The 72,089-nt window shown below is 37.8% G+C and overlaps 3 protein-coding genes across 3 annotated transcripts; 1 reads left to right on the forward strand and 2 right to left on the reverse strand.

The window, feature by feature from the left end:
- Positions 1–2,545: 2,545 nt before the first annotated feature.
- LOC145768712 (complement component C7-like) lies at positions 2,546–28,115 on the reverse strand. The gene is made up of 17 exons (XM_082580288.1): positions 27,971–28,115; positions 26,121–26,160; positions 25,681–25,817; positions 24,012–24,141; positions 21,799–21,932; positions 17,928–18,054; positions 17,318–17,466; positions 10,381–10,584; positions 9,727–9,908; positions 8,128–8,273; positions 7,636–7,732; positions 6,617–6,703; positions 5,671–5,749; positions 4,818–4,919; positions 4,552–4,642; positions 3,690–3,752; positions 2,546–3,484 (listed from the first exon to the last, which is right to left on the reverse strand). Exons 1-17 carry the CDS (start codon positions 27,992–27,994, stop codon positions 3,468–3,470), a joined length of 1,809 nt encoding a protein of 602 aa, XP_082436414.1. The 5' UTR covers positions 27,995–28,115; the 3' UTR covers positions 2,546–3,467.
- A 6,228-nt stretch (positions 28,116–34,343) lies between these two features.
- Positions 34,344–37,305, forward strand: LOC145769382 (uncharacterized). Its single transcript, XM_082580999.1, has 2 exons — positions 34,344–35,494; positions 35,936–37,305. The coding sequence occupies exons 1-2, from the start codon at positions 34,491–34,493 to the stop codon at positions 36,099–36,101; spliced, it is 1,170 nt and encodes a 389-aa protein (XP_082437125.1). The 5' UTR covers positions 34,344–34,490; the 3' UTR covers positions 36,102–37,305.
- A 1,022-nt stretch (positions 37,306–38,327) lies between these two features.
- On the reverse strand, positions 38,328–50,899 carry LOC145768680 (annexin A13-like). The gene is made up of 8 exons (XM_082580242.1): positions 50,744–50,899; positions 43,886–44,001; positions 42,826–42,949; positions 42,453–42,572; positions 41,289–41,453; positions 40,865–40,969; positions 40,375–40,563; positions 38,328–38,815 (listed from the first exon to the last, which is right to left on the reverse strand). Exons 1-8 carry the CDS (start codon positions 50,762–50,764, stop codon positions 38,693–38,695), a joined length of 963 nt encoding a protein of 320 aa, XP_082436368.1. The 5' UTR covers positions 50,765–50,899; the 3' UTR covers positions 38,328–38,692.
- Between the last annotated feature and the right edge of the window lie 21,190 nt (positions 50,900–72,089).

Genomic DNA, 72,089 nt, shown 5'->3' on the forward strand with positions numbered 1-72,089 from the left:
TCGTATCAGCGACACACAGAAAAACCAGAGCAATCATCAGTTACATGCTTTGTGATTTAAGTTTCGGACTGTGCGACATCTCTATCGCCATTTAGTGACTCGTCTTTTGATGGGTGTGCTTTTTCAAACTTGTGATTTTACTGCTGTATATGTTTCTAGGCCGGCGATGTACAGCATAAAGAATTGACAGCGATAGAGAATTGTTGTACGTTTGTTGCATTGTTATACACTTGCGTTGTTTATACGTTTCTTACGTGATATGCGAATCGTATGAGCAGCTATAGGGGACATCCAGCGAGTAATTAATACAAGGAAAGAGATTATGTGATTGAACGTTAGAATTTTCTCTGTGGAAGACCTATAACTAATGTTCATCCTGGTCATTTGATGACACCAGTAACGTTAGGAAAGCGATTTCACTAATATTTAATAATACGATTGTGGCCATCTGCTTACCCTATGCTATAGTAGGCCTATTGCTGTTTTTCGATCAAGAATTGCAATACACTAACAGACTAATAACACAGTAGCTAAGCCTAAATGTGTTCTGTGGAAAAAAGCTAGAGAAACAATACCGTTTCTGGACGTGGAACTGAAGATTAACGAAAATTCTTTCGATACATGGATTTGTCGAAAACCAAGTAACACTGGATTATTATTAAACTTCAACGCAGTGTGTCCCATTAAATGGAAATTCAGCTCAGTTTTAGGCTTAGGCCTACTTAACCGTGCGCGTTCTATTTGCTTAGACAAATATCACTACATGAATGAAATTACCAAAATTAAATCTATGTTGTGTAGGCATTTCTTTGATAAAGTTTTTCAACGTTTTAATTCAAAATTCTTATTAAACACTGACGTGATAGATTTCCATAACTCTGCATCCATGTCTTTCCTATTCCTAGGTAAAGAAGCATTTGTATATGCGAAAAAAAACTATCGAAGCTCTTTAAACGTTAATTCAATATTGACATTGTCGATATATACAAAACCTTTAAAATTAGTCTATAGTTTTCGCTTAAATCTCCCGTTTCACACTTCACAGTCTCTTCGTTCCAACGTTGTCTATGAATCAACTTCGTGTAACACGAACTTGACATACATAGGTAGGCCTATGTCTACAAGACATTTGGCTATAAGAGCAAAGGAACACCTTAATTTGGCAAATATCAACAAACACAATGCAATTAAAGACCATATATAAGACGGTACCCGGTCATTTGGTCGACAGATATTTGGTCGACAGGACATTTGGTCGACAGACATTTGGTCGACAGGACGTTAGGTCGACAGAACAATTCATTTTAGGGTTAGGTTTAGTTACCTAACCTTAACCCTAACCTAACCCCAACCCTAACTCTAACCATAACCCAAATGTCCTGTCGACCAAATGTCTTGTCGACCAAATGTCTGTCGACTACACGACAGGCTACGATATATGACTACAGTATCTGTTGTAATGTCAATGTTACATCAGATTCATGTGAAATAATTCAAACCTGCCAATAAGAATTTGAAACCAAAATTCACGAGACACTTCAAATAAAACAACGCAATCCTCAGCTCAACAAAGTTCTTCGCTGGAGGAGCATCTTTCTTACTGAATTTATATTAGATTACGTTTGCTTCTTGTCATAATTGTTTCCTCTTTTGTTGCCGCTCGCTATCTCGTAATCTTGTCTTATACACTCTGGTATACGTTACAACAAACAGTTAACACCTTTGGTATCTGCCCTTTAGTTGTGTGCGTACTTATCTCAGTGTGTATTGCAATTATTTGTTCAGTCACTTATCATTACCATTATTTACAATTATTTGTTTTTTTTATTTAGATGGATTAGGTATAGCCTGATGAGGGTAAAGAGTTCTTGCCGAAAACGTTTGAATTTGTTATGTTGTTAGTCTGTTAGTGTATTGTATTTGTTTTGAATAATTCTATTCAATCGCACTAAGTTATTGTCAGTCATCTGTTTATGGTATTGTAAATAAGAATAGCTCTGAAATATAAATACAGTTTGAAAATTGTCTATTTGGAGTATTTTGAGAAAGTATTGCTTGAGCAGTTGTTCTCATGATTGTCTAGTCTGTAGATAGTTTTGTAAAATTTCATACATATAATAATATAACACTATAACAGTGTATTAATTGCAATTACTGTTTTTAAATCAGTTGTATTTTACATAAACTCGGGGCCATGAGCTATAAATTTGTGTTTTCTTTTAAATATCTTTGTTGAGGTCCTCTTCATAATGTAGCCTGCTCGCTGACTGTTGGCGAGAGGCTAGAGCTATTAATTATTAACTGCTTTATTTGTTGAGTAACCAATTCCAATTTATTTTATATGGCATACTAAGGTGCTGTCATACGTATAAGCTGTTTGCTTTGTCTGTTATGATGAACCACACAACATCTTGTCTTGAGGAAAGTTCACATCTAAATTGTGACTTTGATTCATTGCTCCAGTAATTAAAGTTCTACCTTAAAACAGGAAAACTTAACCATTTTGCATGCTTTAAGCGAGCAATCATTTTATTATTTCCCCTTTGCTAAGCCCTATCTAAATTATGCCATTTCACCAATAGATGAAAGAATGAGAAGTGGAAAATTGTAACTTTTTAGTGTCAACGCATAAAAAGTGGCTAAAATACACTAACATTTTATTACACAATAGGAATTAATATTTTATAAAAACAAGGAATAAAATGAAATTGCTAGTGCTCGTGGACCAACATTAGAAACCTTCAAAATATTTTCTAATTAAAGCAATCAAATACAAACGATACTGTTTTTATTGAGTATATCCGTTTGCATTTTTTGTGTTTAATTTACTTTTTTAAAACTGTTGATGAAAGTAAAATGAGCTATTTAATGCACTGAGCTGGTTTAGACGAAAAGTCAAACAAGGTCTGGCTTGTCAATATTGCATTACCAGCACTTCTTATTTCATGAATTAGCGTGCGAAACTGTAAATGTATTAACATGGGTGCTAACTAAAAAGCAGTAGTCAGTAAACTCAGAGCTGGGGGTATAGCCCCCACAATACTGGATCAGTAAAGCAATTATTTCGATTTATAGCAAAAGTTGTTTCAATGAATTGTAGCCCGTTTATGATTTGACAGAGCGTAATAATATACTTAGGACTGCAGAATGCACAAACAAAAGTAAAAATCCAAATTGAGAATGATTAGGCTAATAAACGATTTGCTTGTTTGAATCAATTAATTGTTATATATAGGCTAACAGAGCTCGATTGCGGTTCGAATATGAGTTCGAAATTACGCATTCTTACTGCACTTACGTAAACGAGATTTAAATCGCATACTGTAACGTAATGAAAGCAGCCTATAAAACCTGCTATATAACGAAGTTATTGTTTTTCACTACAGGGAAATGCCGTAATTTATAGGCTATAATAGGCTACACTTTCATACAATAACTTGTTTTTCGTCTTGTTTCGTTCAGATTTATTAATGTCCAGCAACATCTGAAAAAAATAATCGAGTTTAGGAAATGTTTTGTTCACAATTTATAATTATGTGATACGTTTATTTGATGTTGTTAATGATACAAAAGCTTTTAGCATGAAATAACTAAGTCTTTGGCCCCTTGAGACCATAGATTAACACACGAGAATTTATTTTAACTCAAAGTAGCAGAAAATTCGCTTTATGTGAACAGGCTATACATACTCAATAATGCGACAATAAAACTGATGGCCAACGTGAAGACAGTAGCAAGATGTCGTGCAGATCCTGAAAATAGACAAATAGTTCATAAGATCAAAAAAAATTGAAAAGCATTTCCTCTTCGACGGTCAAAGTTAGTGACTAATGCAGAACAACATTTGTGATAGTTTTTATGATATTTCTACTAACATTTTTAAAAAGTTAATAAATTATTAAGTTAATAAGTTACGATAAAGCTTTCTTCGCCCTAAATGTCACCAATTGTTGTATTGAAGTGAAATAAGATTACTGTTTCTATTTCAGTAAGATTACTACAGAAGCAGCCTTTGCAGTGGACAAACGTGTTGATGATTGTAACCTGCATTTGTCATTGCACAAGACTATAGGGAACTGCAGCACATGACTAGGGAACTGTGCGACAAACCCGCAGCATCATGTTAAAACACGTCGTTTATACCTACTTTTGTAAAGTAAACCTGCATTTAGTTACTTTTTTTTTGCTTACAGTATACTTTTTATTAAAAAAAACCACGTCTCTCTGTACCATGTGAATTTTTTCTGCATCTGTTTCACCATAGACTGGACCTTCAATGTCACCCTCTAAAGACGACAAAACCAGTGCTTGGACACGAGCTGGAGCCAACGTCGAAATTACAGTATATGGTTTATTATTTTCATACAACCGAGAAAGCAGAGGTTGGGAGACATCTAATCATACCTTGATAGTTAGTCTATCATATTGTTCTCTGGTATGTTAAACTGCTTCAGACGCAAAAAAAGTATGAAAGCAAACTTGAACATAAAAAGTTGTAATTTACAGTTTTATCACAATATTTTAACAAAATTTTACATCGTAATGTCGTACCACAAGTGTCTGGTTTGGTTGGTATATCGTATACACATTTACATTGGTAATCTTCTCCAGTGCCGGTGAGATACTGAACTCCATAATTTTGCTGAAAAAAAAAGCATTTTAAAGTTGGAGATATCTTTACTTGATATTGATGTTTCTCACGAACGTTAGGTAAGTCAAACAACCTAGGGTGATAACCAAAGTAAAAATTTTCAGTAACTATATACAGTTGTTGAGCAATGAGCATGTTATGTTAAGATTGAAACTGGATGACTTACAAGAAAAACTGGATTCCCTTCTTCGTCATAGTCAGTGATATCGGTAGAGTACGGATCACATGGTTGGCAGAGTTGTTCTGCATCATACGGTTTCATATGGATCTATTGAAAATGATTAAAGTTGATTTAGCTTGCAATGTTTCTGCGGTTTTATTTATTTAGGCTAACAGTACCATTGACATTGATAACATGAAAATAATATTTATGTAAGTGGCCACCGTTCACTCGAAATCTGTCATTATAAAGCGGTTTGAAAACAACAAAATCCAATGAGATTGTGTATTATAGGCTATTAAGTATTTGGACATCATTTGTTCAAGTATTGAACAAAAATCTATAAATTTGGAAACCAAATAAATCTATCAATTTGTTCCGTCAGTCAGTTAAGACTTCCTACTCTAGAAAACATTGGTTGTTGGATATTTTCAATCGCTAAGACTATTTAAAAATTGTTTCTTAACAGACTTAGGCCTATAGCCTACTCTTTCTAGCCTGTTAGGCTCAAATGTCTGATATTGCTGTTGGTTTAGTTTCACTGTGCACAAGATAAAGCCATCGATTTTTGTTTTGTAACGTGCAGGTTTTGTGAAGCAGTTGTACACTCGTAGGTTCCACTCCAAATGACTGGCTAGCTGCACGCATGGCAGAGTGCACATCGGCTCTTCTCTTCGCGTCCACAAGGGTCGGGTCCCAATTAATGCCGCTTTCAACGATGTTTCCAAATTAACTTTGGCAGACCAACCCTACGTCCAGCAAAGTGAAGGAAATATTCGTTGATGTGTCATTAAAGTAATGTTTTTTTTTAGATGGATTATTTTGTTTTTGAATGGTTAAAGCCTGCAGATGTATTTACTTCTATCGCCTGGTCCAGAAATTCCGCCACTCTTGCTCTTCTTGTGCTGTTCATCAGAATTGACGGAGAAGAAAGTAAACTGCAAAAAGAAGATACGACAAGGTAGTTCAGTTTAGTTGTTTTTATCAATTTTCACTGATAATGAATCTGCCTTTGTGATCGTGAAAGCTTCGTCAAAATGAAGCATTTACATCAGTGCACATGATAGCGTTTGTTGTATAATAAATCGTAGGCCCACGGTTGTGCTGTATTGATTCATGCATTTTTATATATTTTATGATTCTTCCTAACTCTGAAAGTCAGAACAGAGGTGGAAGGACGTCAGCTTTTTTACTTTAGTGCCTATGACTCATGTTAGGCTAACCATGGCAACCTTTATACAGGCCATGATAACATGCAGCTTAAAATTTGACTGAAGGCCGATCTTCTAATTAGCCTAAACCGCAAGCATAAGTCAATAGTTTTAAGTATTAGTTAATAAATATAGTCTTTATGTATGTTTTGTAGGATTTTGAGTTACTTTTGTGCTGTTTTTACCGTTTAAATAACCGACTGAATTTTGGCACCCTTGCTGGAACTCTAAAAAATGTCTGGCAACACTGGAAATTGCGAGAAATTTGCCATTTTGTTAACGTAAAATTAGGGATTTTGCAATGATTTGAGATTCATTAATTACATTTTGGCAATTTAGATTCCCAAAAATTTTGAAGGGATATAAAGTAAAAATAGCTTAGATTTTAAAATCAAAATTACATAGGCCTTCAGTTAGGCCTCCAGTTTACACGTTGTCAAGACCTGCGTATATAGATCGCTATGGGCTAAACATAGATTGCATATTTACTTCTTTTGCTATAAGTGTGTTCTTACTTTCAAATATTTTATGAATGTAATCATTTAGTTGTTGAATACGTTTAACAGGATACTACTGCTTAAACTTGGAATTTACCTTGAAATTTTCTCCAGCTTAAAATCCTTCATGTTGAGAATTGGCGAGTTAACTACAGATTGAACCCAAGGGTCCCATGCAGCTTTTCTACAACATAAATTCAAGATTATTTGTTTGACTACACATCCAACAAAAGCCAATACATGAATTAACAATAATGGTTAAAGATTCACAGCAATTCTTTAAGAGATTTGCTCAAAGTTTCGCAAAGGAACTTCAAGAATAGTAAATTTTTTCATTCAACGGCGCTAAGTGAATAGAGTAGGCCCACCCCAGTTTCCGAACAAATTTCAACAACAAGTGAACGCTTCATGTTGTTCACTTTAATGACCTTGTCTCTGGATGTGGGTTATTGCCTTTGTATGCATGTATGGTTTTATAACCCAGATAGCAAATCAGTTATTTTTTACATTGATTCAACGTCTGCAGGCGTTATTTCAAGGTAAAAAAATAACTGATTTGCTGTCTGGGAAGCTCCTATTGCTTGCCCCTTGTTTCTTCTTCTTGCTTATTAGACAGCAATTCAGGCAACATCTCCCAGTTGTTGCAACCAGTCCGAAAACCTACTGTCAACTCTAATTGAGAGCATTTTTTCAACGCTTAATTAGGTAGCTCTCTTTATTAAGCGGTACCTCTTGGGTAGAATAGCCTAACAATTGATAGGCAACAACACTTCATCAAGCAAAATTCCCTTTTGTCAATCGCTGATAGTGGGCTTTCGTCAATGGTTATTAGCCCTACAAGTAGGCTATTCTAAAATGTCGGAACTATGCTTCTTAAAATGCTTTGTTAGTCCCCAAGATAAAGATTTCTTCACTCACTCAACCTATCCACCGACTGATTTAGATTTATTGATTTACAGTAGGTTTAAAAAAAGCTCTCGTAAAATTAAAAATGTTCTTTTAATCATTCTCATACTTTTGTTGTCGTCTATATGCAGTGAGACTATATTTTGTTGCAAGGTTATTTTTTATTCCATAAACCAATTTCCAAAATATTTTATGTTCTCTTTCACTTACCCAAAAGAAAATTTAAGATCCGAGGAAGCTCCTATTTCTCCACCAGAAATATAAACCAGGTAATCCACTGCTTCATCTCGAAGCGTTTTAGAAGAATCTTGTTAAGACAAAACAAAGTATTGTCAGCCTTGCTTACTACAATGTTCACACAAAGAATGTGCAAATAGCCTACTGCTATCTGGTTACTATGGACCAAAAAATGTTCTACCTGTATGTTGGTGTTGGGCTCTATTTTGTTAAATTGTTGTTTCACTGTTTCATAACGGCTAAGTGATTTAAAATAAAAATTGTCAAGGAAAATAAAAAATAAGCACATAATACGTATAGGACATAATTTTGTTTTCTTTGGAATTAGTTGTGTAATACAAGCATTTCGTTTCATTTGTTGTTGATACTGTGTGATTTCCTGTGCTTTAAACAACCTCAAAATCTGATTCAAGACAACAAAAAAGACTGACTTACAACAATAAAAGGTCTAAAAACAAACCATACCAGCAGAGTTGGCCATGCAATTTGAAGAGAGAGTATAACTGTCCGGGTCTAGTCTGGCAAAAAAACTTTGCCTGGTGCAATCCTCCACTGTTCTTCTCCAAGCTAACGGACTGTAGTCTTCGTAGTCAACGCTATCCAGCCAGCACCTAGTTGTTCAATCCAATGTAAAAACAACTTATCAAAGCACATTTGCGTATGTTTTACTCAATAGCCTACTTATACTGTATTATATTAACAACTCCTTGCGCCATGGTTAGTTATCGGCCGGCATATTTCAGACAGCATTTATTTGACAGATTCACAAAGTTGTTCTTTTAAAGCGCTTAAATTGTCATAATTGACTTTAAGATGATCTAAAAAAGTAGCCAGACTTGCGAAATCTGCCTTACTAACAGCATTCTATTTCTTTGTTTATGCTCAATCGACTGGAAATAGGTTAAACGTTCCACCAAATAAGTGTTAAAGTTGTAACTGATTTAAACCCTAACAAATAGGCCTACCACCAAGCATAGGCGTAGCCAGGGGAGGCGAAAGGGGCCATGCCCCCCCCCCAAATTTTCAAACTTTGGATTCCAAAGTTGAACCCTTTGTTGAAAATATAATATAATTTGTATAAATTTATATTGTTTTTCAAGACATCTGGCTATTAACACCCCCCAGGACTTGTTTTAGACACACAGAAAGACACCAATAAATTTTGCAAATCGTAAATCACGCAAAGTTTACGCGATTTACGCTTCTTTTAACTAATCTGTTGGTTTTTTTTGTAGTTTTTGTGTAGCTAAGTTTTTTTGTGTTCTCTAATTTTAGCCGCAATTTTTGCCCGTTTGTGTGTAACAGCTACCTTTTTGTCGGCTGCATAGCTGAGTGGTGAGAACACTGGAACGGCAATCGAAAGGGCGCCGGTTCGACACCACTCAAGAGCATGCGGCTGTGTCTGTGGCAGGACACTTGAAGGCATGCCTGAAGGCGGACACAAAGATTGGCTTCCTTGCCTTCCCGTCCACTTAATCTAAATCTTCAACCACCAGGTGTAAGCCTGGATACGACAAACAAAACAGCTACCTTTAATAAGTTAATAGCTGTTTATCTGTCAATAAATTTCATACAAATATTACCCTGAAAGTGTTTCCAGAAAGCGCTGTAATCCATTATTTGAGTGTAATTTTGCAAAAATTTTCCGGAGGAGAATGCCCCCCGGACCCCCCTAGAATACGCTTGCCTTCGGCACGCTCTAACCCCCCATCAGCTTTAATGCTTCCCTTGCTTAACCCACCAGGAAACGCCACTGCAGATGTCTTCAATTAAACACTTTGTCGTTCTCTTCAATTCATCAAATATTTGGCCCCCCCAAAAAAATTTTCTGGCTACGCCACTGCCACCAAGTACGTTTTTAAACAGCCGGTTGTAGCATGAACTTACAGCGATAGTCACTATGTTTGGCCTATGAGGCTGAGCTCGTTAGAATCGCACCACTAATTCATGCCACAGACTATCGTGAGTACTCAGTCTTGTCCTGACAGCTGGGAAGAATGCTCCTTTCTACACCAATACCACAAAACATCAAATTTGGTCTAAATTGATCAGCATTGACCCTACCTTGAGTAGACATCGGTGTCCACGTACGACCCTCCAAGTTTTGCACTTGTGACGTAGTGGGTGCCAAAATCTTCAATAAACTTCAGGTACATCTCATTGCTGAAGCTTGAGTATGGTAGTTTCATGACGCGTTTGATGAAGTCTGTACTTGCCTCCAAGCTGCTGGGTTCTTTCAAAGTAATCTGAAAAAGCATTTAATTAAAGCTGTTGAACTTAAATTTTTGTATCTTCTACATTTTTAATCAATCTATTTGAAATAGTTGTGCTCTCTACAAATATTTAGTTATCTAAAAACACTTAGCATGCTGCTGCGAAATCGAAAAGAGCATATAGGTTATTTACAGCGTTCAAGATTTTTGCAATTGTGTCATTTCGCATAGCTAAATTTGCTGCTCGCTATGTCTCCGTGCGAACAAACTAGCTCAAGTAAAAGACTAAACGCAAATTAATCTATTTAAAACATCTATGAAACTCTGACGAAAAATTATGCTCACTGAACCTGCGGAAGGTGATAACTCCAAAAAGTTTTATATTGGCAGACCACATTATGTTATGCAATAAAATAAAAGATATGAGTTATTTACTTCAAAGACATTAGGATCAAAACCGTTTGAAGAAACGATACTAATAAAACGACATTAGCAAACATTTCACCTGTGCTGTGTTGACACTAGTTTCAACAGAAGCGTAAGCTTTTGACTGGTCATCAACAAGGCTTTGTGTGACGAGATCTTTCAGTGTCTCACTCTGTGACAGACCCGTCCTTCCTTCTACGTCCAATATTTGCCCACCAAAATTCAAGTTGAATTTTAATCCGGCTTTTGTTGTGTTGATTATTCCTGCCCCGCTTTCGTAAAGCTGCATATTGCACAAAATTGAGTCAATAGATATTTTTTTCTACTTCTGAAGATTCCCATGTTTAGGCCTTCGAAGCTACTGATATTGATCAACACAATTTTTTTTCAAACTATTTTCACGTTTTTGAAAGATTCTTTCGATTTTTCTATTGTTCTTGTTGTCCGCGCGGAAAGATCAGTTCCAAAGCTATTTGCTATATAGGCGGGTCAATATATGAAAAATATGGGGGCAACCCCAAAAAAATTTATACAAAAGGTTTTTTTGTTCCAAGTGTATGATTAGGTTGTACTATACCCCAGGAAAAAGTCTACAAAAGTCTGACCCCGGGAAAGTGGTCAATTTACATAATTTGAAAATGGTGACCCCCCCAAATTTTTCAATGTACACAAAATTTTTTTTTAGTTCAATTAACACACTATAAATGTATTAAACACATATAAACATGGTATCTATGCACCAAATAAACATATCAGAAACCGACTGTGATGTCATTATGATGTCATGGAAGACATAGGCGTCGATTTTTTGGTACCCGGACATTTTGCCGAAAGACATTTTGCCGAAACCCATTTTGCCGAAACCCATTTTGCCGAAAGACATTTTGCCGAAACTCATTTTGCCGAAACCCATTTTGCCGAAACTCATTTTGCCGAAACCCATTTTGCCGAAAGGACTAATTGCCGAAAGGACTGAATGCCGAACGGACAAATTGCCGAAATTATACAAATGCATTATATGTATTATCATAACCTAATAACACATAAATGTCATTCACAAACAGATTTCACTCACAAATTATGTGCGACAGCGCGTAAGTATCCGACAGAAGTGTTATATGTATAAGCAAACGTCTAATACTGATCTCCAAAACCTGTGGAGACTACGTATATACTTATAGATGAGACTTGGTGTCACTTAAACTAATGCTGATTTCCAAAAACTGTGGAGACTGTATATAAAGCAATTTTTAGGCAAACAACAGTAGCAAAGTAATTACTATTTCAAAGCCACTGCTTGCATGGTAACGTGACTTGGTGTCACTTCAAAATAATTACCAGTTCAAAGGCATTGCATGCATAGCAATGAGACTTGCGACTTGGTGTCACTTCAAAATAATTACCAGTTCAAAGGCACTGCTTGCATAGTAAGGAGACTTGGTGTTGCTTCAAAGTAATTTTTAGGCAAACAACAGTAGCAAAGTAATGCTGTTTCAAAAGCACTGCTTGCATAGTAACGAGACTTTGTGTCACTTCAAAGTAATTTTTTTCCAAATTGTTTCGGCAATTTGTCCATTCGGCAATTAGTCCTTTCGGCAATTAGTCCGTTCGGCAAAATGTCCTTTCGGCAATTTGTCCATTCGGCAAAATGTCCTTCGGCATAATGTCCTTTCGGCAAAATGTCTTTCGGCAAAGTGGGTTTCGGCAAAATGTCTTTCGGCAAAATGTCCGCGCACGGATTTTTTAACATTTAAGAAAAAATCTGAGGGGGCAAGATGATAAAAAGTGTAAAATATGTATCCAAATTTGAACAGTTCCATAAAATTACACTGTCAAAGCTACAAAAAAGAACAGAAAAGCAGGGTGGCTGCCCCCCCAAACAATTTCTACTGGGGGGCGCGCCCCCCTGCCTCCCGGGAATCGACGCCTATGATGGAAGAGTATATGCACTAAACGTCAGAGAATGTCAGAGATGAACTACCATTTTTCAAGTTATGATTGTTACATACTAGTAGTCGTCACAATTATCATCGGTACTGTCTGTGTCGTCTTGATCCAATGGAAGGACATTGTTTGGGTTTTCACAGGACACAAGTTGGCATTGTCCACAAGGGTCAGGTCTGATGGACATTCTCGAAACTGTTTATGGGGACAATGCAGTAAAGCATATGATGGGTGGCAAAGCTGTGCAGAGAGCTTTGCGGGGTTACCTCTTGATAGAAAAATGCTTGAATGGGATGCTGGTCTCTGAAATGATGGATAGTGATCTCGAGTTAGCTGGTTCGGTGAAGTCGTGTGAGGACATGTACACCTTGTTGATAGAAGGAAAGACCACATTAGAAACAGTAGCTACTTCGGAGACAAATGCTAAACTTCAGCAAGCACTTTAGCATTTGTCTCCGAAGTCTCTGTCAACTTCAGCAAGCACTTGACAAGAAGAAACTTGGTTTGTCTGATAAATCCAGGACAAGTAAGCTTTGGATTTCTTACATGAACATGGTCAAATGTACACGAATGCTGCTGATGGCAGATCGAATTGGTTCCTGGGATAGACATCTTTGTGCTGTTGCCGAGTGCTTACCAATATTTGCTGCTGCAGGGCACCACAACTACTTGAAATCAGCATACTTGTACTTGCAAAACAAGCAAAACCTCAAAATAGAGGACCCTGCTGTCTTCAAGAAATTTCAGGATGGATTACATGTCATCAGGCGAACAGACAAAGTCTGGGCTGGCCTTGATTCGGACCTTGTAATTGAACAGACATTGATGAGCTCGCTAAAGACAACCGGTGGCTTGACAAGGGGTAGTGGAATGAGCGAGGAGCAGCGAGCCTTGTGGGTGTTATCCTCACCAGCTTGTTCAGAGTACAATCATGCGATGGAGGACTTCAACAAGCGTGCATTTACAACGAGTGCACAGCATAAGGAAATGAGTGGGGCAAGGATGAAGAGAGATCAGGCCGACCTCGCGAAAATCAAAGAAAGGCTCCAAGCATTCAGTCCATTTTGTGCGGATCCAACGCTGAGGAACATCATCACCGGAGTGATTGCGAAAGATGGCGTAAATGTTGATGACTATCGAACAGTCGGGAGGAAAATCTTAGAAAAAATGGAGGGTCAGCCAGTTTTTACATATGCAAGTAAACGGAAGGACAAAGTGAAAACTTTACGTGATTCATGTTGCATCAAAGTTTCCCAAGATAGATCCATCGATCCCACCCTACTTTTTCAGAGACTTTTGGTCATATCGAATGCAGGTGACTTTTCTCTAGAGGAGGTTCTAGAATACGAACTGAGCCCATTCCCACCTGCCCTGTTTGAGACAAGCAACATTATGAGGAAGCCAGAGAAAACACAGCTTGCTAAAGCAATCGATGAGTACGCAAGCAGCCTATCTGATGAGGCTGTTACCAACGAAGTACCACAGACCGAGAAGTATGTCCTTGATGGTGGTTTCCTCATGCATCGCGTACAATGGACGAAGGGAAGCAGTGGGCTGGGGAGCCACTGCAAAAAAGCATAGGCTCCGGCTCCAGATCCGGAGCTATCAAGCATTCATCCACTAGCTCCAGCTCCAGCTCCGGAGCTATAAACTTTTAAACAGCGGCTCCGGCTCCAGCTCCGCTCCGGCTCCATTAAGAGTGTTTTGTAGCATTTGTCACAGTAGGATGGAATGGTTTAGAACAGTGGTTCTTTACCTTTCAACAGTGTGGGACCGGCAAATTTTTTCAAAAATGTTTGCGGACCGGCAACCAAAGGTCGTAGTGAATAGAATGAATATTTGCAACGTTTTGTTAACCAAAATCGTCGTTGCGCACCATAATGCAAGGTTTTAGCATATGATTTGTATTCAGGACGAAAATTAGAATAACACAGCAATCAACTCAAACAGCAAAATATCAATTCATTTCCATACACAATCAATGTCAGTGGGAAACTTGCTACTGTTACGCTGCCTGTAGCTTATGTGAGGAAAACGAGATATCAAAGATGTTTCTAAAACACGTAGCTCTGTTTCGACATCCAGGCGATTTCTTTGCTTTGTTATTAAAGCTAGAGATGAAAAAGAATTGTCGTTTCTAAATGGCTAGTTGAAACAATTACCATCAATTCGATTGTTTTGAAAGTTAGGCACGAATTCGTTTGCAAGAGATAACCAGAAGTGTGACAATGACGTTTTTCGAATCTGGACTGCCAAGTAGAAGCACAACATATTGTAATTCAATCAGACTTTCTTTTTCACGAAGATTAAGGTCGTATTTGTTGACATCATCGATGCGTGGATTGTTTATCCAAAAGTTTCCATGTCGAGGATCTTCATGTTACGCAAAATGATTGTCAAAATTGTTAGTCAACTTTTTCAAATGTTGACTCACAATGCTCAGCACCTCTTTTTACTTTTTTTACCACTCCATTTCACCAGCATTTTCTACAGCAAATTCGCTTGTCCTCATTCCATTCCGAAGCGCTATTTTCCGCATCGTCTTTGAAAAACAAGATCTTTTCTTTCTCAAACTCCGGTTCTGGCAAATTTCAGTTGCAGGCCTGACTTTATCCCGGAACTTCAAATTTATCTAATTCTAAATTTTCACCTCCAACAACTTTGAAATTTTTTAAAATCAAGGATAAAATTCCCCATTTGGTCATGTACCCTGTCTTTCAAAACTTTTTGAAAACTACACGCAATTTGTCACAAAAACATTATCAACGGCACAGAATTAGGTCATCAAAAAGTTCACCTTTATTATCAAACAATTTTACATGGAGATATGTCAGTTTTAGGCCTACAGCTGTGCATGTTTCACAGTGCGATCACAATTTCACAATAGGCTAATGACTCCACATTAAAATAAGCTTTGCAGAAAGTAAAATGTTCTGCGGACCTGCAAAAAAATTACACGGACCGGCACCGGTCCGAGGACCGGCGGTTGAGAACCACTGGTTTAGAAGTCTGCACTGCAGCGCTTAAAATTCTGTTAAAAAATATAAACACACATTTCAGATTTAAGCTGAATGAAAAACAAGGGAAGCCACACTCTTGTTGACTTTTGTTGTGCTTTTCGCTAGTCTGGAGCTGGAGCTGATAAATATTTTGTAGCTCCAGCTCCAGCTCCGGCTCCACAAGAAATGTTTAAAAAGGCTCCAGCTCCGGCTCCGGCTCCAGAGAAAATGCTTGGCTCCAACGCTCCAGGCTCCAGCTCCGGCTCCGGCTCCCCAGCCCTGGGAAGCACATACGGTGCCATTGCGGATGGCTATGTCGACTTTACCCTACGCAATTACGGGATGGCGACAGTCATTTTCGACGGTTATCGTGATCAACCATCAGTGAAGGACTGCACCCACCAACGCCGTCAGCAGAAAAATCATCCAAAAGTGAGCTTCACTCCAGCAACAGTCTTCACTGGAAACAAGGAGGAATTCCTGTCACAGGGCTGCAATAAGCAAGGGCTGATCAATATGATAAGCAACAAACTGCGAAAGAAAGGCCCCACAGTTATAAACGCTGAAGGAGGGGACGACTATGATATTGTTCAGGCAGCTATTGCAGCTTCTCAACCCTGGTTGGAGAAGAAACAGATCTCTTGATCCTTCTCTTCTATCATATGGACAGTCGGAAGAAGACAATGTATTTTTGTTCGGACAAGAGGTCAAAAGATCAGAGGGTGTACAATATTAATACCCTAAAGGAATGTCTCGGACAACAGCTATATTCTCAGTTACTCTTCATCCATGCGTTTACAGGATGCGATACCACCTCACGAATCTTCGGAATAGGAAAGAGAATATTCTTTCAGAAAGCCACCAAAGGCGACAATGAGCTAGAATCCTTGGCACTTGCATTTACAAAACCTGGCCAGAGGGTGGATGCTATTGAAGAGTATGGCAAACAGTCAATAGTTCTACTCTATGCTGGAAAGCAAAGCGATTCGCTGGCATCTTTGCGACATTCTGTGTTGAAAAAGAAAGTAGTTTCAGTGTCATCCTTCGTTGCGCCAGCCCGACTCCCACCAACTGCATCTTCTACAATATTCCATTTCCTGCGTGCTTACTATCAAATAATGATATGGTTAGGACTAGAAAGCAATTTGGACCCTACTGGCTGGGGTTGAAAGATTAAGGACAAACAATTCGCACCAGTAATGACTCTGAAAAACCCTGCACCGGACAATCTGTTAAAAGATTGTGCATTGTAATTGCACGATCGCTTGCACAACACGGCGATGTACATGTAGGAGGTACGGATTTCCGTGTACCTCTGCTTGTGGACAATGCCAACTTGTGTCCTGTGAAAACCCAAACAATGTCCTTCCATTGGATCAAGACGACACAGACAGTACCGATGATAATTGTGACGACTACTAGTATGTAACAATCATAACTTGAAAAATGGTAGTTCATCTCTGACATTCTCTGACGTTTAGTGCATATACTCTTCCATCATAGGCGTCGATTCCCGGGAGGCAGGGGGGCGCGCCCCCCAGTAGAAATTGTTTGGGGGGGCAGCCACCCTGCTTTTCTGTTCTTTTTTGTAGCTTTGACAGTGTAATTTTATGGAACTGTTCAAACTTGGATACATATTTCACACTTTTTATCATCTTGCCCCCTCAGATTTTTTTCTTAAATGTTAAAAAATCGACGCCTATGTCTTTCATGACATCATAATGACATCACAGTCGGTTTCTGATATGTTTATTTGGTGCATAGATACCATGTTTATATGTGTTTAATACATTTACAGTGTGTTAATTGAACTAAAAAAAATTTTTGTGTACATTGAAAAATTTGGGGGGGTCACCATTTTCAAATTATGTAAATTGACCACTTTCCTGGGGTCAGATTTTTGTAGACTTTTTTCTGGGGTATAGTACAACCTAATCATACACTTAGAACAAAAAAACCTTTTGTATAAATTCTTTTGGGGTCAAACCTTATATTGACCAGCCTAATACGACGGAGCATCATCTGTATCGTACATCTACATTTAGTTCATGTTGTTCACTACAGGTCACTTACTTTTGTCGAGTCGACAACAATTTCATACATTTGTCTCAAAGATGCCACGTTTTGAGGCAGCCGATAGTATGTGTCAGTTGAGCCGGATATTAAGATTTTTCTGCAAGAGCCGTGTCCGGCCATTGATAGAACATTGCTGCGAAATTCGCCTGAAATGAAATAGCAAAATAATGATCAAAGTTTTGGAGTTGGAAATATTTTGGTGTGCCCGGTGTCGGAGACAGCTTTAAAAAATAGGAGTTGGGTAGTTTTGGTCCCACTTTGCCTTCACAGCCCTATTCAACATGTTAAATCGAAGAATATAGAAAAGATAATTGCTTTTCTTTACTCACATAACGTGGAAGCTACAGAGAGATCTCTATAATAAACATCTCACAGTTAAAAATCACATTATTTGCAAAGGACCAAGGATGTTGACGTCATACATTTTCATAAAAATATTCTTTCATTAAAATATGTGTAATGTATGGCCTATTATAATAAAGCTTAGTTCTTATTATTCCTTGTCTGTTTGGGGTACAAAAAAGCTAGTTCTCTTCCAAAATGACATGACAAAGTATATTTCGGAGCTCGTCTTGAAAACTTTTATTTCAGTTGTACATTTAATCACCTGATAAAAGATCAAATCCCCCGGCAAATTCCTCAACACCAGGTATCCCGGTTAAAAATCTTTCTCCTTGTGATGCGGCAGTGCCGGTTGGTGTTTTTTGTTGAAGACCACATACCACTGGTATTTCCTGAAATAAATTTTTGAAATAGAATACATATAGTCTGGTAATTAGTTTAGTTTGCGTACGATTCAGTTTCGCAAAGTGCAAAGTCCGTTAACAATATTTCGTTCTTGTTCTCACCCATAAGCAGGCCCATTTGTGTAGTCCTTAATATTAGTTTAAAGGACTCAAAGCTGCTTTGATGTCAAGATTTTAAAAATTAACCCAATACGATACACGTAAGCTTTGCTCTTATTGATGTTGGTTAGTCTAGCATAGAGCTTGAAAATGACTGTCGTTGCAATTTCGCACTATGTAGTAGATACCATGAAATATTTTGCTTTTTAAAATACAGTAGGCTACAAACAATGGAAACTGCGGCAGTTGACTGAAAATTGCCAATTATGGAGATTTTTTTTATTGACGCTATTTTGCACCCAACTGGTTTAAAATAAATTATTATGTTACAAGCAATGGAGATTTGACTTTGAAAGATGGAAGCAAAACATAATGTGTTAAATTCTTGTACACACTTTGATTTTACGCCATTTCAATGTCTTTTGACGTTGAAACAATCTCAAAAGATGACTATTTTGATCGCTTTGTTGAACATCTCAGTTGGCGTCTAACCCACACAGCTGAGCCTTTGCAGTAAACATTTTGCAGCCAAACAGAGAAAACTTTCGTATTATTCGATCACATGACCGAATAAGCAAACATGCTTTACAAGCAGCTACTGTACTGTAGTTGTGACAATTATCAACACACATTGTAAAAAACGCACCGATGTTTGATTTGTGCTGTTCGAAACCATTTTTATGGTTAAAAATAAAATGATGTTCAATAAAGACGGCTCAAAATAAAATCAAAAATCTTTTCTAAGAAGTTAAAAAACGTTCTATTTTCAACACTGCTTGTCTTATAAATTAACACAATATAATTTTGGTAAAGAGGTGACTTTCTTCAACCATAGGCAGATAAAACCAAGGAAACACACGGCATTTAATATAATACATTAAAGTGAACATAAACTATAAACTACGTGTTTTCGGCCATACACATTAGGGTGTTTTTAATTTTCTCATATCGTAAGTTTGATTTGTACAGGGCACCAGGTTGTTACAATTGGTAAGAAAACAATGTCTTTCAAATTTCAAGAAATTATTTCAACATTTACAACTTGCGCAAGGAGGTTGAAAAATTCGCAAAATCAATAAAACAAGCAACTTTACAACACGCAACCAAATAACCAGCTTTATTCAGTACTTTTAATATGCACGCATTTCAGGCATGTTTATAAGATAACAAAGCAAATATAGCAACAAAGCAACTATTTCTCTAACAAACTTTACACCGTGTTTCACCCATAACCGAGATGATCAGAAGCAGTGGCGTATTTAGAAAGCTTATTAGGGTGGGGGGGGAGCAATACATTGTGTCAGTCAGCCGTGTAGCGGTCCAGAATCGCCAAAAAATACCGTCATATGATATTTGAACGGTTGTAACTGATCAGAAACAGCAGGATCGTCCAGAGATGTGCTGAAGTTTGCTTGATCTATATTTGGCCAGAAGTCGCGGAACCGAGCGAATAAGTCGATGACTGGGGACTTAGAAACAGCATCTACCAGAGAGAAAACTTTTTCAAGGACAATCTCCGACATGTGATGTCGACAGGCTAAATTCAAGAGTTGTTTCTTGAGAGAAGCTTCGATCAAAACATAGCCTTCGTTCTGCCAGCCAGTGTTGACACTGGTTGTGTCGAAACACATTGCACGTACAAGATCCGCTATGCCCCAATTATATATTTCGGAGACCACTGCTTCAGCTTCGACAATTGACTTTCCCGATTCTAGTTTTGGTACAGCCAGAAGTTTGGTAACGTCTTTGCCAGACACTAAAATTGGCAAACGGTCTACTTTGATGTGATTGTATTGCTCATAATCACCTATGATCTTCCCATCCCAATGTATGGTCAGTGGGGTGCAAGGGTCAAAAGCCTCCCTAATTTCGTCCGACAGCTTTTGGCGATAGATCTGGCGAGCTGTGTGAATTGAACTTGGGCTAATCATCAGATCACCGGTTGGATGGAGCAATTGCTTGGACACTGCCAGTGCATTTAAAATATGAACGGTCTTCCTCGAGGTAGTATTGGTCCTGCCCAATGCTGCTGCTATCTCGGGGGTTACTACAGCAATTTTACCTCGTCGGAATTTCGGCAGACAGCTTGCAGCACTGGACCCAGGCTGTTCGGAGCACGCCGATCCACCAGCTGATGGATGACGCCCATCTTCAGACTTGTCGAGATTATCTTCTTGCTGAGTATCCATTTCTGAATCACTGGATTCCAGTATGGTTAAATTAGTAAATTCGGCAACACGAACTGCTTCCGCCTCAACTCGCTCTCTCTCCTTGAATGCTCTATTTCTCACTCGCTCGTTTCTCCTGCATCAGAACCATACCATATCAACGCCAACCATGGAACCTAGGCGCCCCTCTTCTCTCTGGGCAAGAAGGAACTGGCGATCTTCTTCTATGTTGATCGTTTCCAAAGCATTACTGTGTGCTATATCGAATAGGTGATCCAATGATTTCTTAAAGTCTGTCCGTTTGACTAACTCAAGCGCACTCTTACGATTGATAAATTTTTTCAAGTTTTGCCATTCCTGGTGTAATTTTTTCACCTGATTAATCACATGGTTTTGATGGCGTGTTGGAATTCGTGCTCGACTCCAAATAGGCAAAAGCAAAGATACTGTGTTCTTGACACTACTTTTCAAATCAAACCTTTTTTACTATGAAAATCAAACAAAACTTCAATCAATCAATCAATCATTTTATTTTTCGTCATTAACGCGTCCGGGACGAAAAAGATACTAACTACAAAAATCGATATAAACCCACCAGCACGTTAACGAACGGGAAAAGGTGGCAAAACCTTGAAAGGTTTAAAACGTGCCTGAATGAAAAATTATGTAGTAGGCTATATATCAGTAGTTAGCACGGCCACAAAACCCAAAAAAACCAATAGCACAAAATAAAACAAAAACAGAGAAGCACACATGTAGTAATGAATAACAGCCTAATGAAAAGTGTTGTGGATTGAATTTGCCAGTCCCAATATTGATGTGGATGAGCACTTCTTCTTCAACTTGAAGCGCTTCTCCCCTCGATGGTAATTTTACAGCGCTGAAATGACCGGAACTGCTACCTACCAGCCAAATTTTATCTTTAGACCTTGTCACAATGTCACAGCCATTGTACAACCGCAAACTGTTAGTAAACTGAAATAAATGCAACAGCACAACAGACTTGACAGTGTAATTTTTGTAGTTTTACGAGGTGTTGCAATTGTGACGTAACAATGCTTTATTTGTTCTGTGAAGTGACGTAGCCTACAAGTACCGGTAATTGCTTATATTCCGCTGCTAGATTATAGGCTAAACAACCTAAACTTTAGCTTCCTTGCGCAAGTAGTAAATGTCGACGGATTTCAACAAAAATTTGCCAAAAGGATTTTTTTACTGAAAGGAAATGAACACCACCCTGTACATTAATATTAACAATGGTTAGAATTTTGCGTATTACGCTAAAAACACCCTAATACACATGTTAGCCCTTTTCTATGTTAGCCCTTTTTAAGTTACTTGATAAGGGCTAACATGTGTATGGACGAAAACGTTTGTAGTTTATAGTTTATGTTCACTTTATTGTATTAAGTTAACACAATTTAGTGAAATGACATTTATTTTAATCCGAAGCGGTTTAGTGTACTTGGAATATGCATCCGGAAGTAAGGGAAGGATACTCGTCGCTATTGTCCCCACAGTCATCATCTCCGTTGCAAAGCAAACTCATGGAAATACATCTTCCGTTCCCACAGTTGTACTGACCATAGTATGTACAATCTAAAGACAAAAGATTGTATTGTGAAACTCATTTTTACATCAAAGTGGTACTGCTGTGACAAACATCGATCTGATGACACCAAGGGGTTTTCTAAAATCAGGCAACCAGCAGTGGTGTTTAGCTGCTAAAGCATAAAAGCTGTTTGCTAGTTTATAAAATACGTTATCTGCAAAGTTAAGAAAATATTTCAAAAACTGAAATGTTGACTGATGTAAAACAAATTAACATGCTAAATTAAATGAAACATTAATTGGTAAGAAGATGAATGCTTTTTCTTTCACAAATAATAATAATGAATTGTTCACTGAAAGTTTATTGATGTTTATACACATATCTTCTTTCTTTTTAGAATATAGGATAATTAAAATTTGTAGTCTTCATAATCAAGTTAGTCAACTGGCAAAGTCCAAGCCATTTCAATGCGAATATACGAGAAGAAATCTTCGTATAGATTTTCACTTTATTCATTGCAAAGCAGTGTTTTACGTAACACAACTCAGATTTTACAAGTAAAGTATTTACACAGATTATTCACTAAACAAACACACAGTCTAACTCTGCGGTCTGAAGATATTCTTCAACACGATAGCCCACAAACCAAAAAAAGCACAACGTAACAGTGTACATCTCGAAAGCCTAGGGTAGCCATGCGAAAGAAATGAAGAAAACGATTATAGAGTGTGACAAAACAACCAGTTGTCACTGCTGTTTGATCTGTATCTTATAGATTACGTAAAACATTTAAATTAGGATGTTCGAAACAAATTTCATTATGGCTAAGCGAAGAAAAATTTTTGTCAAGAGAGTAAGTTTGAAATCAAACAAAGCAAAAGCAACACCAAATGATTTTTAGCGTATTCATCATCATCATTAATCCCTTCCTCTCGTCTAGGGTCGGAGGCAATGAAGCGCCAAGTTTGTCTGTTTTGAAATTTTTGACCGCAGTCTTATAATCGAGTGACGGGGGCCTTTAATATCATTAATAGTAGTAATGAAACAAAAAATTGTTGTTTCCAAATATTTTCTTTAGAACGCACTTAACTCTCAATAACCGGTGTATCTTCAAAGAACATAGTTCAATGTCAGATTCTTGTGCATGTGAATGTGTTTCGTTTTGAATGCATTACGAAACCATTTTGTTAGCGTTCTGAAGCGAATTCAAGAAAAAAGAACCTTGCCTTGAAAGGAAATTTTCTTTTGCTTCGAAATATGTTTTCTTTAGCCTCAAACAGCTCTACACTAAGTTTAATACTTGAAAAAGTTATGTAACTTATGATTTATCGTTTCCAAAATTACTACGTAATAGTCACGTTTTTGTGTTGGAAAGTTATGAGCGATTGCTGAGTGTTCTTTAAATTTTATTAATGGTTTCATAGCTGGGTGTCTTTGGTTTAAGTCTCAATCACATCTAGATTCTAGACTACTACACTAATAGACCAACAATAAGCCACCTTTTAAATGGAAGTTTTGATTGAAAACTATTTGTGTCACGATTGAGTAACCGATACACGTGGACCCATTTCCGATTCTATTCCTATCAGTTAGGCTACAAGCAGTAGCGTAGCCAGGAATTTTGAAAGGGGGGGGGGGGTTTGACCACTCAACGGCGGGGGGTCTGGGGGGCCTCCCCCAGAAAATTTTGAAAAATTACTTTGAATTTGGTGCATTCTGAGAGCATTTTCAACAAAAATGTGGGTACGAATATTCCTGTAAAATGGTGCTGTCCGGTAGCATAGCAAAAGGATAAGATCATGTTTTCTTCGGCATTTTTCGGAAAAAAAAGCTAAGTTTCTGTGTTTTCTTGTTGCCAATTCCTGGCTGAGATGTTTGAATGTTTGGTATTGGCAAAACTCGCTCGTTTAATGCAATTTTGTTTAAAATTAGGCAATTTTTTTTTAGATTGAAAGCATCATTCTCAATATCGTGACGTCACACGCGTGCCAAAGGGGGGGGGGGGTTGTAACCCCCAACCCCCCCCCCCCCTTGGATACGCCACTGGCTACAAGTATAATGTGTTGGCAAGATGGTAAAACGTGGGCTATACAAACACAGCTACGTCTAATAAGATAATAACTCACTTAGGTCAGTTTGGTCTGGTAGTTCTGGCTCTTGTGTAGTGCATGATTTTGTCTCAACAGCATTGACTGTGGCATTGGATATGCATAGCGTTGCGTCTTTTTGAGCTGGGTATAACGAAAAAACTCGATCCTAAAGATAGAATTTAAAAGGATCTTCAGATTGCATTGTAAATAGAAAGTCTATCTGGTTATGTTATACGTCATGCAGCACGTTATAATAAATACTTTAGCATGTGATTCTAATTTGAAACATTGTATATTATGTATTTCATTAATAATGTTATAGATAGACAGTGGGGCACGGTGACCAATTTTTAGAAAGTTTCAAACAAACATGCCTGGTTAGAACAATGACTCTCTATATCATATCACATAAATTTATTAAGATATGATCTGAACAGCTATTGAGAAAATTGTAATTCTATTGTGTCTAACTTCAGTGGCAGCTGGTGCTGTTTGTGAGCAATGGGGCTGCAATAAATAGTCATGGGGGCCAACCCCATCGCTGAGTTCGCCGAAGACGAACGACTTCGCGGGGGGTTTTGGGGGGTCCCCCCAAAAAATTTTGAAAAATCACACGTTTTTACCCCAAATTTAAAAAAAAAATGCATTCAAACTTTGTTGAAAAGTTGATGTATTCCTAAGCTGTAATTGAAAAAAAACTAACAGTTTTGCTTTGGAGACAAACTTTACTAGTATTTAGCTTAGTCTTGACTAGCCTAGCCGTTGCATACAAGGTTTAAGTGATTCTGAGGTGCCCTAGGCTGGACTAGCACTCCCTATAACCTGTTAAATACTCTAACTCTACAGCTAACACTTCTACATTCATGGCTCAACTTTACTCTGCAAAATAAAAACTAACTTTAAAAAGTCTTTAAAGTTATTGGGTTAGGTGGGGCTGTTTTCCATGCAGCCCCAACAGATTCCAAAATCGCTGTAAAATACCAAAAGAGGTGGAGTTTCAAGGATAATTTTTAGCCAATCAGAGTGCTTAAAATCCAGAATCTCGGGCTGAAAAGAAATTTGCCTAAAGTCGGTGTTGCCAAACGAAACTTTTAATAATATTTTAATTTTCGATTCTTAAATGAAAAAAGTAACTGGGTGGGACAAACACAGAGGGAAACATATTTTCCATCTTTTCTTTCTTTGAGGTGGGGCTGCAGCCCCATGGCACAAGCTGCCACTGTCTAGCTTAGTGAAAAAAAGTGAGCACCCAAAGAAAATGGTCATCGTACCCCACTGGTTATAGGCCTATCACAAGTTTTAAACAAAAGCAATTTTACTGTAACCTATGACAAAAAACTTATCGACGACAAAATAATTTGGTCAAAAATAACATAGTTATTAGTTTTTGTGACATTTATTTAATCACTGGAAGTTAAATAATAGGCTACAGACACTTTTTGTATACTTATACTTGCCAGTGATGAATTCAAGGGGGAGGGCAATTGGGGCGATCGCCCTCCCCCTAAAGCACAGAAAAGTAACTTTATTCATGATGTATTTGCAATGTCGGGTTAATGTAAACCTACACATCATTGTGTTTTTTGAAATCGCCCCCTCCTCTCCTTCACCTACTTGCTGAATCTGCCCCTGATGTTGGCTTGGTTTAGATGTAAAATGAGTGAACCACAAGTCTAGAACGCCAACACAACTTTAATGGTCCTACCTGCCACGGTGTGGGGTCGGACGTACTTCCTGGGAAGCATTCGCTCCAAGGGGACCAAAATCCAGAGCATTCCGTTTCAAATAGATTAACAGTGGTTGCTTCTGTTTCCACTTCTGCAGCTGTTGTGGTCTCTTGGCCTGACCAATATTGTACGATGAATGCGTAGCCTACTTTTTGTGTAAAAAACAACAAGTAGACCAACTATCAGCATAGAAAATATATGTAGGTTAATTGATGCATGAAACGATTTTTCCAGATTCATGAAAATAACACTTTTAATGTTATTAACCAGTGGAGATGGGAGCAAAGTTTGTTGTTGCGATTTTTTCTACATTAAAAGTAATAGATATAAAATGATGATTTCAATTAAATGCGGAAGCCCCTTGTAACGACTAGAGGCAAACAAAGAAGGAACTAAATCGCTCATAAAGATATCTCACCTTGTGAAATATTCAAAATGGCCGCAAAAATGAGGGTGACCTGAAATTAAATACAGCACAATGGTTCAAAATCGTTTCAAACCGTTTTTAATTTTTTTCAACAAAATTACTCTTAACAACACACAACAACTACAACACCACTCCACCATCGACCAGTGTTATTAAAAAACTTGATCACATGAAAGCTCAATTAGGCATGCTTAGCAACAATGTGTTACAAATATGCGTGACAAAGGTCAAAGTGCTTCATTGACGTTGCATCAACGTGATGTTGGTTAACCGTTAATGAATTTGTATGTAACAATGTCAATAACTTACATCAATATATCTTGCTAATTACGTTGAAAACTAGTTATTTAAAACAAACTTCTTATCATTTAATGGAGTTGGAGTTGATCCACTGTTAGGACTAGCATTTTAGATTAATTTTTGCTTCTTTAATTAAAATACTCTTAATCTTCTTCTAGTATTTAATATACTGTAAATAGAAATGTGCAAAATTTATGGGCATTTGAGTGAATAAATTAAATTGCTTTTTAATTAATTTAATTGACTGTTGTTTCCATTTCATTTTTCGCAGGCTTCACTAATAAAGCAACATCAAATATTGGTCCAGTACAAGTCAGCCAAAGTACATACAAGCAACACGCATCAGAAGAATGGAGTACGGGGTAATGTTCATAGTTCTAGCTCTTATCTCCTTTGGTGGTTCTTCAATCAGATTGTTTAATTGCCTTACGTTAGTTATCAGATGATTTATGAAGACAACGCCTTAATGTTAAACGCTGGAAAAAAAATTGCTTGGAAAACCTCCTTAAGACTACAAGTAAGCTGAAGTAAAACCTATCTTGTAATTAAAAGCATGGGTCATCTCACTACATCAAAACATAGACTGGAACGATAATCACTTTTCAAATATTTCAATGATTTCAATCAAAAAAGCTCTTAGAGATTGCTATATTTTCTTATCGTATTCCGTCTGATCATTGAAGATTTAAATTAAGCGAACAGGAAGACAAGAAAGCCAATGTTTATGTCCACTTTCAAACATGCCTTTAGGTGTCCTGCCAAAGGCACAGCCGAATGCTTTTGAGCAGTGTCCCAACGGCGCCATTCTGAGCGTGTTAACAAGGCTTTCACCGCTCGGCTATGCAGCCAACAGCTGTTTGATAGGCTTCTTGCCATTATAGTGTTTTGGCTACAACCTCGATATTGATTGAAGTAGACATGCTACTGTATTTGTCATAAAAACTTTACTTCGGTTTGCTATTTAGTTGAACAAAATCACTGTAACCATTGAAGGCGTTTTGAGGTCCCAGAGAAAACAGCTGTTGGCTGCATAGCCGAGCGGTGAAAGCCTTGTTAACACGTGTTTTGGCAGGCACCAGCGAGGTGCTTGAAAACAATCAAAAAATGGCGACTTGGTCGAACAGTAGGAGCAACAGGCCCACACTGGAAAAGTTGTGAGTTTGATTTTTGCTAAGAATATGCGACTGTCCTAGCATTTTACTGAAAGCAATGTGTGAATGTGAATACGAAGACTGACTTGCTTGCCTTCCACCAGCTTATTTAAACTTATTCAGCCACCAAGCATGTGCTTGAATACGACAAAATGTCTTTTACAGCTCTTATCCTTTATCACAGTAGACTACAAGCCGACTAACACGTTGTGGGCTACGTGTGGACCAATCACTCTGAGCCTAAAATTTAAATTAAGGTCCCTTCAATCGTCAGGCTCTAGCTACTGGAATTGTGCTTCGCTGGTGTTCTCGACGGCTTTTAAGATAGCTAGGCATAAGTGAATAATTTAAATGTGTGATATGTATTAGCCTGGCCAACCGTTTACTTACTGTTAACGTCTTTACAGAAGTCATTGTGTCCAAAACAGAGAGACAGCTTGAAAATCTTGGTAAAATGTTCTTGCCTTTCTTTTGTTTTCAGATAATTACAATTACACAAAAATATTATTCACACCTTTCCTGAAGCTATTGAAACACTAGGACTAGGATGATAGTCATTGTATTATATTTGACACTTTACTGACACTTAAAAACTTTTTTTATAGTGATAGCCTACTAGGTGACACTGACACTAATTCTGCCAACTTTACTGAGAGTTTCAATTAGCAATCTTATACTGTTTGACTTTCATCATTATTTCTTACTGAATTTGATAGCCTAACACAAATGCGCTAAAAGTTTTTATTCGTTTTGAGCAAACAGCATCAATCCTAATGGAACTGAAACAGAGCGAACACATTAATGTTTGACTAGGTTTTCAACATATTTACGTCATATCTTCAAACAAATAAATTGACATGCCATCAAATGCTATCTACTGAGGTACAACTTGACGAAACAGAACGTTGGATACATGAAAAGTTGATAGATTTTATTGCCAAGACAGTATTGGGCAACATATTTTTTCGCATACGCCCTGAAAGTATTTTTAATTAATTTTAAACTATCGAGTGCACTTGAGTTAGCCGTACAAATTTAATCTGGTGAAATTGACAAACTTTGGAACTTTGTGATGAACTAAATTTAAAGCTCATTTGTTTACTATTCAGTCACAACGCTGAAACGACGAAAAGTCAAGGTCAAAACAAAGTATTGATATTCTTACGTATTTCTGTTTGAATTCTATTAGATTCTATTTGAATAAAAACCTAATGATCTCAGCTAGAGTGAAACAGCCTGTTAAGATTTTCAGTAAATAGTAACTGTATTTGATGATATTCTTACAAAATAGGCACCTAATTTCTTCTCCATGAAGCTCTATCACATGGGATAACACACTTTTTAGACGATGAGCCAAATTGTTATTATTTTTCTACTTTGAGACCCGCTGGTCTGATGAAATTGTAAAATTGCAGCTAATCTTTCAGCTGTGGTAGCCATGTTTGAATTGATTCACTGCTCGCGACATTTTAAGAACAATTTGGCAAGTTGTTTTCAAGGAAAACGGACCAGATCTAAAAGGTGTTTGAAATTTCTTTAATTTCATGGTGTGGGAATTTTGGTATAAATTTTTCTTCTTCCTCAATGGCCAACTTTGTGCACTTTTCTTGTCTGACCACTTCCATAGCTTCACGTTTGTAGGCTCCCCACCCTCTTTTGGAACAGAAGTGTGCTCAGAGATATTAGAATATTTTGAGTAAAGTACGTTAAGATTAGGCAACAGACATGATTACTTTCCCGTTTGCAAGGTAGTCTACACAAATCGTTACTAACAGCTTATATATGCTGATTTTAAATTTAGCTTTTTGAGAAGATGAAATAGTAAGCTTTGTTGTAGTAGAAGATTTTTTGTAGTGCTTTAAGGTTTTCTGTGAAACGACAAGTGTACTTACACGGTTTTTGTGATTTGGTAACCCTAATTGGCCAACAGCTTACCTATTATGCTACACTCTATCATGGCCATGCGGCTCTATTTCTTGCGTCTTTTCTACCTAGGTCACTTTATACTTACAGCCTGTTCAGCTGAAAAGAATAAGCCATGTAAAGTTTTATTATGTTGGAACAAGCTGAGTTTTGTTTGAACTTCGCATTCTTCTAGGATATAAATAAAGAATACGTGAACGAGCAGAAGAAAATAAAGTTCATCACACACAAACTTTTGTATAAACATAAATTGAATTTTACTGGGACAAATAAAAGATAACGAAAAAACTGCGGTAATAATTTGTGTTTCATATATATTCCAATTCGGATTCATCAGTAATGAATGAATATTTCACGTTGTCCAATTTTTCCTGATTCTTTTTGCAATTTTAACAAGTCTACGTCATAATAGATTCCATGACATATTATTCATAGCCTTACACAAGGCAAAATTTATTAGAAACTAACTTTCAAAAATTCCACTTCTTTATTTACGCTATTACTCACTAAATAAATTAAAAAGAACACATACCCTTCCAGACAAGAATTCGTCAATGTGATTTAACTACACTTGACTGATTCTTGATCAACTAATCTTAAGTAGCTTTATAGTCACATTTGTTCAGGGTGTGGGAATTTTTATTTTTGGTCTCAATATCAGCCAATTTACTATTATCCGCCAACGCTTCTTCATGCACATGCAAAGTATCAAAAAAAAAAATCTGGTAGATTTTTCAGATTGTGTAACTTGTTTTAAAGGTCAAGTCTCATCTGTACCGTGATTGAACTTTTCTATGTTAAAGGGGACCTGAAATGAAAATTGAAAATTTTTTTGTTGATTCTTTGGTGTTTGAGTAATATCTTTTTCGAAATTTTTTTTTGACAAACGTTTTTGTTTGGCAAATATAACGAAAAGAAAATCAGCCACCGGATGGCGCTATGTGTCGTATGACGTAGTTGGTTGTTCACTCAGTTGGTAGCTTCATACATTAACACTGGAAGCGTTGCACAAGTCGTAATCTTTAAAGATGTCTGAAATCAGAAAAGGATTTTTGTTTGAACCAAAAAGACAGCGCCTTGACAGAGATGACTGTGGTTCGGATTCGAGCTCCGACAGTGCCAGCTCCGACAGCAGTCGGATGGAGAATTTGAAATGGTGTAGGTGTGGAAATTGTGCCACCATGCCAACAATGATGGAAAATGAATGTTGCCAGGAGATTGACGCCGTGGTAGCCAAAACGGACATAGCCCGCCAATGCATAAACCAGGTCGGCAGCTTTGAAAAGATGTGCCTGGATACAGAAGTCTTAGAAACAATTATGGCTGCACTAAAGGATGTGGTCGGCGAGGATCTCCGAGATCCAATCTCAAACAGGTCAGTTTAGATAGTTGTAAAATATTATCCAAACTTAGCAGTTTTAGAACCCAAATGGTGAACTTTGTTCTTAAATATGTGAGTTACACATAGCCTATGGTAATGTAAAAAATCAAGAGATCAGAGTTAGCCTACCACTGTACATGCACCCTTGCCTGGGTTTCAAATCCTAAGGTTTCCATTCTTACCCTATGTTCTAAAGTTCTAGCCTAGGGCTTTTCTACATTGTGATTTACTGATAATGTTGCAATGAAAAAAAAATGATGATTTTACACTTCTCGGTAAATCACATTTTCTTTTACAGGTTGTACAGATATGTTGCTTATCGCAGCTTCAACTTCTGGATATATGAAAAATTGGGTTGAAAGAGACGTAAAGTAATTCCTGCCTGTGCAGTCCTTGCAATCCGCAACAGATTTCCTGAAGAAGATGGCCAGTACGAAGGATACAAAGAAGCCATTGATGACCACTTGCCTGATAATTTTTAATGAAAATGAAAGTTATCTTGCTGGTTATTGTATTATTAATAAAAATTCTTTTGTAAATACAGTTTCCACCTCTCCAGTGTTTTGCTTGGGACAGTATTTATATTCAAATTGTTAAAAGAAATTTCCAGCAACCTTTCGATTTTCATCACAACTTTGCTATTCCACGGCTAACTTTGTTATTAATTGTGCTCAATTCAAGTCAATGGAGATTCTAAATAATTGTAGCCTATATCTCTTAAAAACTTGCATCCGGCCCTCAGAGAAAAAAGTTTGGTGACCCCTGTCTTAACCCTTCCTAACTTTAGATGTGGTGCCCTGTAGCTCTGCCCGTAGATCACGCTGGTAATCGCTGGCCAGAAAATGGTCGCTGCACACACGGCAGTGCTTGTTGACTGGTGGGTTTTTGAGTTTCATCGCAGAGATCCATTTCTTAAGCTTGTCTTGATTGTTCATAGGTGAACGATGAAAGTGCACCCCTTTCACGTTTCTTCCGTTACTACAACCGGGAGCCATACAAAAAACATCTCAACGAGTAAAATTCAAGTATAAAATTGTTCTTTGTATTAAGTAGCCCACTTGTTTATAGTTTATTTGTATACAAATTAGTGGTTCTGAATTCTGCCTGAACAACCAAGTACGTCATCAAAGATTTTGACCAATCAGAATCCTTTAAATCAATATCCCTTTTATTAGATTTTTGGGCTAATGACAAACCCCAAAAAAATTTTATTGTTACAAATCGCTTTTTCTCATAAAGCTCTATGAATACAAAAGCTATATATTTTCGTTGCAGTGCCCCTTTAAGAGCCCTTCGAGCAAAATTTATATATATAGCAAAAATAGAGCTGATCTTCCAAGACGAAGACGTACAATAACCATCCAGCATGTAGTCTACATTATATGAACTGAAACAAATTTACGCAATCACTCTACCTAAGACTGTCACTCTATCCTATTGCTGGCGGACATTACACTTTCTTGTGTGTACCACAAGCGGCCGACTATGTTTGATCATTCATAACGGCCACACGATGTTGGTAAAGAGCAGTGAACTGAATACGTGAATACATAACATGCATAACAATACATACGTGAACTGAATTGAGAAAGTAAATTTATCCAGACCCTTTGTTGGTAGGTGATAAGACAGTGCAGTACAAGTCTACGCACACTGTTCAAGACTTTAAGACCCTATTGTTTAGTTGCAGTTCTGTAGCCTACGGTTTGATACAACGTAGCGAAAGATCACTTGTGGTCAAAAAATTTAGTCGAAAAAATTTTCAAACTATTCCCGTTATAGTATTATTTTAACTTTAAGAAAAAAGTAAGTATGCTATCTTCACAATGTAGATATTGACGACTTGTTTTAGCCAGACGCTGCGAGTTTCCTGTGGTAATAGCGAATTCCACTTCAGTTCGCTATGGTACCGCTGCTCGCTGTGTTACCACCGTACTACTGTTTGCTGTGTTACCTCAGCGAAATTGCAGCATCAGGTTAAAACAGGTCGTTATCTCGTTAATATCTACATTGTGAAGTAAGCAACGGCCATGCTGCTAAAAGCGAAACTCAATCTATTGCATAAGTAAGCTATCATAAAGAAATAATTGAAACCAAAATAATAGGCTATAATAAAATATTAAGAAAATCACGAGATCAACAGCCGAAGGTTTTCCGTACAGCAGTGTTTCTTGGCCAGAAACAACCAACAACTGCATTTGAAAATTTTTTAATAACTGTAAAATAATATTAAAAACTTTTATACATATAACATCTAAGCCAATCCCTAACAACTTTATTCATTTATTTAAATTCTGTATATTTAGCATAAAGCTTCGGTGGAGAGTTTGTCTTGTTGTACCATGAACACATAAAGCCGTTTAAACAGTCTATGTTGAATCTGGGTATGTTAGTCGGCTTTGTAAATTTAATATCTCAATAATTTTTTAATATTATTTTCGGTTATTGTTGTTTAATTTGAATATGGACTAGTTGATTTTTGTTCTGACGAGTCACAATGCTTCGCTGAAAACGTTTGGATTTTTTCTGTTACTGATTTTGTTCGTGTTTGGATCTTTTATTCAACATTTTATTTCACTGTACTGCCAATCATGTGTTAATGGCATAGAAATCTTTTATTTTTAACACTGTTAAATAATCATCCTTACGATGCACAAAACCGAGCAGAAAACACACGGGAAACTTCTTTATATTAAATTTTTGTTGACTGTCGGTTTTTCGGCTCGCCACTATAGGCTACTCGCGATCTTCAAGTGTTTTGCCTTTTGAAAGAAACAGAAACAAACTTAGAAAATGATTTAATTCTTGTTTTTAAGCATCACTTTGAGAATAGCTGTAACATAAAACAAAAATATTTTTATATATTTATCAAGTAGGCTAAGTTACCGTACTGTAAATTAAACCTTGATTTGAAACCAGTTGCGAGACCACATACCTCCATTCATTGCACAAGAACTAGATACTGTTGAGTACAATGCATAAATGTTTGTGAAAGGTTTTGTCGCTAGTTCAGCCTATACAAACATGTTGGTGAAAAGAAAAGAATTTATGTTTAAACAGGCAGTAACTACTTTTATGTCACTGTCAGGCCAAGTTTGTTATGAGTGGATCAGTGTTCTGCTGAGACTGTGACAGAATTACCTCCGCATAAAAAGCTTTGAGTTCCTTTAAAAACGAGACCTTTAAAGCCCGTTGTAGGGTGATGATATTTAAGCTACACTAGGCAATTTATTACAGTTACGTATTGAACCATTTCATCCAACGTTAAGCAGATATGCTTAAATCGAATTGCATTGTTTGGAGTAACATAGAGGCCCTGGCAAGGACCCAGTATCAGACTTATATCAAAACAGGCTTCGACGTTTTGTTTTACAGTATTAACAAAAGATCTAGCTTAGATTTCGAAATCCTTGCCAAAGTTGAAGATAATAATTAATTTATTGCTTAATATTCAGCTTTAAAGCTATAGTTGGATACGCTACATAGACAATAAGCTAGCGTATATCTTGGACTGCATGTAAATACTTGCGAACCATTGTCAGTTAACTTGATTTTGAAGCTGATTGTTCACCTTTCCTTTGAAACTTTTGCGTTCTAACCGTAGGCATGTGTTCTGAAAGTGAAGATTTAGATTTTACGTCAAGTTCTCATATTCGCAAGGCAATACGACGTGCCGAAAGTGATTATGGATTTTACATTTCAAACGAAAATTCAATAGCAAGCATTAAAAACAGAACTATAACAAGACCAAGTGTAAGTGAACAGAATCACTCAAAACTTGTTCGAATTGCAAGCCATGGTTACATTGATGGAGTAAAATCTGCTTCTTGTATCACCAATAAAGAAATTGTGTCGTCTGTCCGTCGTAGCAGACGATGGTCTGGGAGAGAATCCAATGCTTACAGGCAGAAGTATGTTGTCGCCCCGGTGAACAATCTTAATCTGGAGCCTGGTGTTATTCCTCAGAGCAAAGATAGTTCACGACTACGGAGTAACGAAGAAACCGCTTACCATAAAACAGTATGTGACATATTATCGGATAGAGGAACCAAAAGTAGCTACGGGCACGTCTTTAAAATGTTGTCTCGTGGACCAAAAGCTTCAAAATTTAGACTTAGTAATCGAAGGACAAACTGTGCTGATGAAGAAAACTGTAATGCATATTTGCCTGCCGTACCTACGTTTGTACCCAGACGAACCTCACGTACAGAAAGTTCTCGGTTTCTCAACACTGGTAGATACGACTGGGCCATCCGTTATTCTTCAGAAAGTCCTTCAAATGAAAAAGAAACTAATCAAATAATTGGGCATCCGTCTCCACGAACTTTTACTAGACCTTTTCAATCACATCACTCTAAGCCGGTAAATCTATCTCAAGTTTGCGAAGTTATATCTGACTCACTCAATCAAAAAGAAATTAAAAGGTCAGACAAGTTCTGTAAAAAAATTCTGAAACAGCAAGCCATGCAAGGGATAGAAACCTGCTATAATAAGAAACAATCCGATCGAATTGGTCAACCAAAGGTTGTCGTTGTTCATTTACCAAATCCAAATATCCCTCAAGACAACTTGATTGAAGATGCAGCAACACTGCCACGGCTCTCAATGAGGTAAGCTATTAGACTAGCCTACTTGTTTTTTAATATATCAAATTTAGTTACAAGTTTACTAAAAAGCTGTTTAAGGTGAAACAGGCTGTTAACGTTTTTAATCACTAGTAACTAATTTTGATGTAATTTGCTTTGCTTGGCTTTACGCTTGGCATTGAGCACTCTTTGTAGTATTATTAGCATTTATTGCTTTTCAATATAAATATGTGCTTTAGCCTATAGAAGGTTACAAAAATTTACTTGTTCCAATTGGTCAAGCAGATAAGTAAAATATAATTGTGTAAAAACAAATAGGCCCACTTCAGTTCGAAAAAAAATGCAAAAAAAATTGCAAAAGCTTGTTTTTTAAGTTTTTATTTTCTACTTAAAATGTTCTCATAAATCTTTGCATATATTTTGGTCCAGACGAATTGATGTAGCCTACTATATTTTGTTGTGCAGAAGCGGAAACAAGTCCGCGTCCGGTTCATTACTCTCTGATGTTGAGCAAATGGAACTAGATAAAGAAAAAAACATCAAACCGACATACTTCACCAACTCCATGTGCAAGATTAATTCAAGACCATTTCTACTAAAGCACCAGTTTTCACACACTGGCAAATCTTGACTTCAAGCAATAACTTAGGCCTACTGGAAAACCAGAAATAAAAAAAACTCTATTCCTAATTCTTATACCATTATTTTTTTCTGCGGGCTTGTTGAAGGATAAAATTACACCGAATATTGGCGAAAACATCAATACATGGGAAAATATCATTCTGAAGGATAAATTTGATCCAGCAACGAATACCACGTGATTTTCTAAGAACTACGTTGAATAACCAAGTATAAAGAATGCCCAACTCATACCACTAAATAAAACCTATTGTGCTGCAATGTTGAAACGTTTTTAATATGGTCTTTACGCCACGAAACTAACCGTAAATGGAATAAGCCTATATAGAAAGATATCCTGCTCTTGTGATTGTGTGTCGAGGTGACTGTGACTACCTATTCCCAGGATCTATTGTCAACACCCAAACCACGCAATCAGTGTTTAGGCAGCTTAGTTGTGAATAGATTCCATTGACAAAGTTTCTTTGTATTATAAATGTCCGAAGCGATGAATGGACATTTAGGTGAAATGATCGGAAAAACTTTTCTTCTGTTATAAGATTACGTTGCTTTTTTAACCGAATCTTAGAGCATTATAATAAAAAGGCTACATTTGTACCATTGTTAAAATTCCCAAAACGGTAATCTTTGAATGCAGATCCACTAAGTAGCCTATGTATATTTTACATAGGTTTCCTGTTTTAGTTAATAGTAACACCAACATGTGATTGATTGAGATGAAGCTAACTTAGCAAACCACTTGTGATTAAATGTATTGCAAGTCGACTTTGTTGGACAACGTGAATACACTTGATATAGGCTCTATTCCAACATTTTAGATAAGCTAAACACAACACTGTTAAATTATATTATTCTGCAGTCATGTTGCGAACAAACGGTTCGATTACAAACAATATCTTTGGAATGAAGAAGCTTCTTTAAATTTTACATTTGTTAGTTTCGCCTACTCGTATAGGCTGTGACTACATGTAGCCTGTGCCAGATCGGGTTGTTGAAGCTTCGAACCACTTATAATTTTTCACAGACCCAGTCGTCGAGTATAACAGTGTGAAATTTCGGTTTGTTACTGAAGTGTTTGTTTATGAATTAGTTCATCCGATAACTACCAGTGAATTGAGAGCTGCCCATAGTACGTACGTTTAGAGGAGCTATCGTTGTTTGATATCGCCGTTTCTTTGTTTACGAAACCAATTATCCATTGGACAAAACTGCAGTTAGCACAACTGGCGTTTTTTTTTTAACAAGAAATTCGAAGAAACTTGGTGGTTTTTCAAATTATAACAAAGGACGCTTTTAAGTGTTTGGTAGTGTGACGGACAACATCATATTGTTGCAAAAGTGGTTCGATTACTCTTCAGGCACAGGAATGACGAAGTCACCAGAAGTGTCTCAAAATACAATCAAGAGCTTCGAGTACTTTCGGTAACAAAACATTTACCCTCGCGCAATGATTCAAGTTGATGAAAACAGGTTCTGAAGCGTTTTTGTGACCTACGAGTTCTGGAGAAAGGGGCAAGTTGAATGGACACAGCGTTAACCACATAGCCTACTGGCTATTTTTCTTCAGTGAAGCCTATATGCCACATTTTAACACAGTTCGGTGGTCCGATGGCAAAGCGGATGTGGCACGTTGGTCGTAGTTTGGTAACCTCTGGCATAAACGAAAAGAATATTTTCATACTATTGCTGCACTTCAAGATGCCTAATTCCTCATATCGGAGAGTGTGCTTTAATTCTATTGATCAGAATTAATAAAAGTTGTTCAAAATTTAATTCCTGCAGCCTGCAGGCCGGGATTTAGGGGGGGGGGGCAGAGGGTGCAGTTTCCCCGGGCCCCCTTTTGAAGGGCCCCCCTACGTGAAAAAATGTGATTTTGTGTTATTATTTTCTCCCAACCTTTGAAGTTTCTGCAAAATGCCTCCTTTTTCTTTCGAGGTTAATTTTTATTCACAAGGTGGTGACTGAGCTTGGCGTAACGTAAAGGCATTGGCGGTGTGGGTGACTTTCAAGTTACCTTGTAAAGTTTTTCGCGACTTAGGCGCGAAAAAATTTTTGCACGGGAGCCCCCCGATCTAATAGTGCCCCAGGCCCCCATCAGCTAAACCCGGCCCTGCCTGTAGGTGCAATCAAACCCTCAAATCTCGTTCGAACCCTCAACTACCACAACGTTCGAACCCTCAAACCCTCAACTACCACAAATAGTCAGCAAAGTAGCCAATAAGATTTGACATGTTTTGTATTGACGACAACAGTCAATTTGCTCATACAGAGCCATACCTCATCTCACACCGATGCTGTATCATAATTACTTCAACACGAACTAACAAATAAATTTGTGATGAACGCAAGAATAAACTGGAAAGCAAAATGAGAGGATATTATTTTTTAAATCTAGATCTACATGCAAAGCTCGGTTGCAATGTTAAATCTTAGCTCCATTGAGGTGTGACAAAAACCTTATTGAACATACATAAACGCAAACTGTGGTTCTTTTCGTCGAATTAAACCTTTGGTTACAAGTTAAATAGATGATCAATTTCTAACGGACTACATCATTTCATAGTATTTCTTTAAATCGTTTGCTTATTCTCTCAAAAGATTCATAAGCATCCTCTTGTATTCCCCAGAACAATCATCGGATATGGCTTGCCACAAGCTTGTCCCAAACATCTCTTCATATCTGTCTTTTATGTTTCCCAAATCAATCTGGAATTAAGACAATTTGGCAATGTTACATTTTAGCAACACCATGCTGTCCAGAGAAGACCTAAGGAAATGGAAGTATTGTTCTTATGCGGTATCAATCTTAACTTACAAAAAATGTTTCTTAACTGTCGAAGTTTTTTTTTTCACACACTTGGACCATGAAACTACAGTAGGCTCTCCTTAAAGTTCCACTACCCAAAACGTGAAGCTGTTCTTTCTAAGAATAAGTTGACTAAAACAAAATTTGATTTTTGTTGTAACCATCAGAAGGATTGTATATGATCTACCAGTTATAAAGATGGGAGCGAGCATTTCGATTTCCGTCAATCGACTTCTGGAGTGTGTTAGATTTTGTCGTTATCCTATATATATTGTAGCCTAAAGCTGCCTGCACGAGCATCTGAGTGCGCGCTGCAAATTCTTTTTGTCACATATTCTGGCTTACCCCGGGAAGTTGAAGATGTATTATGTGGACAGAAAGACAAGGAAGCCAATGGTTTGGTTTGGTTTTTGAATCTTTATGCTTGACTGACAAAGCCTTGATAGGTTATTTCTGGTAGTTTCGCATACTTGTAAAGGCTTTTTGGCGCAGGGCCGGTTACCGAAATTGACAATCGGAAAATTGAAGTTTCCGATTGTTAAAGTCTTGTCGGCAGGGAACTATTTCATCCATTAGGTGCCGCTGAATAGAGAGCTGCAGCCCTGAAATGCGTTGCTCAAGCGCACACCCCGAGAGTCGAACTAGCGCCTCTTAATCTTGAAGGTTCTTCGCCCACGAAGTCACGCGCTAACCAACTTTGTGTCCATCTTCAGGCATGCCTTGAGGTGTCTTCCCACATACACAGTCACATGCTCGAGCGGTTTCGACCCATCACCCTTTCGAATGTCGAACCAGGGCTGTGACCACTCGGCTATGTAGCCGTTGTAATATTCAGATGACACAGCACATGGCCACCTGGAGATGCGGCCTGATTTGTCACATTTTGCAGATTTTGATTACAGCTACTGCTAGTGCTTAACTGACATTTTTTGAGATGTTTTTACTTTTTGCGGTTTCCTAATGACAAAAAACTTTTTTGTTGCCTTGGGAAAGCAGTAGCAAATGAGAAAAAGTAAGTTGAAAAACGCAAAATCAGACTGTTATTGAAAATTAACAGTCTGACTAAAATCTACAAAATCAAATTTTCTTTGTTTTTCAACATGTGAGGATGTTGAAACCTATTGTGTCATCTGGGAAAAAGAATAAAGAAAGCGTAAAAATCTAATTTTAAGAAAAATTTAGTTAAACGTTCGCCCAAAGTTAGAAAAACCTGGAAATTTTTTCAAAATGTGACAAATCAGGCCGTATCTTTAGGTGGCCATGCACAGCACAATAAAACTGATGCAACATATAGGATAGGCTATTTTGTTCATAGCCTACTGTGGACTATCAAGTCTGTCAAACTGAGATGAAAACACGTTTGGTGGCAGTAAAACTAAAGCAGGGGTTATTTTTGTGCTATCACAAACAAAACAATAGGACAAGTAAAATTAGTTAACTCACACACGCTTAACCTCACCTCAGACCTTCCCACCACGTGTCTAATAAGGGCGTCGTCATCAGTACCACATCCCTGCAGAGCATCATTTAGTTTTTGAGCGTAGTACCCGAAGTGATCTTTTGTGATGTAGACAATGGCCTTGTAGGCATCGTGGAGGTTTCCCGAGGTTTCACTGTCTATCGCATCTTCGAATGAGTTTCCAGCAATCTAAAAAAGATATCAGCTTTTGTAAGCCTAAACATTTCTTACACAATTTGTCTCCCAGCATCTAACATCAACACAGCCTGGAGAGAATAACAAATTTTCATAGTTAATAGCAAAATGCACAAAAATTACAATATTGTAGTGTAGACCCCCTACTTATTCAGCTGACTCATTTCAAAGAAAAGTATTTAAAATTGTAAATTTTATAATAAACGTTTATTCACTTAGGCTACTATAGAGCGTCGTTTCTCCACACACTTTAGAAACTTATCTTTTATATCATGAAAGGAAAAAAATGTCTTACTCCTTCATATTTTTCGAAGATCAGCCTTAGTTGTAAGTAGCTTCTTGTTGCCAGAACTTTAGTAAATTCATCCTCGTCCGTTCCGAACCAGCGATTTTCTCCCGCCTATAACAAATTGAGGAATAGCTTTTTTTTCAGGCTTGTGATTGACAACTTAAATTAATTGAATGAGAAAGCAAGGAAACCAATCATTACATGCACCTTCAGGCGTGTCTGCAAGTGTCTTGCCAAAGACACAGTCGTATGCTATTGAGCGGTGTCGAACCGGCGGCCTTTCGAATATCGTACCAGAGCGCTCGGCAACCCAGCCCACGCATTGCGAAGGTGATATTGCTTGAACCATCTCTTTTATAAGATGGAATAAAATCTTGCAAAACAACAGAAAATTAAGTTACAAATACATCTTGAATCTTAGGTGTCTTACATCAAAAATTGCTTGAGCATCAGCTTCTGCTTGATCTTCATCAACTTCAAACAGTTCATCCCTTTCAGACAGCACCATCATCATCAAGACATTCTTGAAATCTCCGGATGTTTCGTCACGCAGATCATCTGCCAAACTCCTTTCAAACAGTTCTGCATATGCAGCCTGGAAATGTTGACCATGAACTTAACTTATTGCTTGCCACACGTGCCATTGATAAATAATTCACTTCACAGCAACTGCTGGTTCAAAATAATTGACCATCTTCCTGCTTTAAAAGTTTTGTATGTGGTAGTTAATCTAAATTAGGGTGCCCAAATTTTTGTAGCTCACATGCCGCATTTCGCTTTTTGCGAGTCTTGACGGCCGCTTTAAAATTTTCGCTTATTATTTCCTTGAAATTTGGCCTAAACTAGATTGTATATTTGAGAACCCAGACAGGGTCCGCAGATATTGTTCTCTCAGGCAGCACTTTGGACACCGCTGATCTAGACAAGTCATGGGGAGTATCAAGGTTGTTTTGTTTCCTAGCACCCACTCTAAAAAAATGCTGGGAGGAGTTGAATGTAATTTTTTTTTTTTGAGAAAAAAACTGACAATGTAAACCAAAGAGCCACATGAAAAAACCACTCACTGACTTCAATACCATTCGTCATAGCATATGACTATGGAACTGTGTTCCGAAAGCTCGTGTAATTCGATATTGCCACAACTAACTCGCAGCATCAGGCTTAAACAGATCGTTAGAATCTACACTGTGAAGTAAGCAACGATCATGCTGCTAAAAGCGAAACTCAATCAATTGCAAAGCTGACAATATTGCATCACTTTCAAGCAAAAAATATCGTTTTTGCAACTTTGGGAAAACTAGGCCATGTGATCAAGTGGTCCTCTCTTCAAACTCGCCGCACTGCATGCAGGATATTTGTCGTAAGGCCAGGCTGGGTAAAACATGAAGCTTGTTTCCCACAAACAACGTGTCAAGAAATGTTCATTGTGAGTTTTGTGTGAAAGAGGTAGTTCAAGCAATTAATCCATGGTCCGCTTGCTCGAAAAAGTTCTGATCCTTCATTTGGCTGCTTAATGTGATCACAAGTAACAGAAATACTATTACTGTATTGTAACATTGCGTTTTAGAAAAAAACTGCTGATTTTGCTTCTTACCCTGATCATGTTGATTTTTTCATTGGAGCGTGTACATAGGATTTCAATCAAGACTTCATCATTGGTACCTGGTCCTCGCATGGCTTGTCGTAGTTGCTTTGCGTCAAAGATTATTGGAGGCTGTTGGAGAAACCAAATTACAAAACCCCTGTATGTTTGCTTAGTTTATCTTTTTACGGTCTTAAAAAGCAACGCAGAGTTATGATATACAAAAAGTTAATGATTAGGTGAGCGGCTACATGTACAGTACTTTCCCATTGGGCTATCGCAAGTTTCCTACAAACGGAATAGATGTTATCAGCAAAGCAATGTGCGCTTTCTCATTGTACAACACTTTCATATTTGCTTAAATTGTGTTTTCTATAATACTTACATCCATAACAGCCATAACGGTGTTTTCCAAATCCCCATGTAATTCGCTCTTCAGCTTATCAACAAGATTGTCTCCATAAGTTTCTTCGTATCGTTCCTTTAAAATTTGGCGCTGTAGTGTTGAACTAAAAAAAAATGCGTAGAATACTTTAGCTCAACGGATATATATATCACATTGCATTTGCTTTAGAGTTCTTGAGTGAAATCGAATGTTTGGCTTCTGTTTTTAAGCATCGACTACGGATTTTTATAGTTGCAGCTCTATAAAATAAAAATACCCACTAGTAATCAGAAATTTTACTGATTTTCGACCTGGCAAGGCACAAAAGATGAATACAGCACCCTACATATAGCATGCAACCTTTCTTTTAACCGCGTCTTCTTTTTGCATTTCATTTGTGTCTCGTTGTCATGTAATCTTTTTGTTCGACTACAATAGTTTTTTTTAATGTTTAGACCACCTTGGCTACTCAACTAGAAGAAACATGCATCACATTTAGGCTACCATATTCAGTGAGGTAGATGGCAAAGGCGTAACTGACGAGAAACAGGGCGTTATAGCAGAAAGCATGGGGCATTTTAATCCGAAATATCACTGGCATGCCACTTTTAGCTGTGTTGTCCTTTGACCAAACGTGCAGTGACGTAAACGCCACTGACAGATGGGAAGTCCGTTGATCAGACACAATGCAAACAAAACGAAAATGATTTACACACCAGTCTGGAATACGAGGAACATTTTTTATTTTCATGGTGATCCTACTTCCTACAAAATATTTGATCACTAACAAAAACCGTTAAACTAATAGGTTTTTCATGCTTAATATATAACAAATTTTATTCCAATTTTCTTCTCGTTTACAAATTATTCCTTTACCATCTGTTTGACGCTTAACAATTGCAAAATATTGGCGCAGTTTGCATTTTTAATATTACTTTCTTGATTTTTAAAAGAAAACAGTTTCTCAAAATTGCAGGGGTAGGGTATTTATTTCAATTGCTACATAACATTTCCCAAATTTATTAACGACTTAACCAACTGCTAAATTGTGTATTCTAACCGGCGTGTGAGAATTCGAATGATTGGCCTTTCATTGGTTCCCAAGCCATCCATGGCTTCATTCAGTCTCGTGCAATCCTGATCCGGATCAAAGTCTTCGCATGCTGTTACTGTGGGCTGTAGTAGAAAGCATAGGATCGAATATGACCACCGGTCATTAAATTCTGTACTTAAACATTTTATAGCATTAAATGAACACCACAATATCAATAAGTTAGTTAAATAAGGCAAACTGGTCTTAAAATGTAATTAGAATAATCTATTTCAATTTTCACATCAGTTGACGTCAATAAAAAGTCTCCATATTTGACGATTTTCAGTCAACTGTCATAGTGCATTCGGGCTGTGCTCTGCAAGAGATCAAGCTTTCGGCGTAAAAGTTTGTTAAAATAAAAAAGTAAGAATAGCTTAAAAGCATCGTACTTTGTAAAATACCGAAACTAATCTCTAATGTACGATGTACCTTGTATTTGCTGGTACATCTCTGCGTCATGCTATGCAACAGATAAGCCTAATGTTTTTTTTTAGGTGTGGGAAAGGAAACTTTATTTTCGGACTGAGAAAGCTTGCTTGAGAGCTTAATTCTGGCCGTTTCGCATATTTGTAGAATCGTTAAACCACTGATGCAGGCCCGGTTATCGAGATTGGCAGAGTCTATAGTTTCCACTTGTCACAGTGTTGTTGTCCTTGAATTACGTCATCCATTAGGTACCGCTGAGTGAAAGGTTGTTCTTGAAATGCGTTGCTCAAATCACGTACGTAGCCTAATGTGCGTTTTATGTTCACAAATGTCTCGCTGTGTGCTGATGTGACAGAAGGATAGCGTTCAGTCAAGTCTTGTGCAAACAACAAAGATTGTCAACCGATATAGAAAAGTCATACTTAATGTTTAACAAATGACGGTATAAAAAGATATTTTCACCACGACTCAGGTTTTTTATCAAAAACGGCTTGAAAGAATTTTTTCTAATCAGGGCGTTGCCTTTAGGTGGGAATAATATTTATCTACTTCTCTCAATTTAATCGCTTTTAACTTCAAAATTTATGCTAGCCTTCCAAGACACCCCTTTAATCCAGTGAAGATTGTGACGAGGTTGAACCTGACCGGGTAACGATCTTATTGCGATCTGTAGGCTACCAGATAGTGGCTGTCTGTGTAACTTTTGAACGCAGACATAAATTACAGGATAAACAGCGCAGTGAAAACACGGAAAATGTGAATGCCATTGAGTGCCTCAAATTATCACTAAAAAAAAAATTATTTTTCTCTTGTGCAATTAAAAGTTTTTTTTTTAAATGCAATTTGCAAAAGAAGTCAACTGAGACAGGTAGCCGTAAATGTTCTTTGTATCACTCCAAAAAAACAGTTAGTGAACTAGGCCTATTTTGTAAATCTGTTACAATTGCTTTGTGATCTGATTAAAGTAATGATGACAATTTGTAAAATTGCTGAAATGCTTATCCGTTTTCCTAATCCTACTTTGCTTTTTAGTGTAGCCAGCGGCGTAGCTAGGGAATGTGCCCCCGGGGCGGATTCATATTTTGCCGCCCCTTCAAGAAAAAGCATGTGAAAATGAAATACCGTATTTTACGGACCATAAGGCGCACTTTAAATCCTTTTTTTTCCTCATAAATTGATCGTGCGCCTTATGGTCCGGTGCGCCTAATGTATGGATCAAGTGCGGTAGTGCTTTATTGCCTACACTCAAAACCAGTACCGATACTACTATTATATATGGTCTGGTGCGCCTTATGGTCCAGTGCGCCTTATGGTCCGTAAAATACGGTACGTTTTTTTATCAGATTATAATCAAAATCAAAAATCGTAGTCTGAAAGTGCCGCCCCCAGACGTGCCGCCCGGGGCGGTCCGCTCCCCCCTCCCCCCCTAGCTACGCCACTGAGTGTAGCCAAATGTTTATTCCATAAAATTCAAAACAAAAACTTGATTTTCAGACTGATTCACACCAACCTATTTTCTTCCCAACTAAGTTTATAGTGCAGGCCCTTAGGGGAATCTTTAGGCTAAACGTGTTACACGTTGTTTTTTTGCATATTTTTGCAGTTGATCAACCCAACTTTGATTTTAGTGGGTGCCGCAACTTTTTGGGTCACGTGATCACCCCCAAATCGGGGATTTCCCCAGAAATCACGTTTCAGCTCTTTTTACGTCATTTTTGTGCAATTACATATTTGATTTTTGTATATTTTAACTTAAAAAGCACATACAAATAAGTGAGACAAAATAAACACAAAATAATTTGATTGAAGACGTCATTGTGACGTCATCACATATATTTTTTTGCTTTTTTAACCTATTTTGGTCGTTTGCTGTTGATTTTAGTTGGAGTACCGGTTACTAAAACCATTTCACAATTCCTAAAAGTAGTTTCGTCATGATTGCATCTTTTATGACGTCATCATTACATTACTAAAACTAGACAACTTCAAATTCAGGAACCAAAGGTAAGTTTATTCCGAAAAAAGCGATCAAAGACTCTCATTATAAGTTTTGCAAATGCTTAAAATTTTACAATTGCAAGCAATAACAATAATTCCAGTACAGTATGACGCAATAACGACGTCATCAAGGGAATAACCAGAAGAGCAGCTACCAGGAATGAATTTCCCTTTTGGTCATGCCACTTTAAAATTTAAAATAATATGTAGGCCTAATTATGATCTACAAATCAAATTAATACACGACCCCAGATGATGCAATGTCAGAGTCTTAATAACACTGTTAATTCAAGATGAAAAAACTAGCGGTTTTCGATGTTAAATTCCTACCATACGTAATTTGATGTTAAAAAAATTCGTGTACGACAAGTTTCTTCAAGTTACAAGATAGAGTTTAGAAAGCCAAAAGCATTTCTTGAATGATCAGTGTGGATTGGAGATGAAACGTCAATGTGGATTGAAGATGAAACATCAGAGAGGATTGGATATTTTGTGGTCGAATTGCATGTTTCGTACTCGCATGAACAAAGACTTGTGCATTTTATGGATTTTTTCTTACAGGAACATCGAGAGCCACAAGTAGACTGAGAAAACGGAACAAGCTGATTTGCATCATTATGTTTCCAACCCCAAGCTAAAGGAGAAGGTAGTTGCTGAACATTTACGAGGCTTGATTTCCGTATTTCAGCTTGATGTATCGCTCTGCGTGTATGTTGCATCAGAGCAGCTGACGTTGGTGGCAGCTTTTCAATAGTGCAACCATTGATAAACATCATATAACGGCATTCGTCTACATCCGTGATAGTAGGACCATTGCCATAAAGAGCTATGACATACTTTTGTATGTCATTTATAGAACTAGGTGAGCTTGAGAAATTCAGAGAGTTAAATAAGCCACACATTGCGGTAAGATTAAGCATCCAACAATCCCAAGCCTTTTTTTTCAAAGACGAAACAGTACCACAGATTGTGATAGCATAAAACAAAGGTAAAGAAGCGCAAATCATCGGAGATTGAGGTAAAGATGAAACAATATCATGGATTGGAATGAAGCGAGTTTTTTCTCCAACTCCAAATTCAACCCATAGTTTACAGATTTCTAACTAATTGTCAAAACACGAAATTGCAATAATTACCACATTAGTATCTACTGTTTTGACTATGGCATCGGATTTTCCATGTTTCACATGGAGAAACATACGGGTGTCTGCCTCTTCGTGATCACATTGGGAAACCTCAGACAGTCCAATGTTTGATTGTTAAGAGCTGTATCAAACGATGTTACAACAATCGTAAACAAGTTTGGATCGACTGAAGTTATCACAGCTTGTTGAACCAGTTGATATAACGCAGTTTTGTTGCTGTCATTTCCCAAAAACTCAGACTAGTTGAGAGGAAGACGAGTATTACTTGTGACAGCCACGTAACATCCAGACCCTGTTTCTTGCAGAAGATAAGCCTCAAATAGCTACTGCCATCACAGAACATGCCAGCAGTGTGATGTCAGCCGATTATGAAGTAGTGAAAGAATCTGCCTCGAAAATCGATCACTACGTCCTTGATGGAGGGTTCTTGTTGCATCGAGTGCCATTGAAACTGGAGACAGTTATGGGTCTATTGCACAGTCGTATGCAGATTTTACCATTCGTCATTATCGCTTAGCAACGGTGGTCTTTGGTGGATATGGTGGTCCGTCTATCAAAGACAATACCCATCAAAGACGCGGCATGAACGTCCACCCGGTTGTTCACTTTACTGTAGACACCAAGTTCATTGGAAAGAAGGAGCAGTTCTTGCCTCGAGCTTCCAACAAGGAAGGATTAACTTCTGCTCAACTGAAGAATAGAAGCTGCAATCATCGGACCAGACATAATTATGCTCACAACTCCTCTTCATTCATGCATTCACCGGTTGTGATTCAACGTCAAGGATATTTGATATCGGGAAGAAGACGCTTTCAAGAAACTAGTGAAAAGTCAACCAATATAATCAAAGAATGTGCAAATTGCTTTATTCTCCCAAATCAGACAGACCACATCATCTTGGAAACAAAGCTATGACCGTTACATTTGGCAACGATGGCAGTAGTAACCTAGAAACACAGCGATACAATACATTGGTCAAGAAAATTAAAACAGCCAAATCCTTTGTTCACCCTGAACTTTTGCCACCTACATTATCCTATACCAAATTCCACTGCCTCAGAGTTTACTACCAGATTATGGTCAGGATGGGTAGGCTACTGAAGATGGTATGGATGCTCTAGACTGGGGATGGAAAGTAGACAATAATCAGATGGTTCCAATCATGACGGACATGAAAGCTGCCCCGGACAACCTACTGAAAATGATCACTGCATTTGCGAATCGTGTGCACCTCACTGTAGTTGCCGGAGATATGTGCTAGTGCTACCATACCATGCTGGATGTGGACCATGCCAAACTGGTTCATGTGTCCATACAGCAATCACATAATTACAGACGATGACATGGAGAGTGACAGCGATGAGCATTAGTAATACGTGATCCATTTGCTTTCTTTACGCTGATTATGTCAAGAGTCTACATGACCACATCGTATGAGCTTTTTATGCCTGCTCAGTTAACACAAATATATATAGAAATCCCTGTGATAGAAATTTACTGGGTTTTTTAATAAACAATACATTGTTATTGTACATTTTTAATTGTTTTGGCAGCCATCTTGGATTGCCATATTGAATTTATAGGCTATCAGATAATTTAACAATTCTGAGAATGGTCTCATTGACTTCACAGGGTATAAAAACCTAGATATAGACACCAAAACTACCTACACGTTTTGGTCATATGATAACCTAGTTATGGCCAATTTACTGTTATTTTAATGGTTTGGCGGCCATCTTGGTTTGCCATATTGAATTTATAGGCTATCAGATAATTCAACTATTCTGATAATAGTCTCATTGACTTCACAGGGTATAAAAACCTAGATATAGACACCAAAACTACATGTTTTGGTCATAGGATGACCGAGTTATGATCAATTTACTGCTATTTTAATGGTTTGGCGGCCATCTTGGATGGTCATATTGAATTTATAGGCTATCAGATAATTCAACAATTCTGAGAATAGTCTCATTGACTTCACAGGGTATAAAAACCTAGATATAGACACCAAAACTACATGTTTTGGTCATATGATGACTGAGTTATAGTCAATTTACTGTTTTGTTCAATGGTTTGGCGGCCATCTTGGAAGCTATCTTGAAAATAACCACTTTTCGGAAGTTGGATTCCTTAACATTTTGAATATGTTAGTATTGACACTCAATACTAATCAAATCAGTTGAAAAACCATTGGTAACTTATTGTAACCAAAAAGGTAACACCAACAACAAACAAGCGACTACAATAAGAAAAAAACAAGCAAAAAATTAATACATGACGTCACAATGACGTCATTAATAACATAATTTTGTGTCATTTTTATCTCGTGTATTTTGTAGTGGCAGTCAGTCCAAATGTAAAAAAATAACGTATCTAATTGCATAAAAATGCCGTGAAAAGAGCTCAAAATTGACTTTGGGAGAATCCCCGATTTGGGGGTGATCACGTGACCCAAAAAGTTGCGGCACCCACTAAAATTGAAGTTAGATTCATCAACTACAAAAAATGCAAAAAACAACGTGTAACACGTTTAGCCTAAAGATGCTCATTTTTGCCCCTAAGGGCCTGCACTATTAAAAAACACTACAATCTTTACTATTTTGGTAAAGAGGTGAGTTTCTTCAACCATAGACAGATAAAACCAAGCAACTACAATGGCTTTATCTGTCTACTGTATGACTGAAATCTTTGTTGTAGGCTAATTTAAACGGTCAATGATATAAAATATGCAGCACTACAAAACATATGTTATAACTTATAAAAATGCATTGCAATCTACAGTGACAGTAGACTACAATTTCTAAAAAAAAACATATCGTTGGTAGACTGGGTTTGTTCGACACAGCGTTCGTGTTGTAGGCTACGATGGCAGACCCACTCTTGCCGAAGGCTCATTTAAAGTTCATCTTAATATTCAACCATAGTGCAAAATTAAAAAGAAGTAGGCCTAGTCCGATTCAGTTAAATTATTTTTTTCGTTTTGGAATGCAACACTAAAAATAATGTTGAAATAAAGTGTGGACTCAAATGAAAAAGATAGCAAAACCACAAGACGTAGCCTACATGTGGTAGCGGTAGGCTATAGCTTTAGGCTACTTGAAGATTAGGCCTACGTGGAGATAGAAGTAAATTTAGCAAGGCCACCAAACCTAAACTATTGAAATCTTTGCAAAGTAATTTGTTTTGTACAATATGCAATAGATTTTGAGCTTGTAGGTTATAGCAAGAATACCGTTAAACACACACTACTTACTGTAGATTCCAGATTTCCCATACTTTACGTTCACGGTCTGTCGAAAAATTCAAAAGCAAATATGTCTGAAAATAACGACCACTTCTTTTAATTGAAAATGCTCAATAGACACACTAACGACTGTTTTACTTTTACTGACTATCATCCAAAAAAAATGTTTAACTCGTTAATGATTAAAAGACAAAGTACGTTACTAAGTAACTGACATAGCCTACTGCTCGTTGGACGAGAGGAAATTTTTATCACAAAACGTGGTTGAAATTAACAATTATGCTCCACCGATGCACAAACTCAAGAGTCTCAGTATAAAACTGACTCTACAATATCTTAAAGTTTAACTTTTGATTAAATATCATTTTTGTCAAGTACACGGCCGTGTGAGCACCAACTTTCCTCTCTGAAATCCACTTAGTGGGTCCCTGTGTTCAGTGATGGCCAAGGAATGGGATGACATGGAATGGAAAGCAGATTTTGAGATGAAAAATGGAAAGAAATGGAAGATAATCTTCCATCATGAACTTTTTAAAATCATATCAAACTACGCAAAAGTTGTAAAATAGATTGAGTAAAAATTTTCGTTTCATTATATTTCTTAGACTAAAATAATTCGATTTTTGTTCATAGCCTATTGTTACGGACAATTTTCACCAAATCAAACGTCATATAAAAACCGTTATGGTCTACTTAACCTAGCTGGCATCTTACGTCATGGAAATTGCTAGAAAATGTCCAAATATTGCACAATCGTTCGTAAGGCCTGATGAAACATTGCATCACCACCTTTCACACCTGTTTGAATTGCGTGACAATGTCTTTCATTATTGCGTCACAGTTACTGTCTACGTGAGTTTGAGATATCGCAAATTATTCTAGTCATTCGTAAAATGGTTGCTTGAAAGTTGGAGGCATATTTAACTGTTTGCTTAGTGCTTGTCAGCTGGACGAAAATTCCGTCTTTTATCTAAGTAATCTGTTCTGTAGTGACAAGTTTTAGTGGTGTACGGCGTTGCATTCCATTTTCGACAGCCAGGTGGCTAATTTTACAGAAATACAATTTTGAATAGACGTTTCAAAGGAGTGTTTCTTTTTCGGTCATTACATACAGACGAACGGATTCGGGAGTCTTATGTTACAATTTTCCCACGAAGAGATTATGGTTTACCGCTGTGACCATAAAAAATAAAAGACGTTGTTGTCAGTTGGAACTTAGAAAGCACAAAATAATAAAAGACGATGTTGTTGCTTGGTAGGCTACAGAAGCAAAGAAATAATTAAAGAAGATCTTGTTGGTTGATAGGCCTAGTCTACAGAAGCAAAAGAAAATTAAAGACATTTCTTCTCAGTTGGTGCAGAAGAACTTCAAGTTAAAAATTAAAGGCATTTCTTTGTTGGTTCTGAAGGAAAACAACTTTGACATTAATTGGCAAGAAAAAAGATTAAAGACAATCGATCTGTGCTTGAAGATTCAAGTGAACGAATCCAAGCAAGTTTTGTGGAACTTTAGGACTTCATATACCCGTACAACTACGGTATTGTGCATTTAAATTCTTTTTGCATTTTTACGGTCTTTGGAGTTAAGTTTTTTATAACTTAATTTTGTGTGTTTGTGTAACTTAATTTTTTTTTAATTGTTAAATGTAGCCCCAACATTTAGTATGGGTACACTCGGTGGCGACAGGGACTCGACCGCCGTCGACTCGACTGAGTTTAAGCCTGATGATGTTCTTTGCGGTCGGGTAGGCCATTCTGGGGAGGGACCCAGTAACGATGAGGCTAAGTCAGTTCGAGAGGCCCGGCATCTTAGAAGGGATATTTTGACTCAAATCGGGAAACTTTCTGAAGCCCTAGGTTCTTTGAGTAATAAGCAGGAACTGTTAGTTTTTCGATCTAACTTATCTACTTTAGAAGAGGAATTAAGACATTTCCATGCACTTTTGAGTAAAATTTTTAACTCTGCAATTCTGGCAGAACTTCGTGATAGGGTAGATCCCGAATTTAACTCGTTGAAAAATAACTTCGAACAAAAAGAAAGTGAGTTCTCAGATATGTTAGATGCTGACATACATCCTGAGGATAGCGCCTCAAATGTAAGCACTAGGATGTCTAGGAGCTCGTCACGAATAATTGCACAAATTAACCTACAGCTGAGACGAGAGGAGCTCCAGATACAAGCCGAGGCCGAAGCGAGAGCTGCTGAGTTCGCACTCAAAGACGCTCAGTTGAGGGCTGTACAACGTAAAGAGGTAGTTTTAGCTGAATATCGTTCAGAGTTGGGCTCCCGGCGTAATCCTAAGAAGGGCTCTTCTAGCCATTCCAGAAGTGAACATCAATCACAGTTTAATTTACATAACCTTTTCCAGACGCCTGTTCAATCTGTAAGTGGACCAGTGCAATCCACACGTTTTCAAGCTGTTTCAGGAGGTCTCGGGGCCGCGGCTAAGGGTCTTCCGAAGGCTGTAGAGCCAAGGCCTGCGAATTATAGCCGAACTCCTCCCCCAGAGCATGCAGGTCACGGGGCCGCCATTAGCAGTAACGCTTTGCCCCCTTCACAGTTTTCTGCGCCGCTAGTTTTGGATCGCCCAGCTACACGTAATCTGGGTGGTTGTGAGAGGCATGTCGCGTCTAATGATTTTAACGTGTGTGAGGATCGTGGCTGTGCATGTGACTGAGCCCCCTCAGCCCCTTAAAGGATATAGCTTGTCTTCTCCCGCTAAATCGAGTTCTCAACAACAGGATTGCTTTTTTGAATACCAAAATAGTAGGACGTTTTTTGATAAAGCGGCCTTGATTGGTTACGATGGTAATAATATGCCATTTATCTTCTTTAAAAATCGTGTTACGGCCTTAATGGCAGCTTCGCCCTTTAAGGGGAACTTGTTTGACTTTGTTACAAGCAGCTTGTGTCAGAACAGCTGCGCAAACGATTGCTAATTTGGTTTCCGACACTCCTGGCTTGTCAGAAGAAGACAGGATAGAAATGTCGTTAGCTCGCTTGTCCCAGCGTTTTGGGGTTCGTGGAGGTCTTTTCGCCGAACCGGAAATTAGAAAGTATCGCTATGGTAGCAAATTGACTTCGATCTTTTCCAGTGATTTGAAAGAGTTTAAAGATGAATTATCGCAGTGTCTGCTTTACGCGCAAGCTTATGGTCAGCGTGACAAATTAGAAGGACGTTTTGTTTTGGATTTGGCTAAGCGACTCCCGTTTGACGCTAAGCAGCGTTATCTTGACTTTTTAGGTGATCAGTATGGTGGTACTGATGAGCCTACTTTTCAGAGTTTGTTTGATTTTGTAGTACGGGAGGAAACGCGCAAGTCGACTGATTTTAGCATTATGCTAATGGGCGATTCTGGTGAGTCGCAGCAATTTAAAAAGTTTGGCAAAGGAAAATTGCCTTCTTGTCCGGTTAGGCAGACGTCGGTAAAACCCCATGATAATGTGATTTCAGGGAGTTTGCAGTACTCGACTGCTGTTGGCGCACTGCGCGGCGGTGTGGCCAGACGTAGAGACATATCAGCATGCATTTATTGTTCGTCACGTGGTCAAGTTGAATATCATTTTTTGTCTAATTAGAAAGAATTTTTGCGCTTGACACCTAAAGATCGGAGAGATGTCATTGTGAAAGCTGGCAAATGCTTGAATTGTTTGCGCCAGCATATGGTTAGGGATTGCGTTCATGCAAACAACTGTCGTAAGTGTGGCCCTAACAACGATAGGAAACACTATTTTCTTCTGCATGATTTTTATGTGACATCACGTAATTCTCTGGATTTGGTTGGGAAAGATGATGCTGATGCCAGAGTTCCTGTGCGTAATGTTAAGATTGGAAATGTTAAAGCAGCTTTTAACCGCGTTACTGCTGCTCGTGTTTTGAATCCAATGACTGGCAAATCGAAGTTGGTGTATTGTCAGCATGATCCTGGTTCGCAGTTGACGTTTGTTTCGAGTGATTTGGTGTGCGAGCTTGGCGTTAAACCGTATGACAAAGCGTCGTTTAAAATGGATGCTCTGGCTGGTCAGAAACCTACTTGTGCTGACCTTGTTAAACTCAACATTCAGTCGTTAGAGACGAATGAACTGTTTTGTGATATAACTTCGGTGGTTAACCCAGCTTGGGCTGACGATGTTAAAACTTTACCACATAAGCAGGATTTAAGTGGTTTCCGTCATTTTCATGACGTGAATATGTTTCATTTGAATGATTGTAGTACTGTAGATGTAATGATTGGCAACGACAACGCTTATTTGATGTGGGCCAAAGAAGAGCGTGTTGGTGACAATCGTAGTGAACCACATGCTTTGCTCACTCCTCTCGGTTGGTTGGCTTGTGGTGGTAAGTCACCCTTAGATGAAAGCGTTGCGAATGTGTGCAGAGTGCAGACGTCTTCAGAGTCGGATGTCATCTCTAGCTTTCAGCGTAAAATTGAGTCTCGTGATATGGAAATAGCAGACCTGAATAAAGTCATTCAGGATTTGACCTTGCAAAATGAAACATGTGAATTGTCTCGCAATGACGTTTTGGCTAGAGAACTTGTTGAACCGAATATTGAGTTGAAAGATGGTCGATTTGAGATACCTGTACCGTTGAAGGAAAATATTGATTTACCTAACAATTTTGTGTTGGCGTCAGATAGAGCTGCTGCTTTAAGGAAGAAGGCTTTAAAACAACCTGAACTTTGTGGTTTCCTTACTGACACCATGAAGGATCTTAAATCTAATGGCTATATTGAGCGTGCTGGTGAAGCAGAAAATGTAAAGGGATTTGAATGGTATTTACCATACTTTGTTACGTCACAATTAAAAAAGCGCATTGCTTACGATGGCAAGTCTGAATTTCGAGGAACTTGTGTTAATGATGTAATGTTTTCGTGTCCTGATTTGTTAAACTCTCTGGCAGATCTCTTGGCTAGATTTCGGCTGAGTAGATTTGGTTTCGTGGCCGATATGACCAAGTACTTTTTTCACATTTTGGACGCTTCAATACGTAAGCCCAATTTTATTGAACTGCTTACGTACACAGGCAGTGCCGTTCGGATCGTGAACGAACGCCCTTTGGTACCTTTGAGTGACGACCCTAAGGATTTTATTGTCATCACTTCTACCTCACTTTTGACCCCATACTTAGACCCATACTGTGCTGTTGGGAAACCACATGATCGTGACCAACTAAGAAGGGATTATCGGCTCAATTTGTCACTTTCTTAGCAGTTTTGGAGTAAATGGATAGATTTTTACTTGCCAGGTCTTCAGGGCCGGAAAAAATGGCTAAAAATGGCTGAGAATTTGGAGCCTGGTCAAATTGTAGTGGTAGGTTCTCTTCAAGACATTGGTAAACGTGGGAAGTATCAACTTGGGAGGGTGCATGAGGTAGTTCCACAAATCAGGAAAGGGAAGCCTGTGGTTCGTAGAGCTAAAGTTGCCGTCTGCAACTACGATGAGAGTACGGGGAAAGTGAAAGTAGACTACGTGTTGAGGGATATTTCGTGCCTCGCCCCCGTAAAAAACACCTAAGTGTTAGGGTTTGAGCCTGGTTTTGTCTGCGGTGGCCGACACTTGTCTGAGCCCAGAACAGTCGGTTATTATCGCAACCATTGTATATAGCGTCATTTTAGCGTGTACCTATGGTACCAATTTCATGTATCGTCGTGTATTATTCTTATTGCTGTTCATTCTTTGCATGCCCTTTGTATTCACATATTAACTTAAACGTGAGTGATTCAAACAATTTGTGTATGTATCGTGTGTTTTTATTCATTGGCTCAAAACTGTCCTTAAATTCTTTTTTAGTTATGCTATGTCAGACTGTCATAGGGTCGCTATGTTACGGACAATTCTCACCAAATCAAACGTCATATAAAATCCGTTATGGTCTACTTAACCTAGCTGGCATCTTACGTCATGGAAATTGCTAGAAAATGTCCAAATATTGCACCATCGTTCGTAAGGCCTGATGAAACATTGCATCACCACCTTTCACACCTGTTTGAATTGCGTGACAATGTCTTTCATTATTGCGTCACAGTTACTGTCTACGTGAGTTTGAGATATCGCAAATTATTCTAGTCATTCGTAAAATGGTTGCTTGAAAGTTGGAGGTATATTTAACTGTTTGCTTAGTGCTTGTCAGCTGGACGAAAATTCCGTCTTTTATCTAAGTAATCTGTTCTGTAGTGACAAGTTTTAGTGGTGTACGGCGTTGCATTCCATTTTCGACAGCCAGGTGGCTAATTTTACAGAAATACAATTTTGAATAGACGTTTCAAAGGAGTGTTTCTTTTTCGGTCATTACATACAGACGAACGGATTCGGGAATCTTATGTTACAATTTTCCCACGAAGAGATTATAATTTACCGCTGTGACCACCTATTGATCCAGGGCGACTGTTGTCCTTACGCTTTTTGAGAACGAGAAGTCGACATCATTCACACTTCGTAAGTAGCATAATTTCACTTTAGTTCAGACATTTAAATGCACTGCATCGCTCTTGAATGATTCCATTAGTGTGAACACATGAACAATCACATTAGCTAATGTGGCAGCATGCAGAGCGATTTGAAAACAAAGCGCTAAATGTTGAGTTGAGTTGATCAATCAATCAAGTTTATTTCAGTAGGTTTGGTCACAGCGGTAAACCATAATCTCTTCGTGGGAAAATTGTAACATAAAGTTCCCGGATCCGTTCGTCTGTATGCAATGACCGAAAGAAACACTCTTCTGAAAACGTCTATTCAAGAATTGTATTTCTGTAAAAATAACCTCAAGGCTGTCGAATAGGGTGGCCCTTAAAAATTATTTTTTTGAAATTTACTGCTCCAAACCCTTAAAAAGTTTCGTCCTTACAAAAAATGAGGTCTTGCAAAAAAATTTTAAATTTGAAGATAATTTAGAGGGTGCACAAGACCCCTCAAGTTCCGCATCCCCCCAAAAATTCAAAATTTGGATATCTCGAAAGTTAGAGATGTGCTTTTGGTGTCTAAAGATGCAGAAGACAAGGTTTTCTATTTGCTTTCTGAGCATTGAATATGCCTATCTTGAGTAGAAAAGCAGTAATTTTGAAAAAACTACTTTTTAGGGGTTTTGCGTGTAAGATTCATAGTTAAACAATAGTGCAGACCAAAAACCACAGTTTTTTCAAAATTACTGCTGTTCTACTCAAGATCGGCATATTCAATGTTCAGAAAGCATATAGAAAACCTTGTGTTCTGCATCTTTAGACACCAAAAGCACATCTCTAGCTCAAGCGGTTTTCGAGATATCTAAATTTTGAATTTTTGGGGGGATGCGGAACTTGAGGGGTCTTGTGCACCCTCTAAATTATCTTCAAATCTAAAATTTTTTTGCAAGACCTCATTTTTTGTAAGGACGAAACTTTTTAAGGGTTTGGAGCAGTAAATTTCAGAAAAATGATTTTTAAGGGCCACCCTACTGTCGAAATTGAAACGCAACACCGTACGCCTCTAAAACTTGTCACTACAATACAAATTACGGAAATAAAGACGGAAATTTCGTCTAGTTGGTGAGCACCAAGCAAACAGTTAAATGTGCGACCAACTTTTCAAGCAACAATTTTAAGAATGACGAGAATAGATTGCAAACTTTCAAACGCACGTAAACATCTTCTGTGACGTAATAAGGATAAGCATTATGCAGCTATTCAAACACCTGTTGGCTTTGGCTTACACCATATTTCGTAATTCAAGATTTAACGATGATGTAATGCTTCACAGATGTGACAAAAGTGATGCAATCTTTGCTTATTTCTAGCAATATCTGATTAACCAGGAGCAGCGAAAGACCATTTGGTCGTCTAGTCAGCTGCTCCCAACTGGTCATTAATGAAGACACAAGCAGATTGAAGAAAGCACTCGAATTGGCTAATGGCATTAAACAATAAACGGCAATAAGTCAGTGTTTGATATAATCAACTTAAACAGCGTAATTGTTTGTAGAGGTAGGCTAAAGTTGCTTTTCATGAAGGGAACTGGTTTGTCGTCGTTTTTAAATAATGTCGTCGTCGTCGGCTCCAGCTCGTATCCGAGCATTGGTTCTGTTGGGATCATGAAGCTTGCTACAGTCAAAACGACGATGGGAAATGTTTGCCGAGATGCGTCTAGTTGGTCTACGGATCTGAATGTTCAGGCGGCATATCAGAAGGCGATGATCTGTCCAGCAGTCATCTGCTCCTGGCATAGAACGTGTGAGTTTCACATCTTCTCGGTCTTTTGTTCTTGTGAGGACATAGTCAAGGGTGTGCCATTTCTTGGAGCGAGGGTGTCTCCATGTAGTCTTACGACGGTGAGGTAATTGGAAAAGAGTGTTTGTTACGATTAGATTTTGTTCAGCACAAAGACCCAACAGAAGTTCTCCGTTTGCATTGCATTTCCCAATACCATGATGGCCTATGACACCCTTCCACATGTGATGGTCCCTGCCAACTCTGGCATTGAAGTCACCTAGCACGACAAGTTTGTCTAGATAAGGAACTTTTTGGATAGTATGTGTGAGCTGGTTATAATGTAATTTTAGTTTATCACTGAAGGCTTTGACGTTGGAAAGTATTGCCTACCACAGGCAGTGATGGGCATTATCGGCGATAGTTATCGGCGATAAATTTTTATCGCCTATCGTTATCGCTCAATTGTTTTTTCAGTTATCGTTATCGCCAAAGGCAATATTTGATAATTGCCGATAAATTTTATTTCTGATCAACACACAAGTGGAAAGACCATGAAAAGTAATATTTTTATGAGCTACCTAGTTAATGAAACTACAATTGAAGCCAGTTCTTCTTCAGTGCCTGAAGTGTGTGTGCACAGGTCGTTGTCAGGGGAGAGGCACGCTCCCCTGCAGCGACGGCCCTGATAACACAATAATTTTTAGAGTTGCAAATTGCAATGCAATGAAATGCATGCATTGAAATGCAATGAAATGCATTCTCTTGTTGTTTTGCTGCAATCGGTAATCGCGAGTGAATTTTACAATTAAAATGTAGCCTAAGCGCACAGACGCCAAAGCTTCCTTTGAAGCGAAGCGAAAGAAATTGGCAAGTGGTTTGTGAAAGTGTCGCAATACGAGGCCGCTTTCAAGTAAGCATTGCAGCAGAAAGAGAACTCTGATTGCAGCATCGTGCATTTTACCGCACTTTTCAAGAACAAGATTCTGGAGAGTGGGATTTCATTGCAGATAGGCTTAGATTATAGGGGCGTATAGCAAGTTAAAAGTTGTTCCTGTTTAGTTAAAGAAAATTAGCCATGCAGTAAGTAGGAACGGTAGATTACGGGACGCGCAACTCCGTTGTTCCTTCAACATTAGAAGGGTCAATTGCCAATTTGACATTTTTTTTACGCTTTACTGCTGGCTTGCTTTCAACTAAAAACCTTAAATTACTTTAAAACCAACTTCACTCTTCTTATATAACCAATAAAAAGTAAAATATTTTGTAAATTACAAAAAACCGTAACCCTTCTAGTGTTGCGGATAAGCCAAAAGCGCATGAAGTTGCGCATCCCGTGATCTACTGTCCCTAGCAGTAAGTATGAAGTAGGCTATGTATGATCGTCGAGAAAAGATGCAAGGACAATACAGTAGGCCTATATAGTTCAGTGCTCTCGCCAGAACGAAAAAAAGTACGGAAGTGGGGCACCTGCCCAAAGTGAGAGAGCACCAAAATGTTAACCTAATGAACAAGTCATAAAAAAGCCGGTCACATAATAAACGCCAACATCACATTTTTTGCATCTTGTAGTAGTTTTGTATGACTATAGGCGCATCGAGTTGTGTGGTAAAATTATGCTAAATACAGACGTATAACCTTTCTCATTTACCTATGCGACATAGCCTACCTCAATCAAATATTTTATTCCCACTAATACAGTGCCTATATTGTAATTCTTATCTCAACCACTCAGCGTTCTGCCATTGCTTTAATGGTAGTGTTCACAAAGAAAACAAAAAAAATTATCAGTAAATTACGATAATGATGTTATTGTTCTAAAACAAACACGACTAATTTGACAAGCTTGATGGATTTCACAGTATGCACATTTTTACTACCAATAACGCTTAAAGGTGCACTGCAACGAAAATACATGGCTTTTGTATTTGTAGATCTTTCTGAAATAAAACGTTTTTCAACAATTTTTTTATTTTTTATGTTACCAGTAATTAAAAAACCTAAAATAACCTTTTTTGAATTGAATGATTCTGATTGGTCAAAATTTTTGATGACGTCATTGGCTGGCAAAGCCACATCCAAAGTCTACTGTTTTGCGTGCAAACACAAGGAACAAATCGCGTAGGCTACCGAAACAGCGAACAATTTTGGGCTAAGGGAGTTTTTACGCCCTTAAAATGGTGGTTTCTTGTATGGCTCCCGGTTGTACTAACCGGGGAATCGTTGGGTGTATCATTTCATCGTTTACCTCTGAATAATGACGACAAGCTGAAGAAATGGATCTCAGCGATGAAACTCAAAAACCCACCTGTAAACAAGCACTGCCGTGTGTGCAGCAATCATTTTCTGGCCAGCGATTACCAACGTGATCTACAGGCAGAGCTAAAAGGCACCAAGTCCAGACACCCGCTCATCCCTGAAGCTGTTTCTTCTGTCTTTGATTTTTCAAGATATGTGAAAGCCACTGTCAATGCAGTACCCACAAAACTCGATCGACCTAGGTACATAGGTCAGTGAGTACGATCGGACGTTTGGATCGAATAGCAAAGCGAGAAAACAACAAGACTTTGAAACTTTTAGGACAGTAAAACATTGGCATGGTAGGCATATTAGGCAACTCTGAATACATCGGCTACTTTTAGCTGATATAAACCACTTGGTTCAAGCAAATTATTTTCCTGCATTTTTTTCAATGCAAATTTTCCATCCGACTGCTGTCCGAACTGGTGTTGTCAGAGCACGAATCAGAATGATGTTCTTCGCTGTCAAGTCGCCGTCTTTTTGGTTCAAAGAAAAATCCTTGTCTTGTTTCAGACATCTTGCTTATGCTGATCTTCTATTACTCAATATGCAATGACCTATGCGACGTTTTTAAGGCAAATGCATCAAGCTGTTTACTTGGTTGCCAGCCGATGACGTCACAAGACACATAGCGCCATCAGGTGGCCGATTTTCATTTGGTTATATCTCCCAAACAAAAAGGCATATCAAAAAAATTTTTCGAAAAATATAATACTTAAACACTAAAGCAGGGGTCGGCAACCTACGGCCCGCGGGCCAGGTCCGGCCCGCCAGGCGCTTCGTTCCGGCCCGCGAGCAGTTCCAAGCAAAAGCACGCAATTCGGCCCGGGACGATAAATAAGTTGTTTTTCGCATGCTAAAATCATAGTGCAACAAAACCACGGATACTACCTCGTGCTACAAATTATATGCTTCATTGCACAGGTTTCATTTTTGTGCAAAAGTTTAACTAGACTGATTCAATAAGATGATGCAATTTTGAACAAGCCAGATGACATCACAATGCTGGAAATCAAGAAAAAGGAAATTTTTGCTGGAAATCAAAAAAAAGGGAATCACACGACTGTGATTGCAACTGGTTGATATATTTCAAAATTTAGATTCCAACAGTTGGTAGATTCCAACATTAAATTGTTACACACATTTGTTCTTTTAATAATCGGTTTCAAAGTAATAAATTCCTTTTATCATATCACTGAACAATGAACATATTATATAAGCATGAATAGGAGTGTAAAACGCCGTGCAATTTAAGGGTAAGATATTCACGTTTCAGAAAAGCTGTCCCGGCAGTTACGGCCCGCCAGTATATTTTATTTTATCAAATTGGCCCGCGGCTCAAAAAGGTTGCCGACCCCTGCACTAAAGAATCACCAAAAAAATTTAATTTTTCATTTCAGGCCCCCTTTAAGACTACTGATAAATTTTCAAGCATTTTGCGTTTTTTGGAATTTTTTCAATTATATTGCTGACTTTGCTGTAGTAAACAGCCCTTCAAGCAGAAAGAAAAATACAAAGTTTGAAATTTTTTATGGTGTTTTTATTTGATTTAATTATTTTGCCTACTGCACGTAAGCGGCAGTGTAACTCAATTGATAAAAGCATCCAACTGGTATCTGAAGGTATAGTTATAAGCACGACGGTTACCTCAGTGGTTTGATTTTGGATCAAGTGGTTGAAGCTTCGATACCCACTGCCGCTGTTCAATCAATCAATCAATCAATGTTTTATTTGTCAGTACCGGTAACAGGAACATAGGTACATGTTTGAAATATGCAATATACACAGTACAAAAGTTACACAAGTTCCCATACCGACAGGGAGACAACGAGACGACCATACGGTCTACTAGTCAATTGCCACCCTACGGAAATTACGATTTTGCCATTTAAAATACGCTTACTAAATAATAATAATAATTGAAACGTTCCCGCGCTTCAACAACAGCATACGCATAAAAAAAACATATTGATGATAACGTAGGCCAAAACACAAAATTCCATGAAGCAAGCAGAGAATAATAAAGTTTCCGAAGCAACTGACAAGTTGGTTTCCATAACATATCACTTACGATGCACTGTGGCTTTGTAAAATTAACGTTTTGATCTCTTTTTTGAAACAATGAAATGATAAGTTTTTTAGCCTACTTGGAACCTCTGACCAGAGCATTGGCCCCAATACCTGCATGGACTTCTTGCCAAATTCTGTGTTTGATCTGTTTATAAAATAATTGTTGCCTGTTTGATATCTTGTGTTATGCTGATGAATAGATGAAGCATTTGTAAATAAATCACAATACGTAGACGGATACTGATTCACATGAACTTTGTACATATGTTTTTTTATTTCAATGTTATGTATGTCTTTTAGTTTCAAGATGTTCATTTTGAAAAATAAAAAATTAGTGTAAGCATAGTAATTTTGTTTCGTAATTATTCTTATAACCTTTTTTTGTAATTTTATTAATGGATCTAGTGCACTGTCACAGGCCTTTCCCCAGCTTGAAATACAATATTGCAAATGACAGTAAATCAAAGCGTGATACACATCTTTTAAAGTGTCTGTGTTGACATAATTTCTGAGTTTAAGCAACGCCCATGAACCTTTTGCTACTTTTCCGCAAATTTTATCTATGTGATATTTCCATGTTAATTTGTTATCTATGTAAACGCCAAGGTATTTTATTTGATCTTTTTGTTGAATGCTTGTGTTACCAATGTTAATGTTAAAATTTTTTATGTGTTTTTTATTTTTTATTAGCATGTATTCAGTTTTTGAGAAATTTAATGATAATCTATTAAGCTTCAACCAGTTGTAAACTTTTTGCATTTCGGCATTCACATTGTTCTGCAAATTTATTTCACATTTGTCGCTCATCGTAACATTGGTGTCGTCAGCAAATAGTTTAACATTCATGTTTGTTGAATTTGGTAAGTCATTTATATACAGTAAGAAAAGAAGGGGTCCCAATGTCGATCCTTGGGGCACACCGTAGGTAACCTGTCTTGAGTTTGAAGAGATACCATTGACGACCGTGTGCTGTAGACGATTGCTGATATAGCTTTTTAACAATTGTAATGGAAGGCCCCGAAAACCGTATGTTTGCAGTTTCTGTATGAGAATAGTGTGATCAACTGTGTCGAAGGCTTTAGCTAAATCAAGAAATACAGAGCAAGTTGTATTTTTATTATCTAGGTTAGTTAAGATGTTATCACAAACGTTTGACACAGCTAACGAAGTGGAATATTGTGGTCTAAATCCATACTGATGTGGTGTGATCAGGTCTTTTTTTGTTAGATAATTGTACATTTGTTCATACAGGCATTTTTTGAATATTTTGGTGAAAGGGGACAATAGTGATATGGGCCTATAGTTGGAACAATTTTTCCTGGAGCCACTTTTGAAGATTGGGGTAACTTGAGCGACCTTTAGTACATCAGGATATACACCTTTATCGATACACTCATTGAATAAGTTGGTGAGGAAAGGGGCGATTATTGGTGAGGATAGTTTGACAAATCTTATAGATATTCCATCATGTCCTGTACTTTTAGAGACAGAAAGATTATTAAGATGTTTTAATACTTCTTCTTGATTGACGGGTTTTAGGAAAAAGGAGAATGGGACACTTTGCAATTTCAATAATGAGCCAGGAGACGGTAGAGGGATTTTAGATGCCATGGAAGGACCAATTTCTGTGAAATAATCATTAAAACAGTTACTTATTTGTGCAGGGTCAGAGATTTTTTCATTGTCAGTGCTAATTATTTCTTCTGGTATGTGAGCTGTGTGCTTATGTTTGTACTTGATGATGTCATTTATGGTTTTCCATATTTTTCCAGTGTTGTGCTTGCTTTGCGTAATAAGAAAACTGTAATGCATTTTTTTTGCTTGCTCTTTGGTATGAGCAAGTAGGCCTACATTTCTGTACTTTTTGTATGTTGCTTGTGCAGAAGTGTTTGTTGGGTCTTTTATTTTTAAGTGATATAGTCTGTTTTTAGTTTTGATGGAGTTCAAAATTCCTTTTGTTAGCCATGGTTTGGTCTTGAGTTTTCTTTCTCTTCGAGACAACAATCGTGAAGGTGCATGCTTGTTTAAAGTGTCATTAAAAGTGTCGATGAAATGATTAAATTTGCTATGAACTGAATCATTCCTTTCTGTGTATTGGTTGGTCAAGCTATTTTCCAGATCACAAACGAATTCATCAGCAACAAAGTTTTTCATGTTCCTTACTTTTTGTGTATATTTTTCTTGTTTTGGTTTTACAGAGTTTATCACAACTACAATAGGAAAGTGGTCAGAAACATCGTGAATAAGAACATGGCATTGAATTTTATTTGATTGGTCGTTGCTGTATACATGATCGATTAAAGTTGAACTTGTGGAAGTTACACGGGTTGGGGATTGTACTAATTGATTGCAGCCTAAAGAGAGAAACGCATCACAGTAATTTTTTACAGCAGAATTTTTTGTCTTTGCTAACATATCAATATTAAAATCACCACAAATGTAATATTGTTTTTTGAAATTATTTAACGAATCAATGCACTCACAGAATTTGGTTTGAAACTCAATTAACTTATTTTTGGGATGCCTGTATACTACACCAACTGTGCACTGTCTATTGTTTGATAAAGTAATATCCACCCAGAGATCTTCACATTCCTGTAAGTTTAGACTTAAATTATTAATTTGATTATACTTTATTGAACTGCTTACGTATAGCCCGACACCACCTGCTTGTATTTTAGCGTCAGTTTGTTTGTTATTAAAGTGGACAAAATTATAGCCTTGCAAGCTAACAAAATGCAATCGATTTTCATTCAGCCAGGTTTCTGACACAGCAATAAGGTCCGGTCAGGCCCGGATTTAGGGGGGGGCAGAGGGGGCAGTTGCCCCGGGCCCCCCGACTTTTGAAGGGCCCCCCTATGTGAAAAAAATGTGATTTTGTGTTATTTTTTTCCTTTTGGCTTTTAAAGTTTCTGCAAAATGCTGTGCAGTAGGGCAAAGGCAGGTTAGTTGATACAATTTTCACATTTAGTGAGATTTTACTAAAACTGTTGGATATAGAAACACCATTTATGGTGCTAAAGAAACTTCGTTTGTTGGGATAACTTTCCCCCAAGTTTAGTCTGTTTGATGTCACTGATTATCAGTTCAGACTCATTCAAACATACATCTCCGGTTTGTATCAACTAACCTTCCAGGAAGGTTAGTTGATACACCTATGAGGTTAGTTGATACATGGAACTTCTAGTTGATACGATCAAAATACGCCTCAATTATACTGAGAATATAATATACTTTATAGGCCTAGGCTACTTTTGAAATATTTATACTCAAACTACTGTAGTGTAGATAGTAGAACCATATTGCCAGGTCAGAGTTAACCAAAATCCATGACAGTGCTGCAGTCTTATAGTGTTATCTAGTGTAAAATGTGATAAAGATATTTTACATCCGGATGTTCTTCCTAACGCCAATCTGTTATACAGATTTGGAAATTGACATAATTGTCAATTCTTATCACAGCCAGGGTTTACGTAGGCCTACAACGTACAGTAAGAGAGTCTTCAGTTGATCTGTAGCATCCAGTGGTGTAGCCAAGGGAGGGGGGGAGAGGTTTGGGGGGTTACAACTCCCTTTGGCACTCGTGTGACGTCACGAGATTGAGAATGGTGCTTTCAGTCTCTATGTCTCTAAAACAAAGTTTGCCTAATTTTAAACGAAACTGCATCAAAAGAGCGAGTTTTGCCAATACCAAACATTCAAATATCTCAGCCAGGAATTAACAAGAAAACATAGAGACAGCTTTATTACCAAAAAATGCCCAAGAAAACATGATCTTATCTTTTTGCTATGCCACCGGACAGCACCATTTTACAGGAATATTTATACCCACATCTTTGTTGAAAATGCTCTCAAAATGCACGAATATCAAAGTAATTTTTTCAAATTTTCTGGGGGAGGCCCCCCAGACCCCCGCCGCTGGGTGTCGCCTTTGGCAAAGACGCCGTCGGGCTTCGCCCCTCTTTTCAAAATTCTTGGCTACGCCACTGCATCGATCAGTTTTTCTTTTATAAAACTGGGGCATGTTGTCAAAGAGGCCTTGTTAATTCTGTGATATTGTCAAGTTCACAGGTTCTGCAGCTTCATTTACACACAGCTCAAAAGTTCAACAACTAATTCCAAACCAATTTACAGAGTTTCACATGTAGGCCTACTTTACCTGAAAATATGGTTGAAATATTGCAGGTCACTGAATGTATGAATGCAGTTTAGTTGATACAGTGTATCAACTAGCCTTGGCTAAAATGTATCAACTAACCTTTTCCTTACTTTTATCAAAAATGTGTCTGCCATCAATCTAACTAAGTCGGTTAAAATGATTTGATTTATGCAATGATACTATACACCTATATACTGCCTGTCGCCAATAAGTTAATCTTTTACCGTTTTTCAAACGCTCAAGAATTAACTGAATTGTAAATTTGAAATAATTTACAAAAAAACTCAATTTTTGAACATTTTGCATTATTTTACAAACTTGAAATTGGATAACAGCGAAATCATCATGTCACCACTCAATCATTATTCTTCACCAGTTGGTGGCGGTATTTGTACAAAATCCGTTTTCTGGAATCCGTTTTTAGTGGTGTATCAACTAACCTTCTGTATCAACTAACCTGCCCTTGCCCTACTGGACTGATGCTACTGTAGACGTAGAGGTGGTTTTTCGCGCCGTAGGCGCGAAAAAATTTTTTGCACGGGGGCCCCCCGATCTAAAAGTGCCCCGGGCCCCCCATCAGCTAAATCCGGCCCTGGGTCCGGTGCTTCTTGCATTTCGACAAGCAGTGATTCTAATTTTTCCAAGTTGCCAACTAGGCTTCTCAGGTTTACATGTAAAATCGATAGCTGGTTCCTATTAATATTGTTAGTTAAAGAGAAGGAGTTTTTTGAATAAAAATTTTTACAATCCGCAGACATTGCCACAAACAAAGTATGACCAACAGATGAATACAAAACCAATAACGCAGGACACGAAAGATTACAAAATGACTTTGCAACAAAACAGATTAAAAGCAAAATCACCAACACCTGCATTTATAACTTGTAGTCAGGATAATCAAAGAATTCACTTATGTGTGACGTGACGAAATAGGACGGTGACCAACAAGCACCGAAAAAATCCTGTCCTATCCTGTTGCGATTTTATTCATGCATAACTTACAAAAAGTTTTGTCCCTTTACAGTATATTATGTTCGATTTTTCGTCATGTTGATGAAAACAGTTCGTGCTGCATGGGATGGGGCAGCGCTATCAAGAAAAAAAATTATCGTTATCGGTCATTATCGGCGATAATTTTATTGTTTATCGTTATCGCTTAACTTTTTTTTTATTTATCGTTTATCGTTATTGCTTTAGGCATTTTCCGTTTATCGATTATCGTTATCGCTTAACTGAAAAATAAGTTATCGCGCCCAATATTGCGTCCTATTATTATAGAATCTGATTGACAAATAAAGTTATTTCTCTCTCCATAACCTTCATTTGGTGTTTTTTGAAATTTGAGTCTGGCAACTCTGGGCTGCCCAAGGCAATGATATAACGGAACCACAGTGGTCTCATTTTACGGAAATTTGTCCCTACATCGGGACTTTTGACCAATTTTAGGGACAGGTTTAGGGAATTTGATGATTTAAGAATTTTAGCAGTTTTGTCTTGTTCGCTTATAAAATGAATAGAAGTTTATTTGTGAAGTTTTCTTCCTTATTTGAGTTCATATTTAGCAAAGTAGTCACTTGTCTAATGTCCCTGCTGTGTTCAAATGCCCCAGTTGAATGACTTTTTAGTAGCTTAAAGGACATTAAAACTGACTATAGGAACAGTTTAAAGTGAGAAAGTTTAGCTGGTTTGCTACACAGTACACACCCAAGAAGGTATGAAGTCAGCTGGCTTATGTAATGGTGTTATCAGCTGACAAACTGGGCTTAATGATCAAGCTAAATTGTTGAAGTTGGCAAGGGCTGTGAAGAGTTCAGCTACAGATGCTGAAGCACATGAACTAATTACTAGTCGAATTAGCTCTCATGAATAAGTGGTTAGTCGTGCACAGTTTATATCATTTTTAGCATGTGTTAAGCATTGGTGAATCTTCACTGTATCCCTATAGGGCCTATTATAATGTTAAGCATCACTGTAATTTAATATATACTGCTTTTTGCTTTGAGACTTAGCCCACTAACAACAAAATCATGTAGAATGGTTTTTGCTAGTGTTGTTATTTATACCGCTTAACTCTTGTTTTTTGTTTCATAACGTGAAACTAAATGTAATAATGATTTAGGGAATTTTGATGTAATCTCGAGATTTTTAGACGTAGCTTTGGGGACTTTCAGGTTTTCATTTATGAGAGCACTGAACGGAACGGTAAAATCTTTACAAAACATTTTTGGCTGACTTTACACAAACAAGATTTTATAAGTGGTGCAGCATAGAACTTTTTTGCCACTAGCCATAGGAGGTCAACTTGTGATGAAGTGAGTGGAACAGTAAAAAGAAAATTGAGAAACTAATGTTTAATCAGAATCTTGAGGTAATCAACATACACAGCAAATGAAGTAGCCTATTTCATTTTGTATTGAATCAAGATGTTACTTTTTTTTTGTCAACAAATGGGGTGCAACCTAGTTCGTACCCTGAACAGTTCGGACCCTCAGTTCGTACCATGAAAAGATCGAGGAAAAAAATTTAAAAAAGCCAAAGTCGCTGATCGCAGTTTAATAGCACAAAGCCAAAGTCGCTGATCGGAGTTTCTGCAAACAAACTCGAGGGTTAAGGTTAGCGGAAACCGCGGTTAGCGGAAACTGCGATCAGCGAAGGTTAGGGTTAGAGAGCATAGATTGAGTTAGGGTTAGGGTAAGCCGAAACTGCGGTTAGCAAAAACTGCAAAAATGTTTGCGGAAACTGCAATCAGCGAGGGTTAGAGCATAGATTGCTCTATAGTTAGGGTTAGGGTAAAGGTTAGCGGAAACTGCGGGAAAATGTTTGCGGAAACTGCGATCAGCGAGGGTTAGGGTTAGAGCATAGATTGCTCTATAGTTAGGGTAAAGGTTAGCGGAAACTGCGATCAGCGAGGGTTAGGGTTAGAGAATAGATTACTCTATGGTTAGAGTTTGGGTTAGGGTATTAAGGTTAGCGCAGTGGTTCTTAACCTGGGCGCTACCGCCCCTAGTGGGCGCTGTTAACTTTTAGAGGGGCGGAAATATTCAGGGGGCGTTATAGGGGGCGCTACATTCAGAAGGTGTAACGTTATTTTCCTCACTGCAAATTTGCTTTAGTAGTTCTGCTGGGGGTACGAGAATCCACCGAGGATGAGGAGCTATATACAGTATAGAGATTGTGTTTAACAAGGGAAGTAGTGATTCTCTCTCAGAGCATTCTATGTTGACCTATACAGCACAAATCACAACACCATCCGACAAGCGTGGACGTCGCTATAATAGCACCTGGACTGGAAGCCAAACGCTAGGCCTCATCTTGGACGGCAAAGAGGATTGCCATATTGGCGGTTTTTAAAGGGATTCAGTTCAGTCTTGCAACTCTTAACTAAGCAGAGAAATAGACTGCAAATATGTAAAAGGGGTGATCTAAGGCTCTGTTTATCAAATATTGAACCTGATATAATTAAGTTAGCAAATTCTCACCAGGCCCAAGGTAGTCATTAAGTACAATGTATTTAACACTTTGCTCCTCAAAGGGAGGCCAGATTTGGCCCCCCCCTCATATTTCCTTTGATTGCTTGAAGCACAGTAACGCCATGCACTTGGTTTTTCTTGACTTTTCCTAAAATCGCCAGGCGGATCTGATGATATTAAATTTGATGCTAAAAGTTGTGTAGTTTTCTTGTAAATTCAAGATTTTGGTGAATTTTTGCTATTTCTAGCTAACTTCCAGCAAAGCGTGAAATGGATTACATTGCGATTACAAGCCATAAGCTCATAATTGCTTCGTGCATCGATATGCGCGAGCAGAGAGAAACATCTTCTTGTTTTCCTTTGTTTGGTTTGACCTCAATAATACAAAGCGCGTTATTTCTTATGCCACAAAAGAAAAGCCAGTGATCACAAAGCTGTTAATTAGAAACAATAATAGCAAACGTTTTTTTGCGTTATCAGCTCTACGAACAATAGCAATCCATGATCAAAATAGTAGGCAATGTAGGCCACAAACTATTCAAAACAGATGTTTCAAGCAGATAATATTCATTGACGAATAAAAAACGTTGCAATAAGAAATCTTCCCTTGGGTAAAGACACGAAAAACCTGGTTTCGAAATAAACGTTCTATGGAAATGCTCTCATTGGCAAAATTTGCAATTGAGGAAATGTATCACTGCAAATGCTTTTGGGAGAAGCCGGAGAAATAGCGTTTTCGCAAACAGTAATTGTAAGATATACTCAAAATTATGAGATAGGCTCCATTTAGGCTACACGTAGCAGCTAACTCGATGGCTACATGTCCCTTCCCTGCTTTATGTTGCCTACTTGTTGTTATGTCTTGCATTTTTGTTTCACAGTGCACTGTGTGTTGTTCCAAAGAGCGCAAAATAAACATGATAATGCCTTGTCTTACATTACAAAATATACATTACAAAATATTTTGTAATGTGGACGAGGCATAAAGCTAGGCGTCACATAAGACAAACAACGAATCAGCTTTCTTGATCATTGATTCAACATCTGAATACGTTACGCCAATGTATAAGAGGCCGGCTATTGTGAAAACCCGTCATTTATAAACGATCCGATTATACCAAAAGTGAGACAAACTAGTGGATCAAAGAATGAATAAATAATGCTGAGAAAACTA

Source organism: Aplidium turbinatum, chromosome 4 (assembly GCF_918807975.1).
Source record: "Aplidium turbinatum chromosome 4, kaAplTurb1.1, whole genome shotgun sequence".
Classification (NCBI taxonomy): Eukaryota; Metazoa; Chordata; class Ascidiacea; order Aplousobranchia; family Polyclinidae; genus Aplidium; species Aplidium turbinatum.

Bases quoted from the DNA above. Each gene is read 5' to 3' on its own strand.
- LOC145768712 (XM_082580288.1), bottom strand. From the start codon at position 27,994: ATGACTTCTGTAAAGACGTTAACA. The intron at 9,909-10,380 runs GTGAAATGTTTG...ATGCTTTTTCAG, and splicing joins CTAGTGTCAACACAGCACAG to ATTACTTTGAAAGAACCCAG. The intron at 4,643-4,817 runs GTAAGTCATCCA...TTTTTTTTTCAG, and splicing joins AAGGGAATCCAGTTTTTCTT to CAAAATTATGGAGTTCAGTA.
- LOC145769382 (XM_082580999.1), top strand. From the start codon at position 34,491: ATGTGTTCTGAAAGTGAAGATTTAGATTTTACGTCAAGTTCTCATATT. The intron at 35,495-35,935 runs GTAAGCTATTAG...TTTGTTGTGCAG, and splicing joins CTGCCACGGCTCTCAATGAG to AAGCGGAAACAAGTCCGCGT.
- LOC145768680 (XM_082580242.1), bottom strand. From the start codon at position 50,764: ATGGGAAATCTGGAATCTACA. The intron at 40,970-41,288 runs GTAAGACACCTA...AATTTGTTATAG, and splicing joins ATGCTCAAGCAATTTTTGAT to GCGGGAGAAAATCGCTGGTT. The intron at 40,564-40,864 runs GTAAGACATTTT...TATCTTTTTTAG, and splicing joins TCTTCGAAAAATATGAAGGA to ATTGCTGGAAACTCATTCGA.